The sequence below is a fragment of the Parasteatoda tepidariorum genome, chromosome X1, assembly GCF_043381705.1.
Source record: "Parasteatoda tepidariorum isolate YZ-2023 chromosome X1, CAS_Ptep_4.0, whole genome shotgun sequence".
NCBI classification, from domain to species: Eukaryota; Metazoa; Arthropoda; class Arachnida; order Araneae; family Theridiidae; genus Parasteatoda; species Parasteatoda tepidariorum.
In genome coordinates this window covers 21,632,456-21,692,361 of record NC_092214.1, presented here as the reverse complement: position 1 = coordinate 21,692,361, position 59,906 = coordinate 21,632,456, and the positions used below count along the sequence as shown (strand labels likewise).

At 27.5% G+C, this 59,906-nt stretch overlaps 2 protein-coding genes across 2 annotated transcripts; one reads left to right on the top strand and one right to left on the bottom strand.

Annotated features, from left to right (window-relative positions):
* The first annotated feature begins 15,263 nt into the window (after positions 1-15,263).
* On the top strand, positions 15,264-40,095 carry LOC107437639 (homeobox protein slou). Its single transcript, XM_016049717.3, has 2 exons — positions 15,264-15,743; positions 37,101-40,095. The coding sequence occupies exons 1-2, from the start codon at positions 15,476-15,478 to the stop codon at positions 37,721-37,723; spliced, it is 891 nt and encodes a 296-aa protein (XP_015905203.1). The 5' UTR covers positions 15,264-15,475; the 3' UTR covers positions 37,724-40,095.
* A 10,228-nt stretch (positions 40,096-50,323) lies between these two features.
* Positions 50,324-50,776, bottom strand: LOC139427105 (uncharacterized). Its single transcript, XM_071187773.1, has one exon. It carries the CDS (start codon positions 50,774-50,776, stop codon positions 50,324-50,326), a length of 453 nt encoding a protein of 150 aa, XP_071043874.1.
* Between the last annotated feature and the right edge of the window lie 9,130 nt (positions 50,777-59,906).

Below are 59,906 nucleotides of genomic sequence, written 5' to 3'. Positions count from 1 at the left end.
ATATATATATATATAGTATTTAGTATTGTACTTCTATGCGCATTTTTGAAAATTCATTACTAGTTATTAATACCTGCAGCAATTCATAAATATGCTAAAAACATTATACATATGGGACTTAGATTATACACTTGAATTAATAAGTCAAGTTTGTACTAGTATCTTTTTCATTCAATCTCTTTTTTTAATAGCATTATTAGACAAATTCATAATCAATAAACTAATTAAATACTACTTTTATTTAACAAAAAATAATTTTTGAACCTAAAAAAATGTATTTCAACCTCATAAGCGTTCGGAAAACAATCAGTTTTTAGTGAAGTAGAAGTTTCCAGACAGCACTGGCGTCTGCAAATAAAAGCTTAAACCATTTTGAACGCGTTAATTTTTCTTTTTTCATTTCGAAGACATTTTTCAATTGAGTTAATTACTGTGGTCTATTTAACGAAGACAATTTTTTGACTCGGTTGATAAATTGGCAAAGAAAGTGACATGATTTTTAAACGAATTAAAAAAAGGGGGGGAATCGAAAAAGAAATTATCTTAAATGAAGCTTCTTATTGTTCGACACAGGGAGTTTTTAACTCGTCTTCAATTTGTTAACAGCAGAACTCTACTTTCATGAAGCAATAAATCACTGAATGTGACAAATAGTAAGTTCAGAAAAACACATACTATAAGGCCTAGGAAAAGTTCTAAAAATAACATGGTAAGAGAGGAAGTCAAGTTTTAAGTTCTCCTTTACGCGTAAGGAAAGATTTTTTAATAACACTTCGTAAATGCACCAAGAACGATATTGTAAATAAACGCTTAGAAATGTTTAGATTCAGTTTGTTTTATAAAGATTTTATTCGAGTTAAATGATATTTCACATTTGGTACTGTTTATTTTTAATTCGTATTACACACAACACCGGAATTTTTTCCACTAGTTTAAAAAAAATCATTAATCTTTTCATTCTTTCAAATAAATAGTGTTTGCCAGTCACTATTTATTTGAGGGAATGAAAAAATAATAAGCATATGATTTCATTTATTTTTTATTTAAGCAATAAACTAGATATTTTTGGAACGCAAGAGTTAAATAATCCACGTGGCCTTCACTTTTAGAAACAAAATCTCACTTTTAACGATTAAGCATTCCTTGAGATGTACTTCGTTAATTTTAAGAATCGTTTCATCGCAAAATCGCGTTATTTGTGACAAAACACGAACTCTCAAATCTATGACGAAAATGTATCTTCAACTCAAAACCTCATCGCAGTGCATTATGGGAGATTTTTTAACTAGAATGACGAAATTAGAATAAGACTAGATGATCGAAAATAAAGGGCTGAAACAAACAGACCGCTCTATATGGTGGTCAAGGAGTTGGCCACTATATGGGTCACCATATATACCAAGAAGAATCCCAATTCCAGCATGTAATTTATTTTTCTCTATTTAGCTTTTTTGTGCTGTTTGGGTGACTCTGAGCCATCTACATGGTGCCTACGATTGTATTTGTTAATGACTGATTGATTAGTGATAGTCAGATAAGTGATTGTTAGAAAAATTAGATACTTTCGACACTACTATTTATTTTTTTATCTATTTTGGAAAAAAAAAATTTAATAATGAAATTTGCTTCCTCGATGAAATGTTGATACCTATTTTGTCACTTTGAAGAAATTTTTTCCTCAGAGTAAATAACAGGAAACGGTTTCGCCAAAAACGAAGAAAATTTACAAGAAATTTCAGCATCCTTTTTTTACAGTGTTCTTGGCTGCACTTCTTCCATTCTTTCAAAAATATATAAATAAGAACCCGAACAACCTGAGTTACATTTGATCTAATGAGCAGACTTTTACGTTCACGATTAACCCTGTACCTTGGGGATCAAAAATCAGATTTTGTCGAAAAAAAGACATGTTTATTCCGAGAAAGAGCGATTTTGTGTCTGATTTCGAAACTTAAAATATCGTCTTCACTTATTAATCAGCATCTTTAGGGTTGGTCTTTGAACCATTAAATTTGAATCAACAGGAAGATTTCAAGAAATGAGGTACAAGAAAATTAGATTATCAAATCAAAAGTTATTTTAGGGTGTTCCTTTTTTTATTTTGCTCACTGCATCATCATATTACATTGTCAAGGAAAAAACGATTCACCGTACATGTTAATATGGTTTACTAATATTTCAGTAAATTTGCTCAACATGATCCAAAATTTTCTAACAGTGAACTATCCAAGAGTAAACACATTGTTATTATTTAAATAAATTTTATCTTGCTTATGAATGGTGAAAATTATTTTTAGAACATCTTCAGGAATTTTAAATGAAATAAAATTATACAATACTTTACGTTTTACTATTTTTTACAATTAAGAATAACAAATATATTGTTCGAAACTTTGAAGAGGGTTTAACCGTTGGATCTCTCAAATTTGCTGAGACTTCAGCAGGCTTAGTAGCAAAGATTTCAATATTATTGTGAAGTCGAACTACACTTTCAGATTGTTTCACAAACTACACCAAATTGTCTCACAAACTCATAACGAAATTTCTATACAAATGCAATCTTTGGTTGTTTTGTCTATATAAATATTTCTTTTATATATATAAATATTATTTCTTGTCTATATAATTTTGTCTAATAAAATTTAGTATTTTGACCAACATAATCAATCATAATATTAGACTAATCTATGTGTAATGAAAAAACTTAAGAAGACGCTATAACGTAGGAAAAACTTTTCATTGTGAATTCTGTTTCATTTTCGGAACTAATTCAAAATTTGAAATATAGAAAAGTGGGACAAACCTAGAGTAAGCTATAAATTTTCAATTGCTGAAAAAAAATTTAAAAGATAAAAATGCAAACAAATTATTGAAAAACTTCCCCATTGCGTAATCAAAAGTTTCTGATCCCTCTCATAATTTATTTTCATTTTGATATTTTGAAAAATTTATTTTCAGCATTTGAAACATCATGGCTTACTCAAAGTTTGTCTGAATTCTTTTTTTCAATACTTTAAATTTTAAATTACTTATCGAGCTGAAAGAGAATTTGTAATGAAAAGTTTCTACCGTGGCATAGCGCCCTCTTAAAAGACAGGTAGTAAGGTGTTTAAATGTATTCTTGAAACTCGCCAGTTTAATTTACAATTTAATATTTTCAGAACAAAATTCTCAAATGAAATTTTTTAATAGAATAAAGTTTTTTAACAGAATAAACTCTTAAATTGGAAACGTAAAGTATTAAGTCTCAGATTAGATTTTTAGACTTTATATTTTTAGACCATTAACGTTTTTTATTTATATGTTTATTTATTAAGCAATCAAAATTTAGATTATGACTCTTAACATTTTGATACAAATGAAGTTTGTATGAAGCAAAAATTAAAATCTGACAAAGTTTTTAAAAAAATGGTAACAAAAGAGTTTCATTTATCAAATTTAGTATAAAAAATTACTCTTTTCTAATAATAATAATGTGCAAAGTAACCTAGGTTGGTTACTATAATTATCAATGTGTTGCCCTCTGCTGTAGATGAATTGATTTCAGCTATGGCATTGTATTGAAATGAATGTACTGATTTTATCTACAGTATCCAAGCTAAAATCAATGCACACATAAAAGCATTAAGATAATAAATATGCCTGAAATCTTACTTCTTGAATAAGGAATCAATGATCCATGGATCGTCATTTTGTAAAGCAACTATTACCCTTACCAAACATTCATCATAAGTAAAATCAAAGGTCAAATGAAATGTGTGGATATGCCATCCTGTCTCTCTCTTCTTTTTGTTATGCACTATTTAATTGATTTATTTACATTATTTTTTTAATGAAAATCAGGAACAATTAGAATAGTATTGAAAACAGTAGAAAAAGCAAATGGTGAAAAAAAAATTACAACCTAAATAATAAACTTGACATACATTGTACAATATTTAACTAGTTCATAGTTGCATTGCTTAACTACGATTAGTTCCTAAACTTTTAATAGAGTAGAATTTCGACTTAGAGATTTCGTTTTTTCGAAAGAAACCTTGATTTTTTCTTTAAATAAAACTTTTGAATAACATCATTCTTATTGAATTGAAAAATAAATGACATTCACCCTACTAAAATAAATCTGAATGTGTAATCACCATAAAGGAAACTTTAGATATGATTATTAGAAAAGGAGATCAACTTTGTACTAAATATGTTGAATAAAACTTTTTTTCAATGTTTTTACTCTGCTATATTATTATTTGAGCTTCACATTCACATCAAAATGTTATGATTCACATTCTAAATTTTTACTACTCAAAAATTAAAAGAGAAAAAGAAAAAATCCCTAAAAATTCCTTTAAAAATTTTAATTTTAGGGGATGACCCATTGGGGGGGGGGGTACCATTTTTGTTGCTTAGAGAAAGAAATTGAGGGAATATGGAAGAAAATAGAGAAATATTCCTATTTGATGCTTAATTTATATGCAAATTAAAAAAAGAGATAAAAAATCATGGTTTCAGGAAATTTTTAAGAAAATTATTTTATTTGGAAGATGAGGAAGTTAAGGAAAACCTTTTATTCAGGCGCGGAGAATAAAGGAAGTGGGAAAACCTATATGAGTGACTTTAAAAGTGTGAATAAGGTAAAAAAGATGGGCAAAAAATCAAAAAAGGTAAAGAACTTTTAAAAATTATGATTATGGGGTTTATGATTATTAGGTTTAGTAATAATTATGGTTATTAGGGGGAGTTCTCCTTTCAGAAGGAAGAGATTTTTTTTACATTTTACTATTACTTTTTTTTTACATATTAGTTTGGCATATTACTAGATTTTATACTAAATTTGGTAAATAAAACTTTTTTGCTTCCATTTTTTTACTATTATTATTTATTTATTTAGTTATTTACTCTACTTTGTTGGATTGTTACTTTTGCTTCAATCAAACTTCATTCATATCGAGATGTTTAGAGTTATAATCCAAATTTTGATTGCTTAAAAATTTAATTAAAAAAAAGATCGCTAAATTTTAAACCAAAAAGGCTATAGGAATTTGACTTTATGGAATAAGTTTCGCCAGAGTAAGAGGGGCTATTTTTGCTACTTAGAACAAATATAAAATTGAGGAAAAAACTCGTATTCCAAACCTTATTTGCATGCAAATTAAAAGGGAAAAACCGAAAATCGAGGTAAGTTTTCAAGAAAATTATGGTTATTTGGTAAGTTGGGTTAAGAGGACGTCATATCAAGGCTGAAACGCTTCATCGCAAATTCGCTTTTACTTCAATTACTAATTTAATATTTAAAAGAAAGAAAAAGGAAACCTAGAGTAAGACATGAAGCTTCAATTGCTGTGAAAAATATGTTAAAATATCAAAATGCAATTAAATTATTGGAAGTGAACTTCTCCTCATAATTATTTTCATTGATGTTTTAAAAACTTCTTTCCATTACTCGAAGCGTCATGGCTTCCTCTAAGTTTGCCTGATCTCACTTTTTCTATAGTTTAAATTTTAAATTAGTTATGGAAATTAAAGAGAATTTGAGACGAAAAGTTTCTCCTTAGGTATGGCGTCCTCTTAAGGGGGAAACTCTCTTCCCAGTAGCTAGGAATAAATTGCTGAGGGGAGGTGAGAACTAACATGAGTGTTGCTGAAAATCTACCATAAAAAACGAAAGATAGACAAAAAGTTAGAAATTGAAAAAACCCTTTGAATATTATGATTCTGGGAAAGGTTTAGTAAAAATTATGGATATTAGGAAGAGTGTTCCCCCCAGGGGGCAGGAAAAAAATATTTATCCATATTACTGGATCCTACAAGAATTCTTTATACATTTTAAACCTCTATAAATTACCCTCCTATAGTTTTCTCTAACGAAGTAGTAAAATAGTCATCATTCCGAAGCTATAGTAATTATTTCCATATTCATAATTATTTAATTTATTACCCTTGATTCCACCTCCACACACATCTCACCCGAACTGTCAAAATGAAAAAAAAAGGAAGGGTTGGTTCGAGCAGGTGTGGCAGTCAAAAGCTTGGAAAATAATCTTGTCCTTTCGTAAAAGGGGAAACACATGAAGAGAAAGAGTATGTTAAGAATAAAATTGGGGATTTTTATCTGCTTTAAAACATTGAAAAATGCGATGTAAAACAGCATCAATTGGTGAATTGTTAATTTATTTATTTTTATTTACCTTTTTACGTGCTTGATAGCATGTTCAATTTTTGAAAAAAAAGTTAAAGAGTTTTTGCGAAAAAATTAACATAATTATTTTAAGCAAATTCATTTATAATTTTTATTTCTGATGTTTCTTTTTTTCCTTTAATAAATATTTGCATTGTTTGTTAGCTTTTTCTTTTCTTTCGCTTATGAACATCGCATGAGTCCAAAGTTAAAACATAATACAAGAAGTTAAATATATTATTTTGGTAAGATGGAAAATGTTTTAGCCTAAATTAAATATAATTTAAAATGAAATAAATGCATTTATATTTACTGTGAAAATACGCAGAATTTTTATTTAATTTATGTGCATTAAAATAAATACAAAAAAGCTTGCAGTTTCAAGCAACGAACTCGGAATTCGTTTACTACTTCATAAATAGTATGGGCTTAGAACCAGTAGGAAATTTTTTCATGTTTTTAAATTGGAAAATTTTCTATCTTAAACTATAGCAAATTATAGGCGAAAAACTGGATTTTTCTAGGTTTTTTCTGAAAAAAAATATTTTCCGGAAAAACATTTTCAGTCACAAAATGCGGATTCGTGTTCACCACCCAAAAAAACACAAGTGCATGTACAAAAAATAAAAACTAACACCAATTTTCCCATTCAAATTTCTCTACTGTCTAGACTAGTTGTGGTTTGGTAAATTTTAGCAGTATACCCACAATATGCATACCGCTAATTTATCGTTAAACTAAAAATATAAATCACCGTCTTTAATCGAAGTATTTTTTTAAAAAACATAAAAGATATTTCTCGATAGTTAAGCACTATTGAAATAAATATTTCGTATCAATGCTCCAGCTATATTTTATTGTTTACTTAATAAACATATTGCTGGAAAAACTGCTGAGGTCAGTATTTTCCTGACCACAAACGGACTATTTAATTTAGTGCTTATCCGAAAATGAGATGAGAGGGTGAAGCACTTGGAAAATATTAACCAAACCAGATTTCAGATCATCCTCTTCTTTGAAGTAATTCACATGCATAAAGAAATGGAATAAAATTTTTAAGCTGGATTAGGAATAAAATTGTATCACAATAATGTTCTACATACACAATACACATTGTCCGCAATATTGTTACATGCACTTTTTGTATGTTGGTTAGAAGATGTACACGGAAAAAAAAATTCCGGTAAGTTTACTATTAAGTGTATGTTAATGACATTTCAATTCTTGAAAAAATTAATAAATAAATAAATAAAATAAATAAATAAATAAAATAAATAAATAAATAAAATTAGTAAATAAATAAATAAAATAAATAAATAAAATAAATAAATAAGTAAAAACATAATTTTGTTATTAAAAACCAACGGAATTTAAATTATTCAATTGATAAATTTTTCCGTTCATATGGTAAAGGTTTGACGTTTCATATGGTAATACAACACTGAAAAAACAAATTTAACTGAATAAATGGTTTCCAAGCTATGCTCTAAGGCAGGGGGGGGGCGAACCTTCATACACCAACGTGCCATTTTTTCTAAAATGTATTTTAATGAGGTCATAGACGTGCCGACAAATAGTTCTTCGTGATTATTGGGTAAATAATAATACTAAAAACTATCAACTCAAAACTCTTTATTTACTACGAAAAAATTTTTTTTTGCGATGTCTCAGTTATACGCGTAATTCAACTTAAAGTAACATAAGTGTGACTTCTGTTGTTGCAGATTAGCTGACAAATAGCATATATCAGGGTTATAAAATGTTAGTTTAAGCAGAACTGTTAATATTTATGCTAATTATTTATTGTTCGCTTGTAATTTATGGTTATTAATTACTTTTTGGCATTAATTGTTCTTTTTGTGTGAATTTTAATTGAATTGTTAATATGCTNAAATAAATAAAAAAGTAAATAAATAAATAAAAACATAATTTTGTTATTAAAAACCAACGGAATTTAAATTATTCAATTGATACATTTTTTCGTTCATATGGTAACGGTTTAACGTTTCATATGGTAATACAACACTGAAAAAACAAATTTAACTGAATAAATGGTTTTCAAGCTATGCTCTAATTTATCATGATAAAAATACCAAATTTTTCAATATTTATCCAAATTTTATCACACATTATAAAACCATTTTATATTGTTACCGAGCTTTTTCGTGTTTCCTTAGAGATCAGAAAGTTTCACCATATTCTATTAGCTTTCCCATACTTTTTTTTTCTCAGTGTACATAATTACTAATTTTTTGTGAAATTAAAAACATAAATCCCCTCTACAACTTCTTTTTTAATTTTTATAAATAAAATTGAATTTAAGTAATAAACTAAAGATTTTTTTTTTTGACTTTTAAATACGATCGAAATAAAATTTTCGTTTCAATACTCCAATATAATTTCAATGCAAACTAAATAAACATATCGCAAGAAAAGCACCTTAGGATATTATTTAACAGAACTCCATGACGTAAAAAGGGGGTTTAAATTTATTCTTATACGAACATAAGCTGAGAGGATAAAACATTTGAGAAGCATCAAACAAGCCAGTAGCTCTTTATAGACTAACACTATTTTAAACGTAGCTTAAAAATTTAAAAACTGTTAAATATTAAAAACTGTTGCAATTTCAAACACTGTTGGAAATTTTAGAACGGGATGAACCGTTTTAATGATCAATTTGCTTAGTTTTTGGTCAGCTTATAATTTTTTGCTAAAATTCTGTTATCTAGGATTTAAACTTTATTTTCAGAGTTTTTTTTAAAACTGTAATATAAATGTGTAATATAACAGCCTATGAATGTTTTGAAAGTAAATATGCTAACTTATTGGTAAACTTAAATCATCTCTTTGAATATCAGGAATTTTTTCACCTAAAACTAGAAGAATTTTCCTGACACTTAAATATGATTGCCATAAAAGTTTCGTTTTAGTACTTCAGTGATATTTCATCGTTAACTAAATAAACATACTGAAAGAAAAGCATCTCCTGATATTATTTGAGTGAACTTCATGACGCAAGAAGACGGTTTATTTTAATACTTATACGAATATAAGCTGAGAGGGTAAAACACTTGGGAAATATCAACCAAACCAGGAGCTCTTTTCAGATCATCCACTCTTTCAAAATAATACACATACACTTCTTGTATCCTCTCATCTGGATTGGGGCCAAAGTGAATGGTTGGGAGTAAAAGGTAAAGATACCAAAATGTGACAGTCATATGAAGGGAAGATTGTAAAGCCAAAAGAGATAAAGGAATTTGGTTTCACTTAGAGAAGCTTGACAGCGTAATTTTCGACTTGACATTAGTCTAACGATCTAGTCGGATTTCTAAAGTTAGGGATGCTTTACTTCCTAACTATGCAATTAGTTGTCCGTGTCGTTCGTTGTGGGTCCAAAAGATTCATTATAATGTAGAAGATGATCTGTTTCTACAACGCTGGGAGGCGAGTAATTGCTATGTACTCCAATTTTTTCCCTCTTCAAAAAAAAAAGGGGGGGGGAATATTTCTGCTTTTTTTAATCTTGTTAGTTTTGCAATATGGTGTTTTGGTATAGATTTGTTCTGTGTAATTTAAGCACCTTAGATGCTTATTGGATAAAAATTTATACATTAGCTTTTTTTTTTAATTACTCATACATATTCAATGCCCTTTTGTGAACAATTAATATATTTCATTAGTATTTGTTCACTGTGCTAATATTAATCACCATAACAGCGATTACGATGAAGTAATAACGTATGATATAATATATGCTTTTCACTTTTAAGCAAATATTTTGGTGAAAGCAAGTGACTTACAGGTGACGAGTTTTTAACTGTTAAGCTAATTATTAACTTAATTATTTTTAACTATTAACTATCAAGTTTTTAACTTCTAGATTAACTACTAAGTTAACAAGCATTTACTAAATAAAATAAATTTTATAAAACTGAACATTTTTGCCTTATATCAAATATAGTAATACTCTAAAAATTACTGATTCTTCTGGTTAAAATTGCCTAATTTTACCAAATATGTTATCAAACAGCGTGATAATAAAACCATATTTTATATGTAATTTTATTAAAAGTTGTAACCGGTTAAAATTGCCCTACTTTTTGGTGTTCCGATTGAGCCGGAAAATAAGGTAAATTCTTGCATATTCCGTTTGTTTTGATATTACTTTTTTCTCAGTGTCCTTCGTTATTTTTAAAATTTAAAAAAAAAAGAAAGAAAGAAATTAGACAGAAAAAGTTGCTTAAGTTATCACAAAATAAAAGAAAAAGCTTTAATAACAGATCTAGACCATTTATAGTGGAAACTGGAACTTTTCAGGTTATAAGACCAGTAAAAATACCAGCCAAAAACATTTTTAAACGAAATAAAAAACAGAATACCTTAAATAACTTTAGGTTTAAAAATCGGATTTCACGCACTACAGTGCAATTTTAATGATTCAATTGGCAGACGTTAAATATGATGATTAAGAGCTGAAGATAATAGGCAAGTTATGAAAAACATACTTCATCAAGAGAAACACATCTTTTTTACGAAGCATTCAGATTTTTGGTTTAAATTCTAAGAAGTAGCCACACTTTAGAAATTATGGTACAAATAGTTTATGAGAGCGTTCGTGCCTCTTTTAGTTAATTTTACTTCTTGCATATTTTGCCATATATCTAGAACTATTTAAGTGATTCAAAAAGTATTTGATGGGAATAAAAAAAAATTTTTAAGTAATTTTGTATAATTATTTAATTTAATATTAATTTAAACATTTTTAACATGAAAGCCAAGCAAATTTTTGATTAGCAGCTTTTAACACAGCTTTTTGTACTTTCTTTTGAGAAGTTCAGAAAAATGCTTTACTAATTACTAATAACTTTTTTAAATTTTGGCCATACTCAAATTGAACTTTTTCATAACTTGTGGAGAATATGTTATTTATGCACACCTCTGCGCGGTATAAAATAACTATACTTAAATACTAAATTTTCAACATTTCCTTTTATTTTCAAAATTTAACTCAATGTTTACTATGTTTTATTATAAACTATTTCGCAATACTCATTAAATTTCCTAAATCCAGTGAACGCTGAGTCATATTAAAAACTAAGTAGTAGTAGAAAAATTATGAAATTTATTGCCGAATTTTGGATGCAACTAGAATCTTTTTGCTATATATATATGTTAACTCAAAAGATTCCTAAAGAACTACTGAAAGTCGTTCAAACATTACGCAAGCACCCAATAGGGTTAGAGGAGTCTCTTAATTTGTTTATTCTTGTTGATAAGGGGGGACGAGTATGAGCAGTTCTTACGTGAATCATTAAAATCTTGTTATTTTCAAAATTCTCGTAGAAAGAAAATAGAAAAAATTGAAGCAAAAAATTACACATTGAAAAATTTGGAATAAGAGTTAATAGAGTAGGAATAAGAGTTGGGGAAGAGAAAACCAAAAAAAAGAACATTTCTTCAAAGAATCTTAAAGATCAAAAAAGTCAAAGTTAAAGCAAAAACTAGGGAAGGGGGCTGTTGCAATTTTGTTACGTAAGCACGGGAGGGATTTACGAATTACTTAATGTTTCTGACAAAGGGGTTGGGGAATCCAAAATTTTCAAAAACATGCTTACGTAAAATTTAAATATTCCCCTATGGAATGTTAGCGATACAAGCAGCGTGATTTTCAAATTAAAAGGGTCTAAAAGGGACCGTCCGAATAACATGTAAGCATGTTTTTGACAATTCTAAACTCCTTCTACGCACCCCTTTCAGCGTAATCCCTTTCAGTAAAAATAAGTAAAACATAAATCCTTCACACGCTTACGTAAGAAAGTCACAACACTTCTTTTATATTTCCTTCAATTTGATATTGACTTTTTTAACAATCTTATTTTCGAATTAAATACAAATAAAATCTGTAACTCTGCATAAACAAAGTTTTAGTTTAAATTTACTTCATAAAATTTTGAGCGCTGTCTTCTGTGTTTAAAAGTCTTGACCCGTAAGACTCTGAAAAAAATTTTCATACTTTTTCTTTCCTTAAATTTACTTTTTATTTCAAATATAAAATTTTCTAAAGTTTAATATTTCTGCAATTTTTTATACATATTTTGCATTTTAAAAAGAAAATTGAAAATAAAGGATTTTAATGTCTTACGCAAATAAGGAGATTTTTGTATCATACACTTCGGACCCCATGTTAATAAATATAAGTAAGACACCAACACCCTTTTCCCTTAGATGCTTACGCAATATTTGAACGTTTACATAATAAATATTTTGTTAGCTTTAAATTAAATTAAAGTTTTTGTCTGTTAGCTTAGAGAAAATTGAAAGCCATACTGTGAACGCTGTAAAGGAACGGCACACCATGATCTCTGCAAATTAATCCATAATTCTATAACCATAAAAATAAGAATAATAAAATCATAATTCGACGAAATCAGGAGAAAACAAAGCAGATTCTAAAAGAAACATCAACAGTGTTAAAAGAAACACTCCTTTTCGTTTGCAATTATTTATCTCTTATACTCCTCGTGACAAAATATTTATTGAAATGCCCGACTAATCAAGTGATCTTCATGTATCGATACACTGATAGAAATTTCTTGGAAAAATGGTTAAGTAACAATTTATTTAATTGTTATTTTACCAGATTCAAACAAAACAGCCAAATAACCATAAATAAGGTGGTATTCAAACTGCTCACTATGAAAAAAAAACGTTTATTATCTACTTTCACATAATACTCTTAAACAATCAGAATTTTATCGCACCAATTAGGCCCACCTAATAAAGCCACTTAGTTCCTTGCTGCTGGGTACCTATTATGGGTGAAAAGGGAAATCAGTCAGTCTCATGACAAACAAAACGGGAGGAGGATTCAAGTCCCAGGGCTAAAACCACAATATTTCATCCTCTCCCTTCAACAAGTGAAGAATTTCCAGTTTCCTGGACTCCCCAATTTGTGACCCTGGACTATTAAAATACGATACTCTCATTCACGCACAGATTGCTTTACCATAATGCTGCCTAACACAAAAAAATCTAGTATTTCCCATCTCTTACGATAGGTAAAACGACCTGATAAACCAATTAAACTGCATTCAACGGTTCATTTGATAAACACAACTCAACCACAACCTAACTTCAATGCCCATTATCTTACAAAAAGCACAGGTTCAATATTCAGTTAAACAGTTAAATTTCTTTTTTGCGGTTTTGAAGCGATGCGAGTACTAAAGGTAAAGAATGCTCTTTACCGTAAACTTTACGGTTAATTGGATGGGCAGACTGTTGCTGGTCATTTCACCATCCTTTTAGATAAAAATAAATAAATAAATAAATGAAAGTTGTAACAGAGTAAGAGTGAAAGAGTTCTCTTTTATTTTCAAAATTCATGTTGAGTTCAATTGGAAAATTAGGAAAAAACTTTTTCACGAATTGTCATTCTCTTTTCAAATTTTAAAGAATATATTTCACCTTAATACGTGCGTATCAGAAATTATTAAAATGAATAACTCATTGAAAGAAGTACAAATAAATAAATAAACAAATAAAATTTCACTTATATGAGTTAAGTACTCTAAGTATATTTTTCCTATAGCATTTACGCAACATTTAAGAAAAAGAGAAGAATATTCCCTTTCTGGAAAATTTTTTTTTACTTTCGTCTTAAGGAGAATTTATGTCCGAAATTCCCTTATTTACTTAATAACTAATTAATATATTTCACCAACTTTTGCTTTATTTTGTTTACTGAAATATATTTTATTGAATTTATTTATAGAAATTGAAATTTTAAGGTTATAAGTATCTTTAAAACTTCTGAAAAAATGAATGTTTTTCAATGCTAACGTTCTAAAAATGCTTACAATCTAAAAACTTAAAATTTGGCAATTAAGTTCAATAGAGCATATTTCAATGAATAAAATGAAACTACCGTTTTTCAAACTGATAACTGCCGCTTGATTTCTATTTGCTCCTAATATTTTGACAACGTTGCTAAATTGTTTTATATTTGTGCATAAAAAGTGAACTTTGGTTACTTAAATAAAATTATCGAACCATAAGCTTATTAAGCTTTAAGAGTTCTAATTTAATTAATAACAGTTTTAATTTTTTTGAAAGTTAATAAATTTTGAAATATTTTCATTTTCCTCAAAATTCAAAAAAAGCAAAATAAATTTATAGAGTTTTTTCTCACTTTTTCTGTGAGTGACATTGCTCAACCATAAAGTGAGATCGCTAAAGCTGTTTTTAACTTACAATTAACTTAAATTAAAAACTTACATTTAAAAAAAAATGACAAAATGATAAATCTATAAAGTCAGTTAAAATAAAAAAAATCTATAAAAGTAAATTTTTCATAAGATTCACCTATAACTTAGAACCGATTCATCAATTTCAAAAAATGCATGTCTTTGTTCAATCAATAAACAAACATCTTTACTGCAGCTTAACTACAAAAGAAAAAAAATCTACTTAGCTAGATCACCAAGTAAAAGCACTATCTGTTTATCATCTAAAACTTTAATTACGAAATCTTCGAAAACCTTCCATTTAAAAAAAAAAAATCTTTCCCGTCTAGAGCCACGTGACCAAATTTCTCGTCAATTCAACTCCTTTTTAAACTAATTAATTGTATAAGTTTTTTTTAAAAAAAAATGAAAGCAGGCGAAGGGAGTCTTTTGAATGAACTAATAACGCACCAGATGGTTGACGGGGACCCCCCTATTTTCAGATCAAACATTGAATCTGATGAGGATAATCAACTAATAGAAGAGGAGAGACGGTCCGTGAAAGACGTTGTCCAAACCATCCCTCACCCTCCTTACCAATTTTCTACTGATTCCGATAATGGTCCAAATGAGTAGCCATAGCCCCACTGACCATTCTCACTCTTTGCACATAGCAAAGCCTCACTGATTACCAGCTCAACAGATAGGATTTGCTGCCCACAGCTAGACTTGTTAAGCTCCGCCTACTTTTGACGTCACGACTGCCACTCAGAAAGGGTGGGGGAACACTGATACCAACCAATGGTGAAAAGAGGCGGGTCTTAGATTGCCATCGGTTGTGTTTGTGAAGTCCTACACGCGACTAGTCCACATGGAGTACTTCCAAAAGGCGAGTCCCTAGTGTTTATCTAGTATTATCTAGATGCCCCTTATCTTGTAAAGTTGTCGACGAAAAAAGAATCGAAAACGAAACTTCGATTTTGACTTCACTTGAAGATGATCTTCTGATAAAGTATTCTGGGGTGCTAATAAACGGAAAAAAATTATTTCTGGTCGGACTGACCCTTTGGACATGGATGGCGGCTCTCCTCCTGAAAGATCGAATTCTGAAATAAATCTTGGTAATTTCGATGCTTTGGGGAAAGGCAAGGGTGGGATGTTGCCAGTTTTGCAAGCACAAACCCCCATGTCCCACACACCTTTCTCCGTGGATGATATCCTGGATCCAACGAAGTTTACGGGTGCCCGTGCCAGCAGACTGCGGGAAAGCACGTGGCATCCTTGGCAGAAAGCAGAATTATCCGGAAGTGATTCCGAAAATGACCAGGACTCTCTTCGAGGTGAGACATAAATTACTTATTTTGATTAACTTGTCTTGACTTTGAATCGTTAAATCAAAAACATCAGGGAAAATGTTATTCTGAAATTTATTAAATTATTTTTAAATCATTCTTTTAATACCTAAATTGATGATTCTTATTGAAAGATGGTTCTTTTGCGTTTTTTGAGTAGTAACAGGAAAATATCTTCTCTAAAGTGTTAATTACATTCAGATTTAAAACATGCAAATCAGCGGAAGAAATTATATGGAGAAAAAATATTACAAAAACTAAAGAAAATATATTCATAATTAAAAGCTTAATTTATTTTGTGCTTAATTTTTTTAGTGTTTAGCGCTTAGTTCTTTCTTTGACGTTTTTTTAAATTCAAAACAAATTTTATGAAGTTTTGGAATCGAACCTTCATTAGTTATTTTTTCTTCTTCTTTTCTGACGTTGATCAATTTTATCGGAAGTTTAGTTGGAAATTGCAGTTTTACTACAGTAAAAGTTTGATTAATCCATTACTTCTATTTTTGAAACTAGAAAGCATTTTTCTTCAAAAAGGTTACTTCTCTTTTTTATCGCTTGCACTGTTTATTTGAACTTATGCAGTGGCGTGCGAAAGTTTCCGGACAGTTTATTGTTACTTTAATTTGTATATTGTTACTTTAATTTGATGACTATAAAAATAAAATAAAACTTATTTGTGCCAAGTATTACTCAGTTTCTTTTAAGCATCGTTAAAAAGATTTGTGTATCTTTTTAAACTTTAAGCAGCTGAAAGCTGAAAAAAGTTATTTTAAAAAAATGGCCAGTGATTTAGCACATGTAAAGGCATGAAATTTGGAAAAGCCGGTTGGGAAAAATCATAAGCGATTTTATAAACTCATATTGCAATCTATACATCTTGCTATTGGTTTCTCCGATATTTTTTTAATTACATTCAACAATAGTAAAGCATTTCCTTTGAAATTTAGCTTATTTCTTCATTTAGAGTAAAAATGATAATTAAATGCACTGAAAATTATATTAGCTGCAAGAGTCTTATGAATTTTGCTGCTAAGCAATAAAAAGAAATTTATGACATATATTTCAATACTAAACTAGAAGAATTTTAATCAAGTTATGCAGATAAAGTAAATAGGACTAAGAAGAGTTTTTAATTAATGATTTAAAATTTGCTGTAAAATCTAAGAATGAAAAACACAATAAAATTAGAAAACTGAAAAAATTATTTGCAAGATGGTAAAGTTATTAGTTAATTTCTTAATACTTTACTTAATACTTTTAATTAGTTAATACTTTAACACTAAATTTTGCAAATCATTTCACTTTGATCTGTAAAATAAATAAAAATTCTTTTTAATTTTTCTTTAAACGTAATGCATAGCTAGAATACAAATTTCAAAATACTTCATAAAATATGTTTTTTTTCTTTATTTCTTCAGCTTTCAAAATTGGTGTTAAAACGTAAGTTAAGGATTAAATAAGCTTCGAACTTCAAGTTTAAAAAACGGACGTCATTTTTGCCAAACCCTTACTCATATTTTTCGATATGTCAAATACAATAATTAATCTTACTAATTATTTTTAATGATCGTTAAAGATGCATTTGATTTATAATTCTGCAGCGTATTCATTAATATAAATTTAAATCATTATTAAAATAATTAACAAATCATTATTAAAATTAATTTTAACATTATGGTTTAAAACTTTAATGATCAGCATGATTTAAAAATTAATATTTTTCTCTAAGAGTCCTGAAATATTTCAGAAATTAATAAAAAAAGCAAAGTTTAAGTTTTAAACGATTGAATCGTAAAAAGAAATACATTTTTATTTAATAATTTCTACCTAAGTGTTAATACCAATGGACAAAATATCTTTAAGTTTAAAGTTATGCTATTAAATCAAATAAAATCTTTAACTTTTATTGTAAAATGTTTATTAAATGATAAATTTGAGTGGATCGACTGTGTTCATTTTGTTTGAAATGTAAAATCATATTTAAAATAATAAACATTTTAATTAAAAACAAATTAACGAACTTTATGTAAAAAAATTCAAACGAGAAATTAAAAAATACAAGCATAAATAAATTTAAAACAAAAAACACCAGCCCCAATAAATGAATTTAAAAAACAGAAAAAATCTAAATGAATAAATAAATGTAAAACTCGAATATATAACGAATATATATCGAATATAAAACTCGAATATGTAAAAAAAACATGAATTTATTGAAATATATTAGAAGATACAAAACTACATTTGAAGATTCTTGTTAGTAATTAAGTAACTCATATAAACAATTAAGCAATTTGTTAATATTATTAACGCCAAGTCGTTAGTATAATTATATTTAGTTGCAATGATTTTAAAATAATTTAAAAGTTAATTTATCGTATAAAGTAAATAGGTAATCAGCATGGTAATATACATGCATTAATATCATAAAATTTAAGCCTATAAAAGCTACAGCGTTACTACCAAACTATGTAAAAATCGCGTTTTAAAAATTATTTTAGGTGAAGTATAAAAGTGATTTTAGGCCCATCTAAACTTTTGTAAGGCTATTAATGGACTTCTTGCTGAATTAGTGAGCAGCATTAATAACCTGATTATATACATTTTATTTTAAAAACAATGACCTTGAAATACAAAGTGCATTACTTTTTACTTGAGTACATTATTTTCTTAAGTATTTAAACTTGAAAAAAAAAACTTGTCACAATGATTTCCAATGTAAAAATTAACATACCTCAAACATACTTGAACATACCCAAAATGAAACCTCATCAATTGAATTCACCCACTTCTCCCTAGCGATTACTCTGATATTATGTTTTTTATTTATTTACGTTTAAGCAGTCAGTCATTTAAATTACACTTATGGTGTTATGGTTAATTTTATAGTTTTGCTTATTTATTCTTTTGTTTGCTTTATTTGTTAAGATAGTTTTCAGTTCCGTTACGGTAATTTTTTAAAAGCCAGTTTTTTTTTTTTTTTTTTTTAAATGAAACTTTATCGTTTAGGACATCTTTTATTTTAAAAAAATTGTCTACGTAAATTTTAATAAATATATATTCGTGGTTGAATATTGATTTAAAATTCACATTAAAAGTCAATTTTAAAAAATCGAAGAAAAGTGCTTTAAAATATGAGATTTAAAAAATTTGTCATTTTTATTATTATTATTATTTATTTTTTAAAATATTGATTTGTTAGAAACTGCCTGGCATTTAAAGTCTCATTGGTTAATCATTTGGGAAAAGACAGCAACAGCAATCAGTTGCTAATAATATAATAACAATGTTAACATAACATTACAATAATGATATCAAATTTAGCTGAATATTGTTTGATGATTAACTAATTGTTTTACAATGGCTAACTGAATGAGTTACAATTATTACTTTATTTTGCATTACTTGACTAGATATTTCACAATTTTTTCGATAATCAACGAAATATCTTACAATAATTCTCTTAAAGTTGGCTACAGGTTGCTATTATATCAGCAGGTTTGTACACTGTAAGAAAAAATCCCGAAACATTTCAGAAAACACGGGCAGGCTACGGTGCATGTAGTTTTCAAAAACGTCTCTGAATATTTCGGAAACCTCTTTCTGTAATATTCAGAAACATAGGGCAGTAATTCAGAAATATTTTCTATCATTTCTTGCAGTTTCGGTTTTTTTTTCTTGTCTTTTTTTTAAAAAAAAAAAAACGTATTTTGAAGTGTTTTCTGTAAGCGTTTTTTAATATTTCAGTAACCTCATGGAGTTAGTCAACCAACAATGTCAACCATCATGTATCGAAAGGTACCGCAAGATAAAAATCGAGTTAACATGTCTTATATACAAGTGAATTGGAATTTATAAATTGCAGTGGTAGCTAGGCTACACTCTGAAACTGAATCGGCATCAATGCGATTCAATTTCCTACTCAATTGATGGGAAACATGATATTAAATGAAGTTGTCCGAGATTTTTGGAAACATTTTTGTCGTGTCAAAATTAGTTCCTGAAATTTTTTATAGTGTAATAGAGTTGAGCTCGTTATAGAGAAGGTTTGCTAGTTTTGCTGGTTTTAAATGAGCTAAGGAATATTTTTCATATTTTCCAGAAGATTATACTCGATGCATCAAATATTGAGGCATTTAATTAAGGGGCACCCGTTTTAATACTGTTTATAAACAACTGAATCTTATATTAGTAACGTATCGGTATATGATATTTTAAATTTATTTACGTTACCTATAAAAGTTTTACCAGTACATAGAAATGAAAACTCAGTCAAATTTATTCCATGTAGTTACTAGAGAGCATATGTCTAAATCCTATCAAAATGACTTTCTGTACTTTCGAACAAATCTGAAAACTCAAGCAAATTTTTGATTAAAGCTTTGCAATGAGCACAATAAAGGAATGATAGTAATCTCAATTTGAATCGAAAAAATTTGAGTGCGCATAATTCTATCCCTACGCTAAGCATATGTGCTATTAATATGTTATCCGGATACCTCTCAAAAAGATTGCAAACCATCGAAAATAATATCAGGCACATTGACATCCATTTTTTCAAATGCATGGAAACTTCTATAATTGCAAAACTTGGATATAGGAAGTTCATACATTAGTTAAAACACTAAAACGCTTATCGAAAGAGCAAAAAGTACATTGTTAGAAATTAAGGATCATGTTTAAACATAATATCTTTTTTACTGCAACCTTGGTACAGAACAGAGGTGAATCTTAAAATCTTACTTTATAAACTCCATTATTCGATACAATGTTTCAGCTTGAAATGAATCATGATTCAATTTAGCGCCTTATTAAAGTTGTAACAAGTTTGCTGTGGCATTATGATTCAAGGTGGCGATATTATGGCTACCCATTAAACAGGTTTATCTGAGAGTGTATAATATTATATATATTATTATATATAGTAAAGCATTCCCGTTGTGCGCCAGGGGTGTTTTGAAGGTTAAGTCCTCAACGCTATGATGGGTCACATTGCGCATAATGCCGCCTTTACTTATCCATGCCATGGTTCAATACAAGGAAGTTTGTACATATGGATCTAAAGCTGGGTGGCCTTCAAGCCACCACTGAGGATAGAACCCCGGTCCTTCACAAAGACAGTGCCTTTAACGACTGAGTCATCAAGGTTAATGTTACTAATGCTATACGTAGATACTCCTGAAGCCCACAAAATATACCATATACCTCTGTATTCACCATAGAGGATAAAGGTAGAGCTACTTTTAATGTGTGTTTTTAAATATTGCTTTGTATGGATATTTTTCAAAAGATCTTAGCTGCTTTTTGTTTTGAAAAATCAAAGATTTTTTACCAATATTCTTAATAATTGTTTTATAATCTGAAGTGCTTTATTAACTGATACAAACATCGTACCCTAATACATACACCGTTCAAGTAATACATAACTTTTCATCTGATAAACTTCATTTTTCTGATAAATATCTCGTTCAAATGATTCATACTGATTAAAAAAAATATGTTGTTATTCATTTGATAGCGTTTTAAAATGTAATGCTTGTAAATAAAGCAATATTTAGCACTATTTAAGACTATTGATAAATACGCCGTTACTTAACTATATCATCTCCAGTTGTAGACAGACCCTAATTTAGAGTCCCTTTGACGTCGGGCTAACTATGGGAGATTTCTGTAATTTTCCTTTTCATGTAACCAAAATTACGGTAAGATCCTGAAACTTCTTTAACATAATACTACCTAAGGTATGATCACACAAAGATATAATATAAAAAATAGTTTTACTCATATTATTTGAAACATTTTCTTACCTCTTAATTACTTACAACACAATTTATTTCTCGCATGCCGAAATAGTTTAATTTATTTAGACTTGCATCCTTTAGATAAAAAGACAGGAATTGCTTGCAAAAAAATTTAAAAAAAAATATTATTTTTCTTTTTATCCAGCATGTTCTAAATTTTGTTTGTTTATAACAGCATGCTTTCTAATGCAGTGGAGAATTAAAAAGCTTTAAAAAATCATTGAATCTTGTATTAAAAGAAATAATTCATACATATATATATATACGGCTAAGGAGACAAAAATAATCTGAAATATCAATACAATTTTAATTAGTATTATTAATTACAAAATTTAAACTTAATTTTAAAGTTTATTAGTCGGGAAAAAATTCTCATTTTATTTTTTCAACATGAGTGATGTATCAGGAAATTTAAGTGCGGAACATACTACTATCGAAGTAATACGTAACTATAAACTATTGCAATTTAAATAAATAAATTATTTTATCAACAGATTCAATAATCGGAAAACAACTTACGTAGTTAATATTTTTAGAGTTCTTTGGAAGAGCAGAAAATACATTATTTTCTCCAAAAACCTTTTTCATCATATATTTTTGAAATTCTTTTCGAAAATTAATTAGAAAACTTCAAGATATTTCCTTCCTGTATAATAGATGTATTATTCGCAAATTATATATTACTAATACAACGCCAATACTATTTAGGATTAGCAATGCTGATAATCAAAAATGTGTAACTAAAATCAAACATATTTAATGTGATCAATTAATTAATCGCTATTTATTTGTAATTATTACCACAATATTATGTGTGAATAATATTCCTAATAATCGGAAAATAAAAATAATAGAAAAAAATATTTCTTATGATTAACTAAGGAATCCTCAAGTTGAAGTTTCATTGGAAACAATTAAAAAAAACGAAAACCTCAAACTTAATAGAGACAATCTGTATGGAATTATTCTTCTTTGGTAATTTCGATAAATTCAGATTAATAGAGCCGTCTTTCGATGTCATCTAGTAATCAAAGTGGCCACTTTAATTATACTTTTAAAATAATTCATCTTGGTTCATCAAATATCTTTTTTTTTTGATAAAATAAATCATATAAAGAAGTAGGTCATAGTGATGTCATTTGTAGCAAGGAATAAAAAAAAAAGTAAACAATAAAGGAGATACTTTTTAAGGTAAATAGAATTTTTAGGTTTAATCAACTAAACACAACTAATAAGTTTTTATTTAATAAATTTAAACAGCCACTTTAATACTCAGTATACTTATACGCATTTATCAGAAAGGATAACTTATTGTCCGCTGTGACTCTTTATAAATAAAAATGATCAAAATTTAAATATAAGAAGAATTTATATTTTAGTTTACATAACTTTGAAAACATTTTCAGTGTTCAAATTTCGCATTTTAATTGCAACTATGGAATAACGTTGAACATTAAGTCTCGGCTCTCATTTTATCTAAGACAATTTACGTTGTAAACAAGTATTCTAAAAAATTAAACATATGAACGTATATTTCTGATTTTTGGTTAGAGATGCATTGAAAAATTAATTAAAATAGCTAATTTAATGCATAAAAATGAAGTTGGTCTATTTCCTAAACTATATATATNCAATTGATTAAACTTTAATTGGTACATAAAATATTTTATACTTTAAAGCATATTAAATTTAAATTTAATCGATGAAAAAATTGCATAATACTTTAATTTTAATTGATACACATGGAAAAACTATTATGCATAAGACTTAGGTAAATTTTAATTTATACATATTGATAACACTATATTGCATTAAAAGTTTAGCTAAACTTTATTGCTACATATTGATAGCAATAGTATACATTAAAATCTGAACCAAATTTTAATTTTTGCACATTGCTAAAACAATTAATTATACATTAAATTTTTAACTAAATTTAATTTTGCCTATTGATAAATCATTAAGTACTTAATTGTATTTTATTGCTCCACGTTAATACAAATACTATGCATTGAAATCTTAATTCAATTTTAAATTACACACATTGATAAAACTATGTATTAAACACTTAATAAAATTTTAATTTTGCTTATTGATAAAACTATTATGCATTGAAAACTGAATTAAATTTTAATTGATACATACTGATAAAATTATTCTAATTTAGGAGCCCAAGATAAATTACAGAATATAACTGGTTCAGGAGAGAACAATAGAAATGGGCGAAATTCCTCGCAGATATCAATAATCGGGTATGTTGATTGTAAATATTAGTCAGTCCTATAATTTGGAAAGCATATTTCCAAACTCCAATCGAAGTAAGAGTGAAAGTTTCGTTATTTAGTAAGTTTTTCGATTATCAAACAATTGTAACTATTGATAAACCGAACCAATTTTGATAGGTTTCATCCCAAAGCATGTTTGAAAACATTTAACTTCCTTTTGCATGAATTTCAAATTCATACATTGAGATCCTAAATGGAGTTGAAAACTCCCGTATCTAATTAACATAATCTCTTTCATATTCATTAGTGGTTTAATTATAATCACAAACATCTGTCGCAATGTCAACATATTATTTAATTACCGTTCTCGAATGTTTAGAATTCGGGAGTATACATTTTAAGACAGCTTAACCAGGATTAATTTTGCTGTTTGCTTATTCCTGAAACTAGTATTTTAATATTATTTTAAAGAAAAGTAAACAAAAAGGAAATGGGAGAAAATGAGTGTTTATTTCCTTCTGATGGTAATGACGCTTTAATTTCATTTAAGACAGTTTCAACGCATTTAATATATCCGGCATCAACGTATTAAATGTTTAAAAAAAGTTGCTTTTCCAGTATGCTTATAAGTATAAAGAGTCAAAGTATCACTTCATGTTTGGAACGAATAAAGGTAAGTTCTGTTATGTAAATAAATCTAACTCTTATATCTTCATAATTCTTCTTACTTCTGCAGTATTGCTCTTTTTATTCATCTATTTATCCTTTTTTATTTCTACTACGAATTAATATGTAAATGTAATAGTTCTGACAAGAAAGAGGAATTCTAAGCTTTCTTAAAACAAAATTATATTGAGTGCATAATTTTGTTATTTAACTTTCCTTAATTTTCCATTTATGTGTGTGATTTAATCTAATTTCAGCCTTTGGCTAAACTAAAATTAAATGCGATTTCATAATAATATTCATAGATATTTAAATGCAGTCTGTACTTAAATAAGTCACTGATTTCAGAAACCACGCGATTCTCTCTTCTCCAATTACCCTGTAACGGGGTGTTAACTTATATAACATATATAATCATATAACATATATAGCATATGTAATACAACATAACAATATGTACGTTATATAACATATATAATTTTATATAAAAAATGACATAAGCTCGATTGTTAATTAGTTAGCTCTGAACTTCATTAAAAAACTGAAATTCCTTGGGAGAATGCTACTATGATATATTGACAAAGATTTAATTACATAATTTATTTATGGCATAATACGAAAGTATGGAAAGAATAATTTTCAAAAAGTATACGCTGAAGACTATACTAATGAGAAGAATGCGGAGCCCCCACCCGCCTCCCATTGACGTGATTCGCGTAGTCAATATTATATGATAGTTTTGCGAAACAGTCTTTTCATACTTGCCGATCCAATAACTTCTTAAAATTTTAACCGATTGGATTCTTAATGAGATATCATGAAACTACTCGAACATTAAGAAGCATGAATATTACAAATGTAATTCACGAAGTGCACAAAAAGTCTTTTATTGAGTTATAGTAATAGTTATCAGTTATACTTTTTTTTTAACAAGTAAAAACACTCATACATTTGAAACATCTTCAAATTTGAGTTTATCATTTATTGAAATTAAAATTCTTAAGCGCAAAATGCAATAAAAAGCAATGAAACTTTAACTTATGTATTTCACTTCAATTAAAAAAATTTTAAAAATTTAACAAACGTAGATTTTTAAAAAGTATAACATTACACGAAGCAAAAATTCTGGTAAAATTACGGTACTTGTACGGTAAGGACATTTCTGGTAAAAAAAATATATATAATAATCTGGAAATAAAACCAAATTTAAACTTTTCATTTGACAATTTTTCCGTTTGTATGGTATCGGTAAACGGGAAACTCTAGTTTTCAAAATTATAGTTCTTATTAACCAACATTTAGTAAAAATACAAAACTTAAAAATAAATTTAGCCGAATTAATGGCTTTATGTCGAGTCACAATGTGTCATGATAAAATTATCAAGCTTTACCACATTTATTACCAAATAGAATGATAAAAAAAACATATTTTCTTATTAATTTTACCAAATTCTGGTCAAGCGCGAGCTCAATACATTTTTCTAAGTGCAGTGTTTCTCCTTAACAATCGAAATGCTATATAAAATGTGCTTAAAGTTTGTATAATGAGTGCCATAACAGCATGTGAGTGCTATAACAGCGTTGATGAGTGCCTCTTCAGTTCATAAAGATTGTATATTAAAACAAGTAAAAGTTAATTTTTAAAAATTAAACATGTAAATAATATGTATTATGTTAAATATGCTGATTCACTAAATTGACTGAAATGCTTTTAAAATAATTTGAATGATCGAAAAGTGATTTGTATTAAATTATATAAGTAAAAGAATATTGCCTCAATTTAGTATGCCTTCAATGCTTGAATAATTATTATTTTTTTCTGAAAGCAGTGTTATGATTTCAGTAGATTTCTATAAAAAGAATTGGTTTCTTATAATATAATTTCTTATAAAAGTTATTACGCTTTCAACCCCTCAAAAGTTATCAATTTTTGAAATTACCTGGTTAAAAAAACTTATTAAATTAGACTTAAAATGCAGAAATGGAAGAAAGAAAACAAGAATTTTAATTTATGAATGAGTCTGATGGTTAGAATGATATAAGTTTCCGTTTTTTAAATGGCAAATATTTACTTACTTGAATATATTTTTGTTCAAAGTATTTAATAATATTTCCGAGATTTTCTTAATTTTGCATAATTATTTAAACGAATGAGGTCCTAATAAAAAGATATTAGTCCATTTATGTGAATAACAATTTATTATAATCAATTGTATTGATAATTATTATAAGCAATTTTCTCAAGTTAACATATATTTTAAACTGTTTTGTTCATATTCGCATTTAATGTCTTTAGGCTAATATTTTTTAATGAAATTAGTTAAATCGTACTAGATATAAAACTGACATTAATCGTGATCTATGCAACACATTCTAAATTAAAAATCTTCCATTTGTCTTATTTCATTTTTTTCATTCAATGCAAATTCTATATTCGATATTTTTTTTCAGAGCAGTGAGGCACATGAAAATTTAAAATTTAGAAATTATTAAAGAATAAAAATCAATGTTTCTGACACTTTTGAAAAAATATTAGTAATAAATGCTAGTGTCTGAATTATTTTTCAATTGAAATATTCAACACAAACTACGTGTCTTAAATTATAAGTATTGTGCTTCTTTTTTGCAATTTTCATTTATAATTTTCTTAAAAATATTTTTAAAAAATATGCAATTTTTAAATCAGAAAGCTTTACATATTTTTTAAAAAAATGCTTATTGCAAATAATGCTCAAAACAAATTAAAGTTTGGATAGTGTTAATAAAAAATAAACCAAAAGTTATTAAATTAATGCATACTTCTTGATCAATCAAAATTTCAAAACATTCCTTGCTTAAAGTTTTTCTTGTCTAAATTATTTACCTTTTATTTACTAATTATTTTTTTACTTATTGCAATGTACAACAACACAACTAATTCAAAACATTATGTGCGATGCATCAAGGGCCTTTGTCTATTAAAATGAAATACTATGTTGTTTTATTTTATTTGTATTTACGAAAGAAAGTCGACGAATTACATATTTTAATTATATATTTGTACTTACGAATTTGTATCAGAACTAGGCTAACATGTAAATTGAATTTTATCCTGTTCTTTTCCGTCAATTCGTTTAGTTACCATTTAAAAACTTTAGAAAATTAGTCCTAGGATGTAAAAAGGTTTTCTTTGAAACCATAAACATCTATTTTTAATTTTTAAATCAATGCATGCTAAATTTTTAATTTTTAAAAAAAATTATTGCTTAAATCAAGTGATATTGTAATCGTCGTGTTTAATTGAATATATTCATTCAAAACTAAATAATAGACAATAAAACAATGTCGTACAAACTTAAGCTTTACTTTTAAACTTTATGTTTGGGTTTTGTGAAGTTTGATATTATACATGGAAGAAAAAGAAAAATAATTTACAATATAATAAACGTAAGTACAACAAAAACATACTGAGTCATTTGTGGAATCTACATATTTACACCACCTCTTTTTTTGCACAAAAAGATTTTTTTGGAGGAAAAATCACATTTGTTTTCAGCTAAGACACTTTTTTTTTCAAAATCTGGTGAGCATAAATAAATCAAAAGCATTAAAAAAAGGCTTAACTCTGCTACTAATATAAGCTTTTTTTTTTTAACTAATTTTGCATTTCGACGCATAGCATAATGTTTAATAAAAAATATACATTAAAATTTTCATGTTTGCTGTTATAAACGAAAAATTAGCTTATAATAATTAACATAACATATTAATTAGCATCTGAAACAAGATATCAACATTTTTAAGTATTTTATTTTATCGAAACAAATTTGCTGCTTGCTTAATATTTAATGAAACTCTCATTTTAGTATTCGTAAACTTGTAGTGTTGCCACGATAATAGGTTTGAACTACTTAATTCTTATGATATTAAGAATAACAAATGGGTATCCATTTGTAATACTTAATACAACAAATTCTTTTATATATTAATCCGCAAATAAGAGATAAAACTCTTGGATTTAGAAAAATATCTAGATAAATTTTTTAAAACACAACGTTTTTCTTTGTGGCCGGAAGCTTTATCTAAACTTTTCTACTTCACTTTTCAACTCAACATCTTAGAATTCACTGTTTCTCTACTATTGGGGCTTTGTTCAATCCAATCTATCGCTTCTAGAATCCCTATGGGGGTAAAGAAGCAGCTATTTCGATTTTTCTATATCGTCTAAGATGGTTGTACAAGACTTCCGCCGCCACTTTGCAATCCTGACAAAACAATTTGATAGAGATTAGAGAGCAAAAGAAATTTAAAAAAGTATGGGTACTACAAACAAAGAGTAAAAGGTTGGAAAAGAAGAATCCATTTGGTTCGTCGTTAGCATTAAGTTGCAAGAACAATATCGACATTTCCTGCTCAAGCGAAATATTTGGAGAGACTTCAGAGTTATTATTTTTTTTTACGATGACTTATTTCTTGAAAGAATAATATCTTATTGAGTTCCATTTGATTTTTGAAACTGATGATTTTTCCCATGATATTAGGGATTATGGAGAAAGAGAGTTTTTGTTCTTTATTATCCTTTTTTTTTCTTTTTTGTTTTTCTAAATGATGTAAAAAGACATGGCAAAATATGGCAAGTAAAAATAGTGAGAAAAAAATGGTTTATAAAATATGCATTTATTTTTTTTATTGATTTTATTATTTTATTAACTTTTTGAAGAAAAAAAATAATGTTCTTTTACATTACATTTAGTTCTTTAAACTGTTGATTTTTCCAATGATTTGAAAAATTAGAAGGAATCCAATATCCAAGACATGGAAAGAAAAAATAGTTTATTAAGCTTATGACTTTAATTTATTTTTATTCCGTTTCTTTTTCTTTTATTACCTTTTGAAAAAATATTACTCATTTGCATTACATTTAATTCATGAAACTGTTGATCTTTGCATGATGTCAAGGGAAATGAATACCAAAAACCAAAAGAAGTCTTTCTTTTTTTTTTGGTATTCGCTTATTTTCTAAGCGACGCAAACAGATATGGTGAAAATATGACAAGTAAAAATATTTTATTACACATATAACTATATATATAAATATTTTTTTCCTTTGATTTTATCATTTTATTTACTTTTGAAATAATAACATTCTTTTGCCTTACATTTAATTCTTGAAACTGTTGATTCTTCTAAGAATGTAAGGGGTTTTAGGGAATTTAAAACTTTTGCGTTCAGTGTTAATTTATTTTCTAAATGATACAAAAAGATTTTGAAGATATGGAAATTAAGAATAGTTTATTAAGCATATAAGTTAAGTTTTATATTCTCAAATTGTTGATTTTCCCCATGACATATGAAAAAACGGATTATGGAAAGGAAGAAAAGTTTTATATTTTGCTTTATACACGAATATGAAATAAGTCTCGCACGAATGAATTGAAAAGTGGGTAAAATTACCAACAAAAAATTATTTCTCTTTTGATACATAGAAATTGAAATTAATGTTACCTATAACTGTATTTTCTCATTATTTATTATTTTAGTTAAGAAATATTTGTATATCATTTAACTACATGATTCTTTTGTTCTTTAAATGGCTCTAGTATAATTGTAAGTATCCGAGTTTGTTTGTTTTACTTTATTTAGTACGTCATTTTTTTTTCTTCACACTTTTAATAAAGACGCATTTTTCTATTTTCATTGGCAAGATATTTAGTTGAATTCTATACATCATTTAGATTATTATTAAATATTTTTAATATGAATTTTATATTCGATTAAAAATGTATTGCTGATCAAAAGTTTCATATTTAACCCAATCATTATTCATAATAAAATCTTTAATTATGTTTTGTTTTGTTTTTTAAATAAAAAATGGCATATATAGTTAGTAAAGTTCAAATAGAGCATGTAACTATCTATATATTTAACAAAAAATGATTTACTAAAATTACAATTATGTACAATGAATGAAACATTCTAATTTATAAAAATTAAATTATTTATAAATGTTTTATTCGAGAACATTTACTGACAAAGGGTAAAGAATTTCTTCATATGTGAACGTATGTGCTAAATAAGTCTCATTTATAAACAATTAAAAATACTTGCAACTTACTTGATAGTAAAAATTTCGCTTTTCAAGAATTTAAGAATTTTAAAAGAAAAGTAAATATTTGGTGATGACATATATTTTATTTTGCAATGTAAAAAGATTTCGATTCAATTTCGAAATAGTAGAATCATAATTAGTTTCTTACGTATGCATATATGCTTGATTTCAAGAAATTTTTTTACGAAAAATCGATATGCTATGTAATAGTTAGTTAAAATAACTATAAAACTATTCACGTCACTTTGTTTCAGATATAATCCCATCATTTTTTATTTATGTAAAATGTGTTACTTTACTGTCACCAAAACACTGAAATAAATAATGAAACTTATAAAATACTAATTTCCCATATTATGAAATTTCTTCATTTAATTGATTATTCTGATAAAATTTTAAGTATAATTTATTGGGGAAAGGTTATTATTAATGGGCAGGCTACTATAATGGGCCACATTTTTATTTTCTTATTGTGGGTAAGCGCACCAATTTGACTGTTTAGTGAACTTCATGAAGCTGAAAAATTTTAATCGTAGGATAATTCACGTTCAAAAAATTTCTTTTGCAAAAAAAATATGCTATTTGTACTTTTTTTCTAATTTATTAATGAAAAAAAAGCTATGAATATGAGTGAGAGGCCAATGGTGTTTCAATTGTTGCTTGTAATGCTTAAAAATGCTTTTAATCAGTGTTATTTAGCCATATTAATAATAATTGTTATAATGACATATTAGTAATAATGACAGAATATGCGAACAAATTACGTACAGATTGCTAGTTGCCGTCATTGAAGCAATCTCGGTAGTTCAGTTAAAGGTGGCTGGTTTCCGTTATTGGGCTGATCGTACTTATTTTAATTTTTTCTATATTTACCTAACATTTTATATTTATAACGCCAATGCTTGCTTAGTAAGGATGGTAATAATTACATAAACATGAGCAAAACTATAAAATTGCCAAATCTGACATCAAAATTAATAGCTATAAAAATGTGGTTCAAAGATAACAACCTTCTCCTATAAATGTAATATTCTAAATCTTAGGGTTCATAGATTTATTATCCTTGGAAATTTAATTAACAATTTTATCTCTGGATTTCAATTATTTTTGTAAACCGAAATTTGATTGCATCTATTGACAATTAATCTATATTGACAATTAATCGTTTATAAATTTTCTACTGATATTTTTTAAAGTTTTCGGTTATATGCTTTATTAATTTGATTTGTCTATGCGTGTTCTTAAATTTTATCTTTTTCAATACGTTTTCATAAATAAAAAGAAAATCTTTCCATTTTCGTTATTAATTTTTGTGCGTCTTGCCTTCAAGAATTTTGCTATTCAAGAATTTAAAAACTTTTTAAGTAATACAAACATGAGTTATAACAAACCACATACAAACATCAAACACTGAGAAAAAAATTACGGTAAAAACTACAAGAATATGGAAAAATTTACCACGTTTCTAGCTCTATGAGAATACCGAAACACTAAATAATTTTTTTGAAGCACTTTGGTAATAATTTTGGTAAAATTAACAACAAAATATGATTTTATAATAATTGATAAAATTTACTTAAATGCTGCAAAATTTGAAAATTTTATCATGATACATGGCAAAAAAATAAATAAAATAGAAGCCAGTCATTCTATTAAATTTACTTTTTAGTCTTGTACTTTTTATTAAATGGTTGGTTATAACAACTATAATTTTAAAAACCAGAATATCCGGTAAACCGTTACTATATGAAAGAAAAAATTATCAAATGAATAATTCTGGATATAAAAACCTAAATAAATAGTACATATTTAGGTTTTTATAACCAGAATTATGCTTGTTTTTTTTTTAAACCAGAAATGCCATTACCATTTAGTATGGTATTTTCACCGGAATTTTTTCTCCGTGCACCACAAAAAGATTTCAATTCTGATTCAATTATAATTTCAATTTATTCACTATCGAGCTTTGTTTACTGGTTTCGTGCTAGTTACAGTCTCAGTCAAATTGGTTCATTGAATCATAATACGGTGAAAATTTGCAGCAATCTTATAAAGGTGTTAAATTGAACCATAGTATCGAGCCTTCAAGTTTAAGAAATACGAAAATATAATTCAAATTTACACTATATATAGCACTTTATATATAAAGGCTGATCAACAAATATAGGTAATATCGATCACTTCAGAATTTGTAGAAAAAAAGAGTGTCATAAAAATTTTGGCATTAATAAATAAGTTTTTAGAGAATAGGAATGCATAGAAAGAAGCTTTAATCGATTCCATGGTATGAACTTAATTTATGATCCTTGTGAGAAATTATATTTAAACTATTTTTAGAAAATATTTTCCTTTGTTGGTGCGAAAAACATTATTCTGGCAACTGTATTCTAAACTGTATGGTAAAGACATTTTTTGTAAAACCAAAAAATAAATAATTAATTCTGGTGCTAAAACCAAAATATACGTTATTAAAACCATTCGTTTGATAACTTTTCCGTTCATATATGGTAACGGTTTACCAGAAATTCTGGTTTTTAAAATGATAGTTCCTTTTACCACGCACTTAATAAAAAAATCAAAACGAAGAACCGAATTTTTTATCGAACCAAGGAATTTAACCGAAGAAATGGTTTTTATGCCATGCTCTAAGGTATCATGATGAAATTACCAAAATGTACCGCCTTTACCAAATTTTAACACATATTATAAAACGATAATTTACTGTTAATTTTGCAAAAATCATTACCAAATTATTTCATTAAAAAATACGGAGCTTTTTGGTGCTCCCATACAGCCAGAAAAACGGTAAATTTAACCATATTCTGGTAGCTTTGAACAAACTTTTTTTCTCAGTGCAAGAGTGAATTTTTATTTTAGAGAATACAGACGCTTTCTCTCTCTTCTTTTAAATATATAGAAGCACCTTTTCCGCTACTTACTATTTATTAATGAATGTACTCGTAACAAAATTTCTTTTTAGCATTAAATATTAATATTTTTTTTTAAAAAAAGTACATAATATAGGGGTTTAATTTTTTTTCCTACCATTTTTTTCAACGAAACATTTTTTCTGCAGTACTCAACTCCTTGTAGATCATTTTTAATGCAGTAATTATTATTCTTGAAATTAAATCTCTAGATTAATGTAAGTCACTTCAAATAATTGTCTGGGGCCTATTCAATATCCTAGGTAATATAGTGCAATCATCTTCACAAGTTTTGCGTTAATTATAAGAAAATGTCTGCATTTCTCTATAGAAAGATCTTCTTTAATCACAGTGCTTTTGTAGTTAAATTGCTCACTTAACACCCGTGCTAAATAATTATGGGTATTATCACGTCTGAAACTGATACATCACTCGCCATGTAAAAAAATAATCTTAATTTCTTGCAGTACCTTACCCCAGGAGCCTTATTTTCTAGGGTTTTTCTTTTTTCTTCTTCTTTTTTTTTTTAACTCTTTCAAACTCCAATCAATGGGGAGGGGGCTAAAAAATACTTTACATTAGCTCATATTAGTAATTCAAAAAGGGTATTAGTAGTTGATTTTTTATTATTCTTTCTTTACATTAATATTTGGGAGAAAAGGAAGTATTAGATTACTATTAATAATTCAGTATATTCAGAATTTTAATTTAAAATTACTATTAATGAATTAAAGCTGAGCCACTTTTATATATTTAAAGTGAACCTCGAATTATTAAATATTCAGTCAATAAATAACTATAAGTACGATAAGTCAATTTATAGCTGAAAAAGACTAAAAATAAACTTGCTTAGAAAAAAAAATTGTACTTTCTCTCCAACATTCTGTAATCAAGGTCATTAATCTGCACATTATCAAAATCTAACGAATTTCTATTGAGGAAGTTTGATTGCCAGCTAAAATTTTATGGCAGTCTAACCTTCTTCGAACTTCCTCGTTCAACCAAGGAGATCTAGATTTTTTTAACTTTTTCGATCCTCATTAATGATTAGTTTAGTTTCAATAATGTTTTTCTTCGTTTCTTGCTTGAATATTAATTTTCAACACCAAACGTGTATTTCTTTCTACTTCTTTTTTGACAAGAATTCTAATATGCAGAAGTAAAGAGCGGTAGTTACGGAGCATCTTAGCATATCGAGTGCATTGCATGCTTTTAAGTGTATATTAAGTAAATAGAGGGGTTTTTTTTTCTTGGTGCTTGAAAAAATGCTGTCAATTTTAGATAATTTGCTTAAAGAAAAGGAAATATGAACTGAGTAATATTTCTAAAATACTTCAGTTGTTTTTATTTATTCATTTATTTAGTTATTAAAGCTGTTACAATTCGGTTATATTAAGCTGCTGCCTACATTTCCATGGATTGCGTGTAATTTAATAAACATAAGCAGAACACAGCAGTACTTCTCAGAAGTAACGTATCCTCGGCATACAAAACAAAATTTATTTAAATGTCGCGTCAACTTTTTCAAATATGTTTAAAATACAACATAGTGTTCTGTAATCACCACTATTAACATATATTTTTTTAGAATTTTGTCAAAAATGAAGCATTAAAAATGTGCACTAAACATTTGCTGTAAATTAATGTATAAGCAAGGAGGAAGCATGCACACTATCGAATTCTAACAAATCTCTACTTTAGAAAGTTGACTGAAAACATTAAAACCTATTTGCTCACCGTAGGAAACAGACAGGAGGAGAAAATCGATTATAAGCAATACTTCATCAGCAATTAAATTAGTTCAGATGTTTTTCAATTAGGACTTCCTCTCTAAAGATCTGATAAAATGTATTGCGTTTTATTTCATCCTCTGATCGGAGGCGCTTACACACCACAGTAAAAAGAAACATTTTTCTTACAATGTGTATCAGATTTAAAATAATTATATTTCAAATATTTTTAATAAGATTTAAAAATTAAACAGCTTCTTCAAATTAGTATTGGATGAATAACTTCTGCATGGATGAAATGCTTTTAACTTAGCAAACACGTTTTAATTAAGCAATTTTTATCTATTATTATTTTTATACAAAGAACAGCAGAGCTTCATGAAAGTGGTATTAATTTTTTAAATACTTGAATTTGTTTGATTTAATATATTTTTTGTATAATTGAAATATTTTTAAAATTTGAATTTTGTTTTAATGAAACAATTGTTTATCATTATCATCATCAGCATCATTGTTATAAGGAAAAAGAATCAACGAATTTAAAATAGTATTAACCTTTTTTAGTACTTCACTCACTGTAAAAAATTTTGGATCGTCGTTATCGTCGCTTTAAATGTAGTTCAAATTTCCTGCATTCTTAACATGGTGCTTGGTGCATGGTGCATTCTTAACATGTAGTGGTTCAATTTTAACACTTCGTTAAAGTTGCACTAAACTTGCACCCGCATTTGCGAATGTGATTTAAAATACCGATATTATGGTTTAACGGGGAAATTTCCTGATGAGAGCAGCGAAAAAAATAATTTTTTTTCTTCATATTTATGTGCGACATCAAAAGTAAAAAAATAATTCAAAAATTTATTCAAACCTCTTCACAAGTATCGATCACTAATATAAAACCAAAACATCAGGAATGTGGCCTTTTATTGAAGAAATTAGTTACGAATTATTTTTACTGAATAATTATTAAGCTATCGTAAATTTTTCCAACAAGCATATAGCAATTTTTAAACAAAATACTCTAGGTATTTCATGTTTCACCGTTTTTAAATATATAAATATATTTAATGTACTTCTACTATAATTAGGGTAAAATTAAAATTATATTTTAATAATTTTTGTCGACGTTTAGTTTTCATTTCTCATTAAATTAATTGTTTATTTTTAGATCGACTTTTCGGAGTAAAATGTTTTTTTTAGTGTCATGAATTAATTTCCAGGGTCGTAAGATTTGCATTTTTTTCTAATCACAAACGAACTTATTACTTTCTTTTTGTCAAAGCAATTAAGGATTTATAAGATTTCAAAGTAAAATGTACTTCATCTACAAACTTATTTTCTTAAGGAAATTTCATGCGAATAAATTAATTTTCGTCAATCCGTTGTAAATATGTTGCTGCTTACTTTTATTAAAACTGCAAATTCTCATTTAAAAGAAGTTCAGTCTGTTGCATACAAATCAAATTATTGGTTGAACTTTTTCAGTGCACTATCAGATAAACTGTTTTTCCACCCGAAAATATTAATTTTGGTTATGAGATTCTGAAGAACATGCCGTACGCATATGCGCTATCGCATATAATAACAGGAAGGTTTCCACGGTAAGTATATTAAGTAATTATACGAAGAAAAAAAATTTTTTTTCAGCATGGGTAATTCACGTGAAGCAGTAAGGTTCTTGACACTCAAAGGCTTAGGTCAAAAAAACCCGTGCATTCTGCAAGCATTTAATTTTTTGAAAAAAGTAAAATTAGTTTATGTTTAGTTAGTCTGATCAGCTATAATTTGAAAATTGACATTTTCTCAGTATTTTTCTTGTACCATAATTATTCAACCTCATTATCAGCTTGCGAAATAAATTCTTCAAGTATATCTACCAATATATTGAAACATGCTTTCTTTTTACAGAAGACTCTATGTCTCCTCTACCAGATGTCATTGAAGTGGCCGAAGCTGACAATGAAAACAGAGATGGTTCATCTGCAAGTCACAGTGGTCACATGCCACGATCTAATGGCATTCGTTCATCGGCAACCGATGACGAATCTACGGACAAAGAATCGAGCAAAGGACTCGGTGGCTCTTATAAAAAGAAAAAATCGTCTAATTCGGACAGTAAAGCTGGAAAACCAAGAAGAGCTCGAACAGCTTTTACTTACGAGCAATTAGTAGCTCTTGAGAACAAATTCAAAACCACACGGTACTTATCAGTATGTGAGCGTTTGAACTTGGCACTATCCTTACGATTAACTGAAACACAAGTCAAGATTTGGTTCCAGAACCGAAGAACAAAGTGGAAAAAACAAAATCCGGGAATGGATGCAAACAGTCCTACTTTGCCTCCATCTCAAGTCTCCAGCCTTCCCAATTCTTATGCTGCATCTCCGTCATATGCAGCAGGATTGCTTTTTGGCAACCAATTGCCTTACCTTCCGGCTACTAGCACGTTACCGTATCCGGTGATTTCTCCTGCACAACATTTTGGACATACATCCATGCATCCTTACCTAACGCATCTAAGTCATTCGTAACGCAAATAACGCGAGTTGTTATGAGTTGAGCAAAATTTAAATAACAAAAACGCTTCAATGTAAAACTATTTTGAAAACTTGGAAGTTTAATTTTATCTATTTTGTGGCAAAGCGAGAACAATTTTTATGTGCCAATTATTTGTTGAATTCTGTCTGCTCTATGTTGACTTTGAATTGTGCGAAATTAAGTATATTTTAAGACAGCTTAGCGTTACTTAGTGCTTAAAATATAAGTTTTTAAAAACTTTCTAAAATTTATTTCAAAACTTTCCGGTTGCAAATATCTCAAAGAACTGCTTTTCTATCTAGTAGACTTTCATATTTATAGTTACCTTCTTGATCTTAATAGACTGGTAATAACTACAAAGAAATGTTTTGTTGATTCAAGTTTAAGTACAAAGGAGAATAATTATAATTAATTTATGAGTTCTATGGTTAATGCTCTCTTAATCTAAAATCCCAAGGCGTCAAAATTAATTGACTTTAAATAAGCAGTTAATGAACAATTTCAAACTTGTTGAAATTGATATCAAAACTTTTAGGTTACAAATGTCCCAATGAACTGCTTATTTATGTACTAGGCTATACCATTTTTATAACTATCTCGTGATCTTTAAAGCTCGGGTATAGCTTCAAAATAAATGTATAAATAAAATAGAATACTAGAGATAAATATTCGAGACTGAGGGCTAAAAATAATCATTGTTAATTATCAGTACTGGGGTTTATACTTTCTCGATTTAAGATTACAATACGTTTAAATTAATTGATTTTGATTAACCTATGGAAAAATTAATTTCGAAACTTGTCATTTAAAAATGCCTAACAGTGATCGAACATACACTAAAAAGTAAAAAATGATAGAAATTCATTTTATTTGTTTTCAATTTAACAATTCATTCATAGCTAATGCCAGAGAGATCAGGGAGGTTACCGCTCTAGTCATCCAGCCAATAAAGGAGCACCTAATTCGACGAAATTAAACGACACTAAAACTAATACTTTTATGATTTATGAATTTATAACGGAAAAATATATTTTTCGAAACAAAGTTGATAAGGAAGTTCCAGGGCGTTGAAATTTTAAAGGGAAAAAAAAATAAATTCGAGAAAAAAAAAATTACGAAAATTAAGTTGGGAATAATGATTTTTATTCAGTAGAATAACTTCAGCTAATATTTTTGGGAAGAAATGAACTTTAAATATTAATTTCAATTTTTAAAAACATATATTTTTCTACCTTTTTTTCTTCTTTTTTTTTGAACAAGATTTGTTTTAAATAAGAACCCTCTAGCAGTTGAATTTCTCTTTTCAAGGGCATCTAATGGAAAGTAGTTTTGACCAGGCCTCTACCGCCCTTGTTCGCCACCTGCTTTAACCGTACATTACTATTATCAAGTTTATATATTTAAATTTAAAACACTTACGGACAACAATTTTCAGTAACTAACTAAAACTTATACGGAAATTTCACGACTTTTAATCTCCTTTCATTAAAAAAGTAGAGATTTTTTGAAAAAATGTATATTTTTCTGAATTTCAAAATGTTGACTTCTAGATATTACTTCTATAGCATCATTTTATGGAGTTGAAAAATATAAATTTTAAACATAATTGCTGCTGCTGTCTTAAAATACACTCATGAATTAAAAAATGTACAAAATATATATAACTTTTTTTGATATTTCGAATATATATTGTGCAATACATACGTATCATCTTCCTTATATTTTAATTATGCCTTTTTAAGGAATATAATTTCTAAAATTTTATTTTCATAATTTGAATATTGTATCCTTAAAACCCATTATATGGAAATGGGGATAATATTCGCGTGGGAAAATGTCATGATATTCTTGCTTTCCTAAAACACAGTTTTAATCGATGATACCTCATCAATGTATAAATTATAACTGCAAGAGTTTACAGAAGAACTAAAAGAATTATTTGGCAATCAATATTCAATTCACACTTTATGACGTATTATGCCTTAAAATGTGGATATAAAGGAAAACAAAACATATTCGGCTAAAGTGTAGTTCCTTAAATTATTTTCTACTTTATGAACTTCAAGCGAACGAAACATCAGATGATAAAGTTCCCAACGACAAAAAACATTGTAAGTCGATATATCAAAATATCGATTGATTTGTAAATTGAACATTTTACGAGAAAATTTCTGTGACTTCGAGCTTATTCGTGAAACACTGTCTATGCAGTAGATTTTAAATTTCGTCTACGCAGTTGAGATTCAAGTGAAGGAAGAGACAAAACAACATTTAAGTTGTTATAATGTGAAATGAACTTGAAAGTGATCAATTAAAGTTTTTGTATAAATCAGAATGAGTATTAAAATAAGTATTCACAATTTTATGTTATGTTTTATAATTGTTTCATTAATACAAGATACATATTAGAAAAAATATCCACGTATTTACAGTGTCAAATTTTTTTCTCTCCTGTTTTCTTTTCCAAGATCCTTAAAAAATGACAGCAAAAGAATTCTACAAAGTAATTTATTCTGCTTTATTTCTGATAAATTTTGCAGGTTAATGGTAAAAAAAGGAACACTTCTGTACCTCAGAAAGTCCAGGGTCCAGCATGGATTGTATTGCCACCCGATTAGAAATTTCTCGGTAAAAATCGTTAAGAAGAAAATTATTTAATTTTTATTTTACCAAAACGGTCAAATAACTTTTAAAAAAATGATATATAAACTGTTAAATGTGAAAAGAAACGTTCATTGATTGTTTCTACTTAATACGGTTTAACAATTCACGCCAACTAGGCCCACCTTTTCGAGCAATTTAGTTCTGTGCAGCTGGGTACACACGATGGCTGAGAGGGCTAATCGGCCAATCTCATGATCAGCTGAACAGAGGTATGAATCCCAGCGTTGAAACTACAATATTTCTTACATTTCTTCAATACATGACGAGTTTCCAGTGTCTTGCTCTCCCCAGTTTGTGAGCCTCCACTATTAGAATACGAAACCATCATTCACGTATAAAAGTCGTTACATTTACAGAGCTCGGATGTGCGTTTAAGTTCTATTCATATGGTTTAGAAACTATGCAAATTGTAAATGGTTACAAAACTGTATAGTTCTGTATTCACGATTTTTTAACCGTACCAGTTGAAAACGGATTCAAAACCGTAAATGTGAGAAACGTTTCAAACTATAAACTTTATGGTTTATCGGATGGGCAGATTGCTGCTGGTTATTTGACTATAATTTCAGAATGAAAATTCTAACAGTGCAGAGGAAGAAGCGTAAGAAACCTTTCATAGCATATACATGTACATAAGTAATTAAAAATTTAAAGTATAGAAAAAGTGAATTCAAATAAACCAAAAATAAACTAAGATATTTCAAATTCTGAAGAAAAAAATTTAAAAATACCAAAATTCAAACGAATTATGGCAAGATTATTTAGGATTACGCTGTAGGGAAGTTATAATACATTTGTTTGCATTATGATATTTGAAAATATTTTTTAAGCATTTAAAACTTCATGGTTTATTCCGAACCTACTTTTCTCAAAACTTTAAATTTTGTATTACCTATGGAGGTGAAACAGTATATGCGGTGAAATGTTCCTTCCACTGTATGACGTCATTGAGTCAACTCAAATAGGCTGATTAATTTATGCAGCCGATGTTTTAAGTGACGAAATCAGACATATGAGCATACTCGATCGAAAATACATACTTTTTTGACGGATTTGGATTCTTGACTACTTAACTGTAGTCTGTTCAAGTGTAGACGTGGTTTATAATAAAATATTACAAGTTTCGCAAAATCTGAAAGCGAATTTATCTATTTTTCCAGAGTTTACTCATAATTTAACATTTTGAAACAACAGCTTAAAGTAACACCTATCTGAATATAATGATTCAATTTAAAATGCAATTGACGTAAGCCACAATCATAACAACTATTTTTGATCGGAATTTTCACTCGACTGAACTTAAAACCAATTTACATAAGACTTTTAATTTCTTTCGTTAGCATTTAAAAATATATTCTGTACGAGCTACGTGCATTGCAATACAAAAAAAAAGTAAGCAGTATAAAATATTGTATTATTAACCTACTAAATGAGCAGAAAAAAGTATGTTTCAAATAGAAAAACGTATGCTCAAAATCAAATTAATTTCATCTAATGCTTAAAATAAATCTTATTTTTCGGATTATTTAATACTGTGGTTTAACTTGAAAGGAAGCATAATTCAATTCAACACCTTATTAAAGTTAAAGCAAATTTGCATCGCTTTTAAAATTATATTCCGTATTATAATTTAGTGCTGAAAATTTTTGTGAACGCATATCTTAAAGGAACTTACTTCCACAATATTTTTTTATTTGATTCCATTTGTGATATGAAATTTCTATATCCTTCAGACTCCATGTTAGTAAAAATAGAAAGTAATAGTGATTAAATTCTATTATGATAGAAAATTAAGTTTTAAGTTATTAAGAAATGACACTAAGGGTTGCATATGTTTAAATTATTTTCTATTTGATGAAGAAAAGCTATTTAGATAAGGACTGTTTGACAATTTCATGAAAAAAAAAAAAAGAGAGAGAGCTACTATGATGAAAACTTGACGTTGTAACGATTGTGGCAGCGAATATTATCCGTCCTCCGTAAAAAGAGTACGTACGTCCGTACGTACGAGTTTATTTGCAAGATCGTAGGAGTCCATTGCCTAAATTACGGATTACGTAGAAACATGTTTAAAAGTGTATATGGTAGGAAAATAAGAAGATAAAAAACAATTTATTCAACTATGAAGCGTTTCATAGTAAACAGGGAAATGCCTATCAGTCATATTAGATTATAGGTTTCCGGCGTGGGCACTATCACTTCCAAAAATGGTGATGAATGCTTCTAGGGGGGCCCTCGTAACACTTTTGGACATTTAAAGGAGGTGTTTAGGAATTTTAGAAAGTCGTTAGAAAACTACAGATAAAATTAGCATTGAATATTCAGTAAAATGCTTGACACTTTTGGTTTGGTATAGAGGAATTATTTGCCTTTTTAACTCGGCGTGTAATATTTGTTACGGCACCATTATCTACAAATTTAAAACTTGTGTATCCATGCGACTTTCTTTATACTCACCCAGAAGGCCCATACATATTCTTTCACTTAATTTAGCATTAAGAACTTCATAACATTTTAATTTATCTTACTTTAAACTCGTTTTATAAAGAAGTTTTGAGTTCATTTTATAGTTAATTATTTGTTATGTATTTGTAAGTTATCTCCAGTGTTTAATACTGTAAAAGGGTATTCTCAATACAAAATTAACTTTGGATAACCAATTATTAACTTATGAAGTATAATTCTCTGATTTGATTTCGAAATATATTTTGCTTAATATTATCTGTACTAGAACTTCGACTTGATAACATTCATAAAAGACATCGCTTATTGCGCATATTTTATAATATGAAAGAAAAATAATATTTAATTAAAAATTTATTTTTAAGCAAACACTTATTTTTGAGCAAAATGCTCTATAAAAAAACTAAATTCATCGAAATTAGTAGAAACATTTTTTTACACTATTTATAAAATCGTTGTTCATTAGACACTTTTTCAATGATTTCAAAACGTGGTTAGGTAATTGTATGAGAAAAATATCAAAGAGATTAAAATGGGAAAAAATATTTATGAACTATTTATTTAGTATTAGTTTTTTTTTTTTTTTGTCTTGTACTGTAATATACTATTACAGTTTTGTGTCATTAACTTTATTTTTAAATTTTAGACATAAAAAAATTTGTCCATTTTAAATAATAAAAGACGTAAAAATATAATGCAATAATAAAAATAAATTCAATTGCTCTGATAAATTCAAACTTTAACTATAGTCTGCCTCTTAACTGTAGTCAGCCAATTAAATTTATCTATTTTCATCCGCATTGTATAAAAATATTTGGTAATTGTTGAAAGTGTTTTTAAGAAAAAGACATTTTCTTAATAACCTTAAAGAACAAATCTTAGATATCTGTACTTTTTCTTTCTTTTTATCTTTTACAATCCAACAATTGCTCATTATATCACACAACAATAATGTATGCATTTTTCGCTCTTTTTATCTTTGTTAATCTAACAATTATCCATTATATCACACAACAATAAATCAAAAATATTTTTTGTGCAATTTGCTGCTTATAGCAAGTAGATATCTTTTTATTTCAATGTATGTTTTTAATCATGTTTTTGAAAATGAAATTTTCGCAAACAGTTGTCCATTCATAAAAATATCCCTTTATTTAATTGAAATAATAAAATGGAATATTACATTAAAATTTTGAAAAAACAGTTTCAATATAAATACACAAATGAAATTAGAGTTCTTTAATTACGTTCTTCTTGATGGATGAATAATAAATTTCAAATAATTATCAACCAACTAAATTGCACCCACAGATTTTAATTCCGCTCTATATCAGTAATCCTTATTTTATTTACACCGTAACTTTAAATTCTTTTCTATGCTAATAATCTACGCAGCATCGTCTAAAAATAATCAGACTTAAACTCCCGAAACGCAAACCTCTAATTATCCTTAAATGCCAGTAAGGGTATTTTTTCATTTTATATTCAAGACGGCTGATCTACTAAAGTAGCAGTAGCGGTTACAGATGCTCTGGGTGTGGTCTTATACCATCAAGGGAGGTGGTAAAGACGTTAGAATGAGATAGGAGGATATAGAAAGAGAATCTTAAAAAATTGCTGATAATTTCCGTTGCTAAGAACGCCATCTTACCCCACCATTCCCTTTTCAAACGCCTCAGAAAAATGAAGCGCCCCAATTGGCCAAAAAGCGCTACCCCTCCCCTATACCTTATCAAGTTGCCTCATCGCATCTTGGGGAAAAGGAAGCTTCGGATTACATGCGCCCATTTGTCAAGCCTCACACATTCCTCTGACAAGGATTGCTAAATGAGCAAGCGCGCTCTGCTCTCCTTCCCTTCTAAGCTTTTCATTAAAGAAAAGAACCTCTTTTCGCTAAAAGAAAAAAATACATACACATATACGCTGAGTTAAAGGAAAAAAGAAGCCACGGCTTACGGTTATTCGTGAACGATCCCCTGCTCCACTCTGTAACTATTACGCCAGCGTCTGATTATTTTCTTGGAATGCTTTTATTTTTTTTTTCCTTTGCTTTTAGTGGGAGAAAGAGCAACGTTAAAGAGAACTTATGTAAGTAGGGATTTGCCATGAGAATAGGAATGAGAAATAAGTTTGTCTAATTATATTTTTATTCGAGTAATTAATAGCCGATTAAGCATCTGATAATTAATGAGAAATAATTATCTTGTGGCTTGAACCATTGATCAATCAACACGTTTTTAGCCTCATTTTCTTCTCAAACCAATTTTTTTAAATTACAAAGATACATAGATCAAATATCTTTTATTTTACTGACTTACTTTTTTATCTTGAACAATGGAGTGTAGGGGGAGAAAGGGCAACTTATGAAAATAGAACTTGGAGAGAATGAGAAATAAGGTTGTTTAATTGCTTTATAAGAGTAATTAATAGCAGATTAAGCATTTGATAATTAATGAGAAATAATTTTCCTGTGGCTTGAACCATCGATCATTCAACCCGTTTTTGAACAGTTTTCAGTTTCACATACAGACCAAATGGACTTTTATTTTATAAATTATATTATATATTTATAGACATAAACATATTTTATTACGGACATGTTTAAGACATATTTTATTACATAATTTTTACCATAAACCTTGGAATACAGCGGGAAAAAGAGAAATATTAAAGAAAATATACGTAAATAGGACTTTTTCAAGAAAGTAGGAATGAAAAATAATGTAGTTTTAATTATATTGTTTTAGGAATCTAATTAACTATCTTATAATTAATGAGAAATAATTATCCTTGGTTTAATATGCAGGTCAATTATTCAGGTTTTGAAGGATTTTCAGTTATATTTCTTTCCAAAAATAAAATTTTTATGAATTGCAAACAGGTGAAGACTAAATGGTTATTATTTTATTTACGTATTTTTGTCATGAACTGTAAAAAGGAGAAAGAAAATCGTTAAGGAAAACTTTTGTAAATAGGAATATGTCACGAGAAAGAAGCTCGTCGAATTAAATTTTTGTTCCAGTAATTAATGGCTGATTAAGCTTTTAATAAATAATGAGATGCAATTTTCCTGGGGATTCAATCATTGATTTGTCAATCTGTTATCAAACAGTTTTTAATTTATTTTCACCTCGAACAATGTTTTTTTAAATGCAAGCATATGAAAACAAGCTTTTTCTTTTATTTGCATAACTTTTACCGTGGATCTATTAGAATAGAATCGAATGACTTTTCTTAATGAAAATAATGCGAAGACGTATTTTGTTGAAGACTTAGTGATTATTGTATGGATTTTCCAAAAGAAGAAGGGAACATTTCTTCTACGAACTTTTTGCCTAACATATTGCCTCATGAAAGAGAAGAAATTTATTTAGAACACTAGCTTAATTTATAATTATCTTGAAATTGAAACATTGTTAGAATGGCGTGATTCTGCTTTACTTCTTTAAATCATCCCTTTGTAAGCCTTTGTAAGCATAAATTATTTTATCAAAAAATAGCAAATAAATAAATAAAGAACTAAAAAAAAATCAATAATTTTACTGAAAAAATAATAACTAAAGCTAACATTAAAATTTATACATGAAGCGTAACCCTTTTCGCAAACATATACTTCAGGATAATATTCATTTGATCAATTTTTGACTGGAAAAACAGAACAAGGAAATAAATAAAAAAGGAAAAAAATTAAAAAGGAAAAAATTAAAATGAGACGAGGAAAAATATTATAAAAATTATTTAAAATTTAGAAACAAATTAAATATTTAAAAAAAAAGTTGAAAACTAATTAAAGCTAGATAATTTAACAACGAATAAATGTAATTTCGTCATCAGCTCACACGATTATATCCTTAAAAATAGTGCTTTCTAATATTGTATAAATTTAGAAAAAGAAAATATATCAATACAATAGTATGAGAAGCACCAAGAGAGGAAGTGAGAGAGAAGCTAAAATAAAACATTATCAAGCAAAACTCTCAAAAGTTCAAGAAAAATACAAATTAAAACACAAATAGAAACATAAAAAGCGAGAAGTGAGAACGGACGTCATGTACTTACGAACATCTCTCAAAAATAATAAAAAAATAGTTTCAAGTTGCCAGATAAAAAAATTTGAAATTGAAGCATAAATACGAAGGTACTGGTATTTATTTTTAAGGCATGTTCTTACTTAAGTACTAAACCGGATTGTCTATTTCCTTGTATTGGCTCGAAAACTGTATCTGCGCAAGATAATTATGTATGATACTAGATAATATACTATATAATACTGGATAATATACAGTATAATATATTATTACCTTATCCAGTATAGTTATAATCTTAATTATAGTTATATTACTTAATTCGATATTAAGTAATATACATTATTATCTAGTTCAAAAATAATCTCAAATTCTCATTTATATATATNTATACATATACATATACATATACATATACATATATATATATATATATATACAGAGAGAGAGAGCGAGAAAACATGGAAAAAATTACAGAATAATGAAAAAAGAGAAAAAGAAAATAATTTTAAAAAAAATTAATAAAATCCGAAAAAAATATAGTCTCTTCATAAGCTCACACGATTATATCCACAGAAAGGAGTGCTTTCTAATATTGTATTGCCAAAGCAAAATATATCAATACAATAGTGTGAGGGGCACTCAAAAAAAATTTTGGAAAAAAAAGTAGAATAGAACACATTAAATAATAAATATCACGTAAAAATTAGAGGGGAAAAATTGTAAAGAAAAAAATAGAATAAAACATAAAATGAAATCTATAAAACGAGTATTGAATTCAAAATAAGTTACATGAGCGGGAAAGTTTTCAAAAATGATTTAAAATAATTTCGTAATAAGATTGCCATGTGACAAAACATGAAAACAGAAGAGCAAATTGAGGTAAAAGCGTAAATGGAGGGATTTCGTTTTAAAGCGAGTTTGATTTGTTAGTTACCAAGGATGAACCTGAAAAAGGATGTGCGCAACGCAATATTATACAGCATAATTTAAACAAGTTTACAATTAATGAAAGTGATATTTAATTATACAATATTAATGATTTTAGAATTAATGATTAATGATTTAGATTGAATTTTATTTTTAAAAGTAGATTGTATATCATTTTAAATCTATGATTCCTACTTTATATTTTATTGTAATAGTACATTTACTAACTCTTATGTGCACCTCACTTTATTATAGTTAGAAATTTAAGTGCTGCAGAATGCAAAAAAATTGTGGGAGCTTCTTGACACCAAGTGGTGTAATAGAACATTCTTAGTGTAGTGGAGTTCGACTTAGGTATAATGCAGTTGTTACCATTTTTGGTGTTAAGAGACATAAAATTTGTTTACAGTGTATAAAAAGAGCAAAATATCCTATACAATATTGAAGAAGCAAGACATACATTTCTTTTTCTAAAAACTGTATATAAACGTCCAAGCACATTACCTCTTTTATACACTGATGAAGGTTTTCATTAAAGAACTGAAATTATAGCATGTCTGTTTATGAAGTATTGATTTCGCTTTTTCTATTTATTTAGTTGTATATCTAAACTTATACGTAAAATCAAACATTTCAGAATTGCATTCAATCATTTCATATATACATCTTATTATTTATTACTGCGTAAACATTCTGTATCTTTCAAAAAGTTGATTCCTAATGTATAATATATATTGCAGGTTTGAGTGAATGGCTTTCTTTTAAAAGTTAATTGTCATACTTTTAAGCGCTAAGCAATTTTGACAATTTTTCCTTCGAAATATTTTTGAACCATTAAATAGTCGAAAGCTGATTCCGTGCATCTTACCCTCCATATTTTAGTAATAAAGCCTTTTAAACCTGAGAAAAAGGGTCTTTCACATAACTATGAGCTTCAACTTTTTTTCCTTCATGAAAAACTAATTGTAATGCAAAAACGTTTGGATTAATCATTTTTTCATTTTAAGCGCTCCGGTTAATACCATGGAAATTCAAGCATAGTAAAGAAAATCTTTTATTTTTCTCCTGCTCATCAAATTTTTTTTCTCTTTTTTTAAAAAAAACTATTTAAAATAAACATAAGAAAGCGGCTTTCACCCATCCCTCCTTTTCTAACACCCACGCATCCCAGGGTCTCCCTATTGTCTCATTGTCATTCTCAGCTGGGTGCCGTATGCCGGAGCCACCATTTAAAAATTCTATTCTATTGTAGAAAGGCGTAGTTTTTATTTGACGCTTGTAGGAGTACTATAGGAGAATAGAGTTGGGTGCTACGCTTGGATGCCCGACTGGTGTCGTGGGACATCATTTGGACAGTGACCGCAGCAGGGAAGGTGACAAATGGTGGCGATTATCGTAAACGGCGTTGTCCCCAGAGAAGCATGCCACCCGAGTTCGTAATTGGACAGATGCCCCCTACAATTACTTGTAATGAAGCCTTGACTCTGATTCTCCCTGCAATTTGGGGCTGACGCTATTTCTCTTACTCCATTGTTCCTTTCCAACAAGTGCTGCATGGGGGATGTCCCATTCCATAGGTGAGATAGAAAAACCACCTCCCTATGGAAAGATTTTCTCTTTTCAGGTTTTCTCATCCGTGCAATGTCCGCATATTTTACGTGCGTTATTTATTCTTAAAAAGCTCGATTTCCGATATATCACCAGTAGAAAGCTCCGGGAAATATTTGCCACCGTTTCGTCAATTACTAAGTATTATTCGAAAATATCCTACTAAAAGTTAGTTACTGTTCTTGCGTTGGTAATTTTGCGGTAATTTAAATAATATCGAATTAAAAATTAACTATTACTCGTGTTTAATAATTTTGTATTAAATTAAATAAAAACACGGAGCAAATTCTTTCTTTTGATTTTTAATTTTTTATTGTATCCGTAGAGAGGATATTTTACGGCAGTAATTTATGTTTAGAATGTTCAATATCTGATATAGCGGCAATAGAAAACTGTCCACATCCTTTGCTTTCGTTATTTATATTTAAAGCTCATGTTTTTTAATATATCGTCAGTAGAAAAAGCTGGGAAATTTTTGCCATTGGTTTGTTTACCACTAAATTAATGAAACATCGAAATAATTATCGCATATTATTTGAGTTTAGTAATTTTTTTTTAAAATTTAAATGAAAACAAATTTGATAACATATGATAAATAATATGTTTTTAAAGATAATATGACTATTTTCACTTGCATATTAATCCCACGTTTGATACAAATAGTCAAAATTTATTGATGTATAAAAGTAAAATATATAATTAAGAAATATAAAATTTAATGACTGTAAATGCCTACGGGAAAAAAAATTCAGAAATCCGTCAAGAAACTTTGAGAAAATATAGTGTAACGCTTGTTAAACATGTTATGTAGATATATTATACACTCATTTACAGTTTCTGACTTCTCGGGCGAAATGAACCTCGGATCAAGAACTTGCTTGGACAGTAACTTTAGCAGCTAGATTAGGCTGATACACACTTCACGTCGCATAAAGACGTGGTTATTCTTCTCCTTCTCTTCTCATTGGCACGACGGCCCACGACCTTCTCAACAAGCCTATGCCAAGACATTCTTCCCTTAGCCAAGGTTCTCCAGTTTATTATCTTTAAAACTTGTAGGTCCTTTTCAAGGCAGTCTAAAAATCTTAGGTTTGGCAGTCCTCTTTTTCTTGTACCTGTTGGCCTGTCACTGAAAACTTTCTTGGTTGTCCTGCTACCCTCCATTCTTATAATGTGGCCTGCCCATTTAATCCTTTGAATTTTGATGAATTTAATGACATCAGGTTCTTTATATGCTTTGTAAAGTTTCGTGTTTGATCCTCTAAACCAGGTACCGTTTTTACTTATTCCACCAAAAATGCTTCGTAGTATTTTTCTCTCAAATCTAGCTATCATATTTTCATCTCCACAGGTCATTGTCCAGGTCTCACATGCGTATGTAAGAACTGATCGTATAAGACAATTATAGAGTAACACTTTTGTTTTTCTTTTTATTAGGTTTGACTTAAGATATTTTCTTAGACCATAAAAGCACTTATTGGCCATCGTGATCCTCGTGTGTATTTCTTGTGTAGTGTCGTTTTTGTTGCTAATCTTAGACCCCTAATAGGTGAAGCTATCAACGGCTTCGAATTTGTATGTCCAATTTCAAACTGTGTTTCTTCATAGCCAGCTTTTGTGCAGGGATAAAGACGTGGTACTAAGCAAGAAAATACAACTTGACTGACAAGAAACTTTTCCTGAATGAACTTGTGTTTCACAAGAATCTATTGGAAACTGAGTTGCTGAAAATAATGCGTGAAGTTACGAAGTTTTTTAACAACGTCATTTTAATTGTCAAAATCCAAAGTTTGATATAAATCTAAATTGTAACACTTTAAAAAATATGAATCTTACTTAAATTGTTATCCAAATGGTTGATTTTAGTTGCTGCTATAAAAAACGTTTAAAGGATCAATTCTTGAAAAAAAAATCCTCAGAAGCCAAAACAGTATTACAAAAACACTTTATTTCATTAGAAATGAAAAAAAAAAACTAATAAACCATAGCGCGATGAAAAAAATTAGATATTTTAGCTTATAAATAACTTTTTATTAAACTTTTTTCACAAAGCAACAGTGTGAAACTAAGTACGAAAAAAGAAGCAACATAAACATGATTATTCCCATCATCCACAGTCACTCAAATCATTCTGACAAACGGGCTCCATATTTTTTTTTGTTCACTTTATCAATTCATCTCACCCTACCACCCATTCCGTTCTCCGAATTTTACCCGATAGTAACAAGACATTGGCGACAAAACTCATAAGGAAAGATTTGAAAGAGAACTATATCATGTGTTGTGGCATAATTAACTCCTTACGAGTAGAAATTCCCTCTTTATAATAGCTTTTCTTAATAGCATAGCCATTTTTTTACCCCTTCACCGCAGAGACAAGCGTGTTAATGAAACACGGGAAATAATGTCGCTGTTTTGTCATTGCGGTTTTGCACGGTTGTCTATAGAGCAATTGAAAATCTGGCTTCCTAGGTTTTCCAAATCAGGACCAGATGATAGGATATATCAGTTCTTACAATCTATTAAACATCTTTTATTTCTTTTTCAAGAAACTGGACCTACCGCATTGCCCAAAGATGGAAATTAAGATTGTAGTTAAAAGATGTACTTAAACATAAAGTCGCTTAAGCTTTTAACATAATGTGCATTTTCGAAATTATTATTATATTTTATATTTTTTGTTTTTAGTTTATTTATTTGCGCAAATACAATCTTTCTATTAAGTCTTTTGGCGAAAATTTGTTCTATATACTCTTAAGTGTTATTAGGAACAAAAATTGTTTTTGAAAAATACGGGAAGGTTTAAAGAAAAATATCAAATAAAAAGTACACACGTGCACGGAACGTATTTATACTTTTTGTTTCCGTTGATGGTTCGATATCTCCTAACTTCATTCTTTTATTTTATAAATCAATATTTTTTTTATATTTTAGAAACGAATAATATAAAAGCACCAAAAAAATAAAAAAACGTGACTGATTTTTTTAATGCTCTTTTATTCTATTGTATTAGTATATATTCTTCTGTTTTAGAATATAATTATCTTATATCATACCATCAATGCAAAAAAGGGGGATATTTTAACCACTCAATAGCTTATACGCTATTTTCTTCAGTCTCATGAGATGAAACTATCTTAAATAGGAAGAAAAAAAAAGCTAGTTATCATAAAATGCTTTTACATACAAAGCTTAAAAGAAATTTAAATAATAAAAATGAAGGTATCTTGCAAAAACTACTTCTTCTTTTAAAAATCGTTAATTCTTAAAAGGTATTTATTTTTTTAAAAAAATATAGTACGTTAAACTGATGCTATTTAATCCAATTTCAACAACACTTTTTTCGTAACTGACGAGAAGTATTTTCACTTTTTAAATACAATATAATGTAACATTTTAATTTGAGAAGAAAAATCAAAACCATTGATCTTTAAAAATAAATAGACTCGCAAATTAATACATACATTTAAGAACATAAATATTTTATATAATTAATGAACTACTTACGCACAAATTCAATAAAAAAGGAAGAAAAGATTAATGAGGATACATATGAGAATGTGGATTGGACAAAGCTAATGGATATTACGAATTATGCAATTCTTGTTATCACACATTTATAGAGTTTTGCCCCAATATACAATTTTTTTTCAATGAGTACAAGTCAAGAAAGTCACAAAATTCTAGATTTTAGATTTTTTTAGACTCGCCTAGTTTTGAAATAAATGATCGCATTTCTAACTACTGATTAAACAATTTTAACATTTTTCGAAATGAAAGAAAATAGTGATGAGAATACATCCACATCAATTCAAATGAAAAATGTGGATATAACTTGTTTAATTTTTGTTGATTGAAGGTAACAGATATAAAGAATTATGAAGAGGTTTTCAAATTAGAATTAAAGAGTTTTGTAGCAATATTAAATTTTTCCAATAAAAAATAATGAAACAAAATATGGATTTTTGATTCTTAGACTAACCAAGTTCGCAATTTTAGGACGTCTTTTTAACCATTAATTAATCAATCTTAAAACTTTTGATAGTGAAAGTCTTATTTTAACATTTCAGAAATCCTAAAACTGCATTTCATTATTTTTGACAATCACATCTCTCTATGATTTGGACAAAAACTCTCAAGTTTTTAATTTCAAGTTTTTCTAGTTTAACAATATATCAATCTAGTATAACAATATTTATCTAGTTTAGCAATATATCAATTATTATGTGATAATTAATTAATTACTTAATAATAAATAACTAATTAATATATAATTAATGGATAACGACATATAAATATAGTTATTTTCTGTCTAACCCTTAGTTAGAATAGGCAAAATAAAGTTGAAATTAATCAATCAGTTTTTTCAATTACTTTTTGTTGTTTGTATACTAAAAAATAATTAGTAGCAATTTAGACTACAATAACGAAGTCAAAATAATCAAAGCATCTACTTTCTATCAGCTTGAGAAAATAAATACACATTTGTATCTTAAACGAAGTTAAAGTTACAATAAATAATGCAACTTCAATAGTTGAAGTGGAAGATAAAATTAAATCAAATCGTTTTAGCGAAACATCCAATGTAAAATTAGAGAATGACGCTTTGAAAGTTTAATTAAAATTTTAATTCTAAATCCTAACTAAATTAAAGCATTCTAAAAGAGTTAATCAATTTAAATCTTTTTATTTTTAAATATTTCTTTGGTTTATCAAAATATATCAAAAACTTAGTTAGCAACATTTAAGAGAGTCTTAATTAACGAGAGCGAAGTGCTTATCACATCTCATTTGACAAAACGGAGTAACAAGTTAAATCTATTGAAAAAAAAACTTAAATAAATAATAGAACACTTGTAGAGCAAATAAAATAACAAATTGATTAAAATTAAACATCTAATGCAACATTAGAGAAAGATAACATGCAAATTCAATTAAAACTTCACATGCTAATTAAATCGAATAATTTCTTTTTTTTATATAAAAAGTTAATCAAACTAAACACTAATTTTCGTTTTATCTAAATGTATCTAAAACTCCTTGTATAAAACTAATAATTGGCATTGTAAAAGTTAATAATAATTTTATTTTATCGTTAACCGCTAATTGAAACTAAAAAGAAATATGTATTTTTGATTGTTAATCTACCTAAACCATTCATTGCCTTTTTTAATACATTTATGTAAAAAGTTAATTAGCAGCAATTAAAGTATATTTAATGAGTCTCTTTAAAAAATAAATAAAATCTACTAAAAGTATTTAGATTTAAATATTAAAAACTGTAATTAATAATGCAACTCCTGCCAGTTGAAATTAAGCATCAAACTGATTTTTTTAACAACAAAAAAGTATCTACTTCACAATTAGAAAATGATACCATTACACTTTAGGTATAAAAAAAAATTTTCACACCTCTCTGAAGCTAGAGAGAAAATAAATTGTTAAATAATAATCATTATAAATCTTTTTATTACTAGTTTTTTTTTGTTGATCTTAATTTATAAAATTGTTAATGAGCAGTAATTAAAGCAGTTTTAAATAACTAATGCAAAATATTCATCGCATTGCTTTTGACTAAACAATGAACTCTATTAAATGCATTAAAATTTAAAAGACAAAAGTTATTGCGGAAATAATTTTATTTATGACATTTTTAATTTCTCTTAATAAGTAAAAATGCTAATGAGAGGTAGTTACGATAGTTTGAAATGATTGAAGCATATTAAAATTGCATCGCTAGCATATTGTTTATTACATATTATTTATTGACAAAACAAAGTACTTTTTTAAAAGTATCAATATTTAAGAGAAAAAGCTCTGCTAAATAGTAGAATAATAACACATTAAATAAAACATTAAATTGATTGAAACAAATTGAAACTAGAAAATTTAAAAAAAAGTATTAAAAGTTAATCAATTCTTTTTATAAAGAATTCTTCTTTTTTATTTAAATATATCAAAAGAGTTGATTAGCAACAATTAAGATAGCTTTCACTAACGAAACCACTATATTTTATATGTCTCGCTTAAGCGCATTAATATCTATACCTATAATAAAATAAGGAATTCGAATGTGCACGCGTCTGTGTACCTGTAGACCGGATTGCAGGTAAATCGTAGATTCTAAAAATATGATATTCAACAAGAAGGTAAATGAATACAATTGTAAGCAAATTACGAAGCCTGATTTTTAATTTTTTAATTATATTTTAAGTTCAAAGACATTTAAAAAATGAAATTTTCTCATTGGTGAAGCGAAAGTCATTGTTTTAATGTAAACTATATACGATTCAGTTTTGTCAAATATCTTAAAGATAAAATCAATGATGTTTACCAGCTTATAACTCTATTAAAAAAAGATGTTGTTTATTGTGCATTCTGTAATGCTTAATTATTTTTTATTCGTTATGCAAGGTTATCTGAATGACCAACGTGATAGTTGTAGTATAGGTGTATTACGTGACCAAATTAGTATTACTAAGGTTATTATGTTTATAGTTATGCTTGTAAAACGTATTACTATGAAACTAAATAATTTAAAATCAACGGTAATTGAAATTTAAAAAAAGTTTTGCACTGAAAATCCAAAATAATGGAGAAATGATACTATATCGTTTAAGAGCGTGAAAACAATAGACATATTATTATTGACGTCTATGATGCGAAATTAATTATAGTTATAGGTTCTAATTGAAATTTAAAAAATAAGCAATGCACCAAAGAGCAAAATTAATGGAGAAAATGTACTGATTTGTTTGGAAAACCATGAAAAGTCGAAATAATATTATTGACACCAATGATGCTTAATTTCGGTAGTAAGCACTACTGGCATTATGGTAGTCAGTGCAGTTCTAACAGGCACTAAATATATTCTAATGCATGTACAAAGTATACTATGACTAAACTTGGTGCCTATTATATCTGCATCAATATTGTATGTCTTAATAATATATACTGAGAAAATAGGTTTTTACGGACACTCAAAGTTATAAGTACAGGAGAAAGTAGCTTAATTGTAGTAAATTTTAAATATCGTGAGTTGCTTAGTACAACTCATGATATACTCAACCAGACAACTCATGGCAGATGATACCGAATCAAGTTAATCTTTATTTTGATGGGAGGAATGACTAAATGCGAGTTTGTCTTAAGCAAACATTGTAAAGCCACTGAGAAAGGAAACAAATAATAATAAATTTTAAAAAAATCTTTGTATTATTATTATTATTATTATTCTTTCTTTTTTTTTGTCCTACAGTTTTGTGTATGATTTTGTAATGTTCAATATTGATTTATTGTCTTTTTTTCAGCCCGTTCGAAGAATAGATTAATAGAACTATAAAAAATTAAATTGAGTATTAATTGGATTCAAACAATGATGACTCATGATGAAGTAAAGTCAAAAATTTTCCCCTCGAAAATTTTTTAATTATTATTTTTTTATCCCCTATCTACTTTTCACATTAAGACTTTTTTTTCAGCTTAATTAAATTAAATGCATGTTTTTCAAAGATATCAAAATAGTTAATTATCATCAATTATCATCGATTAAGTTATAATCAAATAACGAATCTATACAATTTTATATGTCTAGCTTAAATTATCGTAATGAAACAAAGAAGTCCACTAAATGTATTAACATTAAAGAATTAAAGATGCACTAAATAATGAAACAATTACAAATTAATAAGCATTAAATAGAATCAAACAAAATATCTCTTGAACAGTTAAAGCTAAATTAGAGAAATAGCACTCAATTTATTATTTTATTCTGAAAACTAATTTATTATTTTATTTCTATCCTCAAAAAGTTGAAGTATGAAAACTTTCCACTTATTTTGGATGATAATATAAGCCACTAAAGTTGTAAAAGTTTTTATCTCTTAAACTGTACAAATTTTAATCTTACTGTTTTAAAATTCGAAACATTGAAAGAAAGAGCGAATTATCAAACTATGGATAAGCATATGATAACCACATTGCTTACGGATCTTCTAAACTAAATTTTTTGATTAAAATTTTCTGCCCTCAAAAGGGTTAAATTATAAAGACTAAAAAAAATATTAAAGTTAATAAGCTCTTTTTATTATTACTTTTTGCACTTATAAAATATAATGTATCAAAAATAATATATCAAAAATAATATAGTTCTGAAGAGTTAACCACCATTTAGTAAGATAGCCTTAAATAACGAAGCAAAATGCTTTATATGTCTTGCTTAAACAATTCTGACAAAATAAAATCATTTATTAAACGCATAAATATGAAAATAAATTATTAAATACATAATAGAACGATGATAAATTTAATAAAACATTGAATAGAGTCAAGCAAAAAGTTTCTGTGAAATCAAAAGTGAAAGAGAAATCAGAAAATGACACCTTGAGAAATTAATTATTATTGTATATGTATCTAAATTAAAAAGGATAAAAAGTACAGTAAATGTTAATAAACTCTTCTTAAATTGACTTTTATATAATGACTTTTTTATTGAAAGAGATAATTACTATCTAGTAAGATAGCCTTAAATAACGAAACCGAAATATATTATATCTTTCCCTACTCCATTGTGACAAAACAAACTAATCTATTAAACGCATTAATATTAAAATAAAAGATTAAATAAATAATAGAACGATAATAAATATAACATTAAATAGAGTCAAACAAAAAGTCTCATGCTAAGTTTAAGTGAAATGGGAAAATGACACCTTGAAAAATTAATTATTATTGTATATGTATCTTAAACAAAAAGGATAAAAAGTACAGTAAATGTTAATAAACTCTTTTTTAATTACTTTTTATTTAATGACTTTTTTATTAAAAGAGATAATTACTATCTAGTAAGATAGCCTTAAATAAGGAAACGAAATACATTCTATGTTTCCTTACTCCATTGTGACAAAACAAAGTAATCTATTAAACGTATTCATATTTAAAAAGGAAAAGAGAAAATAAATAATAGAGCTAGATGAAATGAAACATCGAATTGAAAGATATCTGGTTTCTCCTTTAAACGAAAAGGCAATCTACGACATGAATGATTCATATCGTTTAAGTGTATAATTGTATTTTCTTAATTTCCAATGCAAATAGTAGTTAGATATTTATAGGGTCGCACGATTCTTTTCCTGGCTTCTAAACCGGAATTGGAAAAGCGCTTCGTAAATATTAGAACTAAGAATAAAATTGTGAACGTTGACTAGGGTTTAAATACTTCATTATTTTGAGTTTCTCTTGTAGCGCTTTCTTCTTTAATTTATGAATTTTTAATGAACTGAGGTTAGACTCATTCTCAAAAATGTTGATCATTTACCTGATAGTATTTAGCTGACTGAAATATTTTAATCAACTAGAAGCTTTTTAGAAACTGCGTTACACGATTATAATTTTTGGCGACCACTAAATTATTGAAATTTAAATTAGAATCCACATAAAAATGTATTAAGAAAATGAATTTAATTTTTCTGAAAATGTATTTGAATCTTTTAAAATATTTAGATACGTTTAAAATTAATTTACATTGATATTAATATTTGTTTTAAAAATTATTAAAGAATCACCGGATGAAATGTAATTTCATAACTGTTTTGAAAAGAAGTAAACGTGGAACAATGATTTAAAATAAAAATAACTAAACTTTAATTTATATCTTAGATTTACAATAAATGTATGCTAGTTATATGTATTAATTTTATCTTTCATATCCTTTATTTCTGTTCATGAAAAACTGACGAAAACTATTCAGCTGAAAATAATTATTGTGTGTTTGAGAATAAAGAAAATGTGTTTGATTTTTATTAAAATTAATATGAATATTATAAAATTTACATTTGCTTGAAAAGTAAATTACATTGACGTTATTTTTCATATTTGTTTGACAATTATGACGATTATGAAATCGATATCTTTTGTAGATTAAAATGAGCACAATTCAAAATAAAAAAGAAAAATTATATGTTTAATTTCAAAAAAATCTGATTTTTTATTAAATAATATACATAATTTATAAAAATATTAGTAAAAATTATGTTACATAAATTCATAATGTAATAATATAAATTACATAAAACTAATATATTTAAATTTAGTCTTTATTATTGGCGCTTAGAAAAAGAAATTGGATCACTATTTAGATTATCCATAACATTACATTATAACATGCAGTTAGTCAAGTAATGACGAAATGTGTTAACAGATAAAATTAAGTCATTTATTATTTTTTTTTAAATATTGTATGTTTCTATAATATATCTTAAGTAATATGCCCTTATTTTATGTATGCATTTCCATTTTTTGGATGACTTAACCCTCAATAAAATATTTTACAAGGAAATACTTAGTTTATGCATGGCGTGTTGAAAAATATAATTAGCGCTGTATCGCGGAAGCAAAAAGCGATGCACCTTTTCTCTAATTATCGCCTTTAAATTGTTTTAAGCGGAATAAAGATTATATGACTTTCATATACACCCAAAGCAGACTC

Bases quoted from the DNA above. Each gene is read 5' to 3' on its own strand.
- LOC139427105 (XM_071187773.1), bottom strand. From the start codon at position 50,776: ATGACCTGTGGAGATGAAAATATGATAGCTAGATTTGAGAGAAAAATA.
- LOC107437639 (XM_016049717.3), top strand. From the start codon at position 15,476: ATGGATGGCGGCTCTCCTCCTGAAAGATCGAATTCTGAAATAAATCTT. The intron at 15,744-37,100 runs GTGAGACATAAA...TTCTTTTTACAG, and splicing joins TGACCAGGACTCTCTTCGAG to AAGACTCTATGTCTCCTCTA.